Source organism: Phoenix dactylifera, chromosome 11 (assembly GCF_009389715.1).
Source record: "Phoenix dactylifera cultivar Barhee BC4 chromosome 11, palm_55x_up_171113_PBpolish2nd_filt_p, whole genome shotgun sequence".
NCBI classification, from domain to species: Eukaryota; Viridiplantae; Streptophyta; class Magnoliopsida; order Arecales; family Arecaceae; genus Phoenix; species Phoenix dactylifera.
In genome coordinates this window covers 16,959,637-17,031,725 of record NC_052402.1, presented here as the reverse complement: position 1 = coordinate 17,031,725, position 72,089 = coordinate 16,959,637, and the positions used below count along the sequence as shown (strand labels likewise).

At 41.9% G+C, this 72,089-nt stretch overlaps 2 protein-coding genes across 6 annotated transcripts; both read right to left on the bottom strand.

Annotated features, from left to right (window-relative positions):
• Positions 1-38,752: 38,752 nt before the first annotated feature.
• On the bottom strand, positions 38,753-40,618 carry LOC103714748 (cyclin-D6-1-like). The gene is made up of 6 exons (XM_008802126.4): positions 40,204-40,618; positions 39,996-40,082; positions 39,814-39,909; positions 39,507-39,708; positions 39,282-39,412; positions 38,753-39,170 (listed from the first exon to the last, which is right to left on the bottom strand). Exons 1-6 carry the CDS (start codon positions 40,369-40,371, stop codon positions 38,946-38,948), a joined length of 909 nt encoding a protein of 302 aa, XP_008800348.1. The 5' UTR covers positions 40,372-40,618; the 3' UTR covers positions 38,753-38,945.
• A 15,339-nt stretch (positions 40,619-55,957) lies between these two features.
• LOC103714749 (equilibrative nucleotide transporter 3-like) lies at positions 55,958-62,384 on the bottom strand. Of its 5 annotated transcripts, XM_039131779.1 has the most exons (11): positions 61,939-62,095; positions 61,367-61,850; positions 60,163-60,226; positions 59,913-60,017; positions 58,605-58,760; positions 58,347-58,490; positions 58,141-58,246; positions 57,415-57,590; positions 57,145-57,305; positions 56,469-56,727; positions 55,958-56,323 (listed from the first exon to the last, which is right to left on the bottom strand). In XM_039131779.1, the coding sequence occupies exons 3-11, from the start codon at positions 60,202-60,204 to the stop codon at positions 56,216-56,218; spliced, it is 1,257 nt and encodes a 418-aa protein (XP_038987707.1). In that variant the 5' UTR covers positions 60,205-60,226; positions 61,367-61,850; positions 61,939-62,095; the 3' UTR covers positions 55,958-56,215. The 5 variants fall into 5 exon arrangements, with proteins under 5 accessions (XP_038987707.1, XP_008800351.2, XP_038987710.1 ...); XM_008802129.4 differs by lacking the exons at positions 61,367-61,850; positions 61,939-62,095 and adding an exon at positions 62,235-62,384; XM_039131782.1 differs by lacking the exons at positions 61,367-61,850; positions 61,939-62,095 and adding an exon at positions 62,103-62,209.
• Between the last annotated feature and the right edge of the window lie 9,705 nt (positions 62,385-72,089).

Below are 72,089 nucleotides of genomic sequence, written 5' to 3'. Positions count from 1 at the left end.
ACTGGCAAAAGGAGTAGTGACTGGCTTGACCGTGGACATACCAAATCTATCCAAGACTTTCTTAATATATCCATGCTGAGTAAGAAAAAGTCTACCCAACTGCCTGTCACGACTGATCTCCATCCCAAGTATTTTCTTTGCCGGTCCAAGATCCTTCATCTCAAATGCAGTACTGAGCTCAGCTTTCAGATTTCGGATGATTGATATATCCTTGGCTGCTATCATCATATCATCCACATACAGTAATAAGTAACAAAAGGATCCATCTGAAAACCGCTGGTGATATACGCAACTGTCATATGGAGATCTTTTGTATCCATGGTCGACCATAAACTTATCAAATTTGCGATACCACTGTCTTGGAGACTGTTTGAGACCATATAATGATCTCTTGAGCAAACATACATGATCTTCCTTGTCTGGAACCTCAAAACCAGGTGGCTGTTGCATATAAATCTGTTCCTCTAAATCACCGTGAAGAAAAGCTGTTTTAACATCTAGCTGTTCCAGCTCTAAATTCTGAGAAACAACTAAGGCAAGCAACACACGAATAGAAGAGTGTTTAACTACAGGAGAAAATATTTCCTTATAGTCAATTCCCTCCCGTTGACAATAGCCCTTAGCTACTAACCTGGCCTTATATCTTAAATCCTGATGACTGGCTCCCTCTTTATTCTTGAAGATCCATTTGCAGCCTATTGCCTTCTTGCCCTCTGGTAATCTGACTAATTTCCAAGTCTGATTCTTCTCTAAAGATTGTAATTCTTCAACCATAGCCATGGTCCATTGTTCAGCCTGCGGACAACTAATAGCCTCCTGATATGTGGTCGGCTCATCACCAATAGTGTCTGCAATGCTCAGAGCATAATAAACTAACCCAGCACAAGCTGAATCCTCAAAGCCATACCTTTGTGGTGTTCTGATCTAACGCCTGGGTCTACGAGTGGCAATGCTATCAATCTGATCCTGACCTTCCATGGTAACCTCCTCCTGAGTCTGTATCTCTGCATCTATCTGCTGTTGCTGCTCATTCAGAATAAAAGTATCTTCATTTGCCTGCTGCTTCTGAGATCTGATAGTCTGATCAATATTCATAACAGTCCTATCTATCTGATCCTGACCCTGATCTCTCTCAGAAGAACTTGGCTGTAGCTGCCTTAAAGGAGTAGCTATCTCATGAAATGTCACATCCCTACTGACTAAAAAACCTTGGGATCCAGGCTCTGTGCACCATAATCTGTAGCCTTTTACCCCAGATGCGTATCCAAGAAATACGCACTTCTTAGCCCTAGGGTCCAACTTTCCATCTCTTACATGTGCATAAGCTGGACACCCAAAGACTCTGAGTACTGAATAGTCTGCAGGTCTTCCTGTCCACATTTCTTCCGGAGTTTTCATGCCCAATGCTGATGCTGGAGATCGGTTTATAATGTAGCAGGCTGTGTGAGCGGCCTCTGCCCAAAAATCTCTAGTTAATCCAGAACTAGATAGCATAGATCTGACTCTCTCAATTAGTGTGCGATTCATGCGTTCTGCCACACCATTCTGTTGAGGTGTACCTACTGTGGTTCTGTGTCTGACAATGCCCTCTAATTTGCAAAAGTCATTAAACTCAGTAGAACAAAATTCTAATCCATTGTCAGTTCGGAAGGTTTTCAACTTCCTATCAGTATGCCTCTCGACCATAGCCTTCCACTTCTTAAATGTGTCAAACACATCACTCTTATTTCTGATAGTGTATATCCAGACTTTGCGGGAGTAGTCATCAATAAAAGTGAGTAAATACCTAGATCCACCCTTAGATGTAATTGGGGCTGGTCCCCATAGGTCAGAATGAATATAATCCAATATACCAGCTGTCCTATGCACGCCTGTAGAAAAGCTGACCCTGTGTTGTTTTCCGAACACACAATGCTCACAGAATCCAAGTGCACCAACCTTCTGACCACTTAGCAAACCACGTCTGCTCAGCTCCTGTAAACCCTTGTCTGAGATGTGGCCCAATCTCTGATGCCACAGGTGTGTCAACTGCTCAGTAGAAGACTGTACTGCTGAAGCCTGTCCAACTATTGTACTACCATCCAAATAGTAAAGGGTCCCACACAATTTTCCTTTCAATAAAGTCAATACTCCTTTATTGATAGTTATTGATCCTCTACCCCATCTGCCCTCGAAACCTGCACTATCGAAAGCATGTACTGAGAGAAGGTTTCTCTTTAGTTGAGGAACATATCTGACATCGTCCAAAGTCACTACAGTGTTTGCATTAGATTTAATTTGAACTATACCAACACCTTCCACTTTGCAAATACCATCATCTCCAAGAAGAACGGTGCCCCCCTCACATGATCTAAAAGAAGAGAACCATTCCTTATGGGGTGTCATGTGGAAAGATGCTCCAGAGTCCACAATCCAAGTATCAGGATGACTGACACTGCAAGCAGCTGTAAATACTGCATCATTATCATTACTGTTGTGACCTGCTGATGAAACTGCAACCGTTGCCGAGTCTGAGACGGTTCCTTTATCCTTTTGTTCCCTCTCTTTCTTAGACTGTAGTAGTCTACATTCTGATTTCCAGTGGCCTGGTTTCTTACAATAGTGACAAACACCTGGTCTTCTAGACCTAGACTTTGATCTGGTTTTGGATTTGCTTCTACCTTGTCCACCTTTCTTCTGCTCATCTCTACCTCTAACTATAAGTCCTTGAGCTGGAGTCTGAACTTGATGTTGTAGCTGTACTTTCAATCTAAGCTCATTGGATAACAAAGTAGCTTCTACCTCTTCAAGACTTATTGTCTCTTTTCCATAGAGCATAGTAGTAGTAATATGCTCAAAGGACTTAGGCAATGAGTAGATGAGGATCAAAGCCTTGTCTTCTTCATCTACTTCAACACCAATATTTGATAAATCAAGTAGGAGCTTATTATACTCATCCAAGTGATCTTTGAGTGAAGTCCCTTCTGCCATACGAAATGTGTGCAATTTTCCCCTCAAGTACAATCTATTAGTAAGGGATTTTGCCATATATAGACTCTCCAATTTTTTTCATACTCCCTTAGCTGTATCAAGATCCACAACATTTCGCAGGACTTTATCACTCAAACCCGAAAACAAAGTTCCTAGTGCTCTCTCATTAATCTCTTCTTTGACAGCCTCATTATCTCCTGGGATTGCATCCATACCCTTGAGGGCTTTTGCTACACCCTCCTTAACCAACAAATATTTCATTCTTATCTTCCATAGTGAGAAGTCCCCTGTGCCATCAAATACAGCCACTTCATGCCTTATGGTAGTGGAATGAGAAACAAAAGCCGAATCGTTAGCCCTAGATGAATTTTGTTGCCCAACAGTAGCCATAGCTCTGATACCAATTGTTGGGATTAATGGGCACAAAACTCACTGTATCCGGCTTACCAATTAACAATTGGTCTCATTCAGGCATTCCATCAAACACATCACAGGCATGAACAGATAAGCACAAAGACACCAAATTTACGTGGTTCGGCAGCAAGTGCCTACATCCACGGGGAGGAGGAACAATCCACTATATCAATCTTCCCAATAGGGTACAAACATAGATACATAAGAGCCCAAAATATGGACTGCCAAATGATCACAATAGGAGGCAATATAAAACCAATATAAAGCAAGAAACAACATGATCGGATTACCCTTCTGCAGCCACAATGATAGATCAAAAGTGTAGTATGCAAATCAACCTTTCTACGGCTCCAATGGTAGATCAAATGAGTATCAAAACCATACCTTCCCTTGTTGCAATTTCTGTGAACAGCAAAGAAGAAAGGGGCTCACGGAAACAGGGAAGCCACAGGAAGAAGCCACGGTTGAAGAAGGGAAGAAGGAAGAAAGCCTCCAGCGAGTGAAGACAGAAGGGAACCCAAGTCAAATGTTGCCAGGAGACCGAGAGCGCACGGGAGGATGAAGAAGATGGGTGCGGCGGCGGCTGAAAACCCTTTCAACCTAAAAACAAAACAAAGCCCTTCATCCCACGGGAAAAGAGGTAACATGTACCTTTTATATAATCAAATGTCATTTTGCAAATAGGTCCCTCTCAAAACCAATATTTGGAGCAAAGTCCAAAATAGTCAACAGAAATGAACTGAAATAGTAAAACAAGATTAAGAAATGTTAAACTAATGACAATATCCTATTACATATCAACACAGTTTCCAGTAGCAATAAGAAAAAAAGACATGTATAATATGCTACAGCAGTGACTAAAATGTAATTGCTTCATGGCAGATCTCCTCTTCATTTACATTCTTAATAAATCTAGGAAGCAGGTATGCCATCATGGACGACAAAACTACATTACATTGAGCGATTGCGATAAAGATTTGTTCAAAAACTAGGTCATGCAAACCATTTTTGCACCCAACTAAAGTCAAAATACATAAGCAAATAAGTTATACCTTATAAATTCAATTCACCCCCAGAAAAAAAAATCTCTACAATAGGACAAGTTGCATAAGATGGAAAAATTAGACTAAAGAAAAGCATGGACATTGAGTAAAAGGAAGAAGATGCAGTTTTTCCATAAACTCTAACAAAACCCACCCTTCTAGCATGCTTAAACAAAGATTTCTCATTCTTATTTTTTCCAGTAGTCCAATAAGCTTGATTGATGTGATGACTTTACTTCATGCACCCTCTTTTCTATATTGCTTCTTGGGACCCTTGACTGTCAAACACAAAAGGAAGTACCCTACTGAGGAGTACAGATGCAATATAGTATGGCCATTGCATAAGAGGATGGCAATAAGAAAGGATAAAAGTTGAGGAGACAAAGCATAAATTAGGAAGACTTGTAGAGATGAATTTGTTGTAAAACTAGGAAACACAAGCAAAGGAATGAATACATCAGAGGAGGTTTAGAATTTCCAACAATGGACGATGAAGCAACAGGGCATTAATTGAAATAGTATGAGAATATGAAACAAAGATATGTGGAGGCACCAATGAAGAAGAGCTCAAGTTTGTGTAAAAGGAATAAAAGAGGAAGGAAGAACATAATGAAATATGGAAGAAAAAAAATTAGAAACAATGTGAAAAAGCCTTACGATAACACTTAAAGTAACTCTTAATGAGAACAACTGGCGGATAAGCATTCAGAAAGCTACTTCCAAATAGTTCTGGCAAATCTTGATGTTTATGATTATTGACAAGAACAATAGATAGGCATATATATTGGACATTATTTCCATGCATATTCTCATAGTTGTGCGATTGACTCTCATTTTTTGTACTTTCAAGAATCCAAAATAACATAAAAGTGTCTGACATTGTCATCCGTAACAATATCCAAGCAACATATAAAGCTATAAACTATATCATATATAGTTATCCCTTTTCCGTTCGGAATTAGCATGAAGTCTAATACAATCACTAATTGACTCATCAATTTGTTAAATCTTCTGGTTTAAAGAATTTGGACGGATATGCGGAAGTGGGTCTCTTTAAAAGATTTAGGAAGAAAACATTTAGAAAGCAGGTGCCCCCCACTAAATGGAAGATTCCTACAAATAAGGTTCAACTAGTTCTCGTGCTACACTAGGAGTTCTTCACTTTAATATAGAAGTATCCAAGACTAATCATGTTTATACAATTACTTTAACAATTTCAAAATTACTGCCACAAATTTCTCGTATGCTTCTACAATAACACACACAGTTGTGCATGCATGCACTACACATGTGCACATGTATAGAGTACTAGATTTTGGTATAAAACATGCAAGTGAATTGGGTTGAGGTGGTAGTGGGACGCACTAACTCTAAAAGGAGATGAGTAGGAATGAAGATTAAGGAAGTAAGGGAGGACCGTATGTGGTTATATCTAATTTGAGGAGGAAAATGAACTGAGGAAGCGGATGCAAATCACATTAGGCGAAAAGAGTATGTATAGGCTTAATTTAATCCATGTAAAACCCAAATATCCAACCTCACACACACATACATATACATTAATAATCAAATAGAATGAAAACCATTGTACTAAACATGATGGAGTTCTACATAGAGAGGGGAATACAAGAGTGCAATTTCATTAGGTTGACAAAGTAAAAGTGAAGTACCTAAGGAATGAAATTCATGGGGGTGAAATATAGGAAGAGCAGAGAGATAGAGATAGAGAGAGAGAGAGGACAAACTAGTTTTAGGGCCAGCAGGGTGGTTCCACAAAGCTTGAATCTTTGATGCTGCCATAAAGTGTTGCCCTATTTCTTTCTTCTCCTCCTTACGTCCACTCCCAGCCCTCTCCTGCATGCAAGACAAACATGCCAAGCTGAACCAAATAATCCTCGTTATTTCTATGGAATGGTAGTATTTCTAATCTCAGCACATTTCTCTTATCACGTTGTCCATGTTTTCTAATGATCAAGACAAAAACAAATACTCCTTCGTTCTAGTTGTCGGTATTCTCCTCAAACCCTGAACATAGCCACTCTCAATCTGGCTACTCTCGAGCTTTGTGATACTTTGATATGCTATTCTAATTTTAATGACAAACATGCTATCCTACAAAATGACAATAATTCTCAATCTTGTATGAGTGATAATTTGAGCTATTTTCATCCTACAAAATGCATCTAAAACTATAAAAATAGCTTGCAAATTAATCTTCCTCTCACCTGAGCCAGCCAATCTGCTCTTCCCTGTCAGGCACCAAATCACCAGAGCTGCCATCAGATGCCATCCACATTTCAATGCCACATAGACCACAATACTATTTCTTAACATCATGATTTCAAAAGTGATATCATCCAGGGCGATCATGCTCAAGCCAAATCTAATCATGATGAATTAATCAAAATTGCGTTGGTTTACTTTGGGCCTCAGTATCTTCAGCCAGCAGAGAAAAGGTAAATCAGGGAAACAATGGCAAGCCATTACCATTTTGTGAGGAGCTCCTTTACACACTTGATGAAAATAGAGCTCAACCTGCTTACAGACTTGGTCCTATTCTGGTTCATGTCCCAAAGCTCGACATGGTAAATATTGTCAGCAACTAACCACATTTCGATGGTTCCTGATGAATTAAGCACAATGTCAACACACTCTGGTGGTATACGAGTCCCAAAACATACTAGCATTCAGAGCCCTTTTTTCTCCTTTGTTGGCAAAAATAATTGGAGCCAGTTAACTTGATTGTTCTCCCTTCGAACCTAGCATGATAGTGGCAGAGCCTGTGGATTGATCCTCAATACTAAACTTGCTCTAAGGAGACCATGGACAAAATGGAGAAAAGAGCTACAATTTAAAAAAGAAAAAAATCAAACAGCATGGGATTCATTGGTATTAGCTGCTAGCTGCTCCATACGGAAGGAGAGGAATGTCGAATCTTAATACCTCAGGATTACAGCAGGCAGTCACATTGTACTAGGGAAAGCCATCTGTATTCATCAATTGGGAAGCTATTGTGTTGGCCATGAATCTGCCGGCTTTAATCTTCGTTTCCCTTCTTCTATTCTTTGAAGTATTTTACATAGTTTTCTAGCACCCCTTTGTTTCTTAATCAGATTGGTGAAGCCTTATTCCTCCTTTTATTAATGGAAACAAAAAACAAAAAAGTGCTAATTGCTTCTATTCTTGTTAACCCATCCAATGACATTTAGTCCATACACCTCGAGGTTGGTATTTAAAACTGTTAGTGACTATTTGTATACTCATAGACCTCTCAATAGGTAGGGCTTGATGTGACCCGACCCATTACGCAACCCGACCTGAGATGGAACCAGATTGCCCCAAATTTAACCAAATGGGAACCATCAAGTTCGGGTTGCATCTTTAGCATGAAGAATGATTGATCTTTTTTCACAAGGTTGACCGTAAGATCGCATCCCGCACATATCTCAAAGCACTCCTAACTCTCTCGTTCGCCCATTCACACAGATCTCGAAGAGATCATTGTGCAATCCAATAATGGATTTATAAGAAGAAAGGTGGATTCTTCTTTTGTGCAAAAGATACAACCCCTATCCAGACTCATCCTCATCTCCTCTCCTCTTCTCTTTATAAGATCAAGCACATCACTCGCACAATAGAGAGAAGCTAGACACATTCAATGGCATCATAAATGATGGAGATGGATGCGGTGGTGGAGGGAGAGAGAGCGGATAGCAGTGAAGAAGGATCCAAGGGGCAGCGAGATTGTGAATAAAAGTGGTGGGGCAAAAGAATTCATCTAGGAGAAAATTGTGGCGGGTCTCCATAAGACGGTCAAGGGTGAGGAGGCGGCTGAAAGGGAAGGCACAGGCGAGTATGAGCTTGAAAGAGCTCATTCTTGTGTCCTTGATGGCGAGGAGGTGATGGTGGCATGGCGACGAGGCCTCCATGAGTGGCAGATGCAATGGAGAAGAGGGTGGCACAGGAGATATTATATTCTACACCGCATGCATCATGTAGTCGTGCACCATGCCAATCTGATCATGTCATTCTTATAGATCCCATTCATTATGCGCTCATTTTGGTGATTGGCCTGTAGGAACAAGACAATGTGATTGGCATGGTGTACGACCATATTGGTGCACACGGTGTAGGATATAATGTCTGGTGGCATAGAGGAAGAGTTAGGGAGAACGGGATGAGAACATGGTACATCTCTCATTTCTCTTCATGGGTCTAGAGATTAGGTTGTTCTCAGGTAGGGTTGTGCTCTCGAGTAGGGCTGCGTTCTCAGATGGAGTTGAGTTGGGTTAGGTGTCCGGTCTAGTTGGGTCATAACCTAACTCATTAGCGAGACTACTCCAAATGCAACTGTGGGCACAAGTTCCTTTGATCCCAGCTACCTAAGAAGACTTTTGAGCAATAAAATGTCGGTCGAACCCTATCTTGTGCTCCATTGAGTTTTATCATATCCTCTTGCACCTGGCACCGACACATGCTATCTTCATGACCCTCCATGACAAGTTCGTCGCATTGCAGGATTCAAATTGTGCAACCCCTAAAACAATTCAATGTCACGCTCAGGAAATACTAGACTTTATTACATACTAAGGTATGTCATTAGTCTAAAATTAGGAGATAGTTATCTATAAATGAAATTATGTATCATATCAAACCTCTAAATTCTCCACGAAGAGGCGCCGTTCTAGATCTCATGCATGTCAATGTAGTGCCATCTTGTTTGAATGTTCATGAGTTTAATGTAATTCTGTAGGTTGTTGCCAAAGCAAATAAAATAAAGAAAGAACAAAATGCTCTCTAATGGAACTAGCCATCAGCTAGGGAACGCAAGTTAGACTGTAGAAATTTGCCATATGCTCTCCTACATTGACAGCATTTGCTTGTACGGATGCTTGACAAACCCACAAAGCTTGAAGGCCACAATCTGCATGATTGCCTAGCATTCTATCAAACATGGACCACCTTCTATAAAATTTAAATCCTCAGCCGTGCTCATAGGCTATGGTGCCATGGGACCATCCTTTAGCTTTATCATGTAACCCTTCTAATTATATATCTCTAGGGAACCCAGCCCTTGAACTTAGATGGTGCATATACTTCCTTACCACTCGCAATCGGTGAGTAAAATTATGCATCATATCACACATGCTAAAGATGTAAATAAGTGTATGTACATAGCTAAATATAGATTATGTAATCACATATCATGTTGTTACTTATCAGGTTAGTAAAAGCGATTAAGCCGGGCTTTATCTTACTATCTAATATATATGTGTGTGTATGTTAACTTTTCAAAAAGAAAATTAAGAATTTTAAAACTAATGATAAGCTGCTCAAATTCAAGATCCTAAATTATTGAATATCATAAAAATATTTAGAAACCAAAATTTATGTATTTTGGCGGTCTCTAATCTATGAATTAAATTGATACAACAATGAATGGTATCAATGTTCTAGGACAGTAAAAAACATGACAGGTGCATAAATTAAAATTCTATTTTATAATTCATGATCTATATATTTTAAAACATAGGTGGATCTAAATTCACTAGCTTTCGATAACTAAATCATATAATGTTTCAAATCTTCCATTTCATATAAATACATGCATACATATAGGTAGATATTGCTTGTATTATTTATTCTGGCAAGAATTTATGTATGAATTTTATTTTGTTCACCAAGGAGTGTTCTACTGAAATAAAGCAAGAAAGCCAACCATATTTTATGACATGTCGCTTTGTTCTGACACTGGTTTAGGCTGCTAGAAAATGTCAGTTGACCCAAGTGTCACCTTCTCGGGAAATATGAGATTAAAAAAGATATATATTTCAGCCTAGTAAACATAGACATTACTGTTTATGTTTTCCCAAATTAGCATTGGATTGTGCAATGCCCTGAGGGTGGAGAAGCATCCAAAGAGAAGCTACAAACATTAGGTAAATAACTGGACTTTGTTATGCATATATGATTGGGTTATTAGCATGATATACACATAGCAAGCAGTGCAAACTTTTATGCGAGTCATGCACGCATGGACCATGTATAAGAAGAAAATGATATTAATGGCTGACCTTACAATTAGAATATCTGCTTACCTTGAGATGTATGTCATTTGTTATGGTAAATTATGACCCCCAACATACTTGTATTTGTAAAACTAAAATCTTAGAGTTGATCACAAGCAGAGCCTTAGGTGTAAATTATATCTAATTTTAGCCCGGCGGGTATCAAACCAGATTTATTTAAAATTTGATATTTTCTTTGTTCAAGCCCTGCTTTTGGTGTCCTCTGAACTTTCATTTTGTTGGATTGAATCATTGGCAGCGTGCGAAGTTGCCCAAAAACCTTGTAGTCCTCAACAGGCCCACACGACTTCAATTGAGTGTAGGAACAAGAGCTAATGCCAAGTGGCCCTGTCCTTTTCTCATCAAATTTCCCAACCACCCTCCCTTATCTTGCTCAAGACCCACAAGCACTGTCACAGATCTAACAGTGTCCAAGCTGCCCCACCAACAATTTGTAGACAAGGAGGTAGGCCAATGGGAACGAAGAAATTGTATATGTTCATGAGACGCATGTTTCCCTAGTACGTGGGATTAAAGCAGGCACAACCCTGACTCCTTAATAGAAGCATAGTGTCGGTACGCGATTAGTCGTGCTTGTGAGCAGCGAGACCAATGCATCCCATCCACCACTCGCGATTAGACCCAAACCTCCAATGTGGATAAATAGCTCGACTTTGGTTCAATGAACTTAATGCTCATCGCGTACGTAGCCCAAATTTTGGTACACTGACAGAATTGACCTAACAAGTATCTCAGGCACGGATTGTTGCTCAATAGTTATGGATTGGCATATATTTCTTGGTGATAAAAACCATAGAAAGAACAAGGTTAGTTGGTAACTAGAAAGCAATTAAGGTGGTAGGGTGGCCTTTCGGTCTCCATGAGGACAGAGGCCTGCCAAGCTTTTCTCCACCCTTGTAAAACAAGGGGCTACAAAACCGAAGGGTTTGGTAGGGTTCGAATTCCCAAAGCGGATGGTGGCAGTTGCAAAGTACTCACTGGCTCCCTTCTAAAATAAATATAATCAAATTATTTTCTACCGTGGTCACTTATTCTTTATTATGGGTGTTACGCCCCCGCCTTCTCGAGGCACGTGAGGCATCCAGTGCCCATGTGGGGGCCACATGATGAGGGACTGTGAGGCTCCCCTGCCAGATATTGTCCGGTTCCGGAGCTTCACGCAAGCGTCCTTCATCTCTTTTCGGTTTTATTTCTACCCAAAACGCGTCTGCAGGATTAGGAGACACCCGCCTCATATGCCCCAGAGCTCTGGAACGAGTCTTTCCGATGTGGAACTATTGGGCCTCACATCCTTTCCACCATCGAACAAGAGCTGTCCTCGGCTCTGATACCAAATGTCACGCCCCCGCCTCCTCAGGGCACGTGAGGCACCCAGAATTAGGAGACATCCACCTCATATGCCCAGGCTCTGGAACGAGTCCTTTCCGATGTGGGACTATTGGGTCTCACAATGGATTTTAGGGGTGGACCAGAACGGTGAAAGGGATATATATGCTCAGAACTCACGAACAGCACGCAGCGATTGCAACGTCCTCCGGTCAGTACACGTATACATGCAATGCTGATGGGCAAGTGCACTCACGACCATGTTCGTGTATGGTGTATGTTTGATTTTTGTTAATAAGTTAAGTTTAAACTCATGACCTTGGAGATCATTAGTCTTTTATTCCTGCGATTTATGATGAAAGTTTGTATGCATGAATCTGAATTGCGTTTCCAGTTCGAGTATATAAGCACGCATGCATATGTCTACATGCGATATTGATTAGCTATGTATCTACACCACATCGTACCAGATGATGGCACCTAGAGCACACGAGCACATGATGGCACATAGGGCTTCAACACTCTAATGATAATTGGGGGCGAAAGTGATAGCTGAAGACAAAGCATAGGACATTGCAGGGGAGCTGACTTGAAACTAGTTAGAAGATATGTGAGAGAGAGGCATCGTTCCATAGACTGAGTAAAATGACAGCTACGATAAACTATTATAAGTAGGCCGAATGAAGACTAATTGTAATGGGTTTAGGAACGATCGAGTATGGTTATTAGGTTGACAAACAATACAAATTTTAGCAATTATGACAATTTAAGTAGCCGAGGACAATTGATATCAGTTGCCAAAATCATTGCAATAGCAACTTGGAGATAAGTTGCCACACCGGGATAAGGTAGTTACAATATTATTTGTCTTCTAATATAAATGACTAAATATAATCTATTGGAAAAAGGGCCATTATCTCAATCAGCCAATCAACCAGTTTTTAGTTTTATCTTTATCTTCAAGTCATCATTGCTTTTACTTTTTAAATTCAATGCTTTAGTTTATTTCCAGTAGAATTTTAATTTACCAATAACAAAAAAGTAACTTGTAGTTCATGCTGCACTCCACTTTTTCATCCTTCTATTAGGCAATCCGACAGTAACGAAAATCTTTGAAAGTCAAGATATAGACCCATGCTACTCTTACTATTTTCTTTCCTTTATCCTCTTTCTGGCTATCTGATGCCAGTGGAATACTCGCGCAATTGCTCAGCCAAGCCATCAGTCTTAGTACCACTCTCTTATCTCTCTAGAGACATCGACAATACGATAGCTTTTTTATGATAAGATTGTTATATGCATAGCATTCTTTTTTTTTCTTTGCTACTGAAATTCTTTTCTTTTCTCGTTTGAAGATATCACAAATTTATTTCTTGACCATTGGCTCAGAGTACATGTATATTCCTTTGGCAGAGTCTATGAGTGTTTTGTATAATAAGTTATAGTCATTAAATTGGAGATGCACATGAATATATTTTTCTTCTAAAGTAAACGTTAGAAATTTTTAAAACAGAAATATTCTGAAAATATCTAGCACCTTGGAGAATATTTATATTAAATATCCATAAAGGAACAACAAGAAACCACCAAAGAACTAGTTTCCAATGGTTTTGCAAATCGGCGAGTATAGTGCTAAGCAGCAGAGGCTAATTTATGTTTAAGCCTATACGCCTAAAGTTTTTACTCTTTTAGAGTTATAATTTGCAGCTTGCCAACTAGCATAGTGTAAGAACTTACCATTATCTGCTTCAACGTATGTCTTTGTCGCATTGGCTTCTACACATGATTTAGGTCCCTTTCAAGTATAGTAATGTGCCACTAACTATGGAGCACCGTATAGCCACAAACATGCACTAGCCATCTTAAGAACCATGTGGCAAAATATTAGCCCAAACAATATTTTGAAGATCGAACAGGATCAGTTGGTTGAACCATCAACAATCTAGCTTCCGGTTCGGATAGAAACTTAAACCTAAACTATCTTAAAACTAGCCATTTTAACAAAAGGATTGCCCTTAAACCGACAGCTTGTCCAAACCACTTTAATTTGAGCAAAGCAACTAGGTTTTAAAAACCAATAAAAACTTTAAATCTTCTTTGGGTTAGCTTGAGATTTCCTCAATTCGAAGCCCTAAACCCCAACACCTTAGCCCCTCTCCCATCTCCGACAACTCAAACCTCTCTAACACTAACACAAGCAGAAGAAAGCCAGTGGCCAGCCACCAACAACAACATCAATAAGTTGAAGTCCCTCTCTCTCTCTCTCTTCTCCCTCTCATTTTCTTTCCTCCCGACCCTGTTGTTAGGTAACGAGAATAAAAACATTAAATATATACATTAATATGTTTATATCCTTTTTCTTCTATATGTTCTTGTATTTTATCCCAAGAAATTGATATATTGTTGAAACTTGAAAATCAAAGTTTGTTTTTCAATTTATATTGTAGAATGATATATTTTTTCTTTCATGTTGTGCTATTTGTGTCTTCACATGGTTATCATTCTTTGATGAATTTAAATGTAATAATCTGATAATGATGCTATTATGTCGTGCTTTATTTCTAGGGTTACAAACTTATTAGGAAAATACTAGTAATTTTAATTGTTATATTTTTAATATAAATATATTTACAATTTTAATCTATTTTTGATATAAATAAACAATAATTAATATATTTATTTTTTTATTGTGATGCCATAGTTCAACCTAGGTTGGCCACCTATTCCAGTTCAATGAATGTTCTGGGTTTTAACACATTGAATTCGAATGCACATGATTAGTGCTCGCATTCTAGATAACAATATATAATTTTACCATAAGGTGACCTGATCTGGATTTTAATATATTTATTATTTCATTGTAATCTCTCTCTCTCTCTCTTTCTCTTTGTGTGTGATATTCTAACAAGGTCCCTTGGTCCATTAATTCAGGATGCCGAATTTGTTATAACCGACACCAGTATGTTTAACTCCACTGCAGAATACTCTATTATTTTTTGATAATAACATAATACAAGTCATTGAAATTGTAAATAATACAACCAACTTTCTTGTTTTTTTTCAGCATCTCCAAGAATTAATAATCGTATATAACAGATAGCACTCGAGTAATGCTTACCCTCGACGATCAGCATTAGTTTTCAGTAGTCATGATTGTCAGACAAATGGGCTATTAAAGATGTGCTGCTAAGGTGAATTATTCTAATCTTCTAAATGGGTGCATGATGAAATGTTCTTGTTTGTAGATTTCCTGCTCATTTTTATCACCACCAAATCATGTTTGACAAATAATTTGTATTTAGTAGACCTGAAAATTTTTTACTCATGAGTAAGAAGAAAAGGTTATTAGGTTGTCAAATATTTCATTCAAACATCAAGCAACCACAAATTTTGATTCGAATGGTACGATCTCTTTCTTCTGATTTCGTATTTAACTATCTCTTTTTCTCTCATCCTTGTCTTTTCCTTCAGTCTCCTCATAAAGTCTCTTACATTCCCTATCTTTGTTAAAAAAAAAAAATTATATAAGGAACAACCTAGCTACTGTAATTGGCTGAGTACGGAAGTAGGCTAGAGATAGAGATCATCCATCTCTGTTCTAAATATTTAGGCCCTATTTGGAGGAGTTGTTGGCAGTAGAGCTATTAGAAGTAGAGCTGTTGGAAGTAGAGCTTTCTGAAATAGAGCTTTTATAAAAAGCTGTTTGCTGTTTTGGTAACTAAATTTCTAAGTATTGTGGCACTTTAATATGTGTTTGGTAAACAACCTGAGAAAGTATTTTTATATGACAAAATGACCATAAAGGACATTATATAGTATTATATAATAAGCATAATAAAATATAATATGTATTAATACATAATATATAATATAGTATAATATTATTGTAATGTAATATAATATTATTATAATATAGTACTATAACATTGTATACTATAGGATAATAATTTAATATAATATTAAATTATTTAACATAACATATCAAAATATTATGATATAATGTAATATAATATTATATTTATAGTATAATACAATAATAAAGATATAAAATATTATAATTATTAGCATAAATTAATTTTTCATAATATAACATAATATTAAATTATTTAACATAATATATTAATATATTATGATATAATGTAATATAATATTATATTTATAGTATAATACAATAATAAAGGTATAAATATTATAATTATTAGTGTAAATTAATTTTTCAAATATAACATAAAAGGCAAAGCCATTTGGAGGGTGAATTTCACTGGTATTGAAAACTGCAGCTATTTTTTATGTGTTCAAATACTATCGATATTTGAAAACTATAGCCAGAAATTTTTAAATTTGGTTCCTCTGGTACAAGTTATGGCATACTGATGGAACATTCATCTTTATTGAAATAATATTTCTTGAAATGTAGAAACAATATGCTTTCAAACTTCTCAAATCATTTCTCAAATTATTTTTTTTCTTTTCTTTTCTTTTTATTTCTTTTCTTTTCTTTTCTTTTCTTTTCTTTTCTTTTCTTTTCTTTTCTTCCCGAACTTTTCTTTCCTTCTCCTCTTCTTCTCTTCTCCCAACTTCTTTTCCCTTTCCCCTCTTCTCTTGCGAGGCAAGGAGGCGGATCGAAGCTCGAAAGGGGCCGGCCCGAGGCCGGCAGTGCCTGCGATGGTCGGCCCTCTCCTTTCCGCGGAGGAGACACACGCCGGGAGAAGCCGGCCGAGGCCGATGGCGTCGCAGGATGCCCGTAGCCGAGCCTGCGCCCGCTCCCGTCCTCCCATCTCAACTCCTCTGCCCGCCTCCTCCTATCCCAGCCCCTCTGCCAGGCCACCGCTAGCAACGACCCCGAGTCAACCACGATCCCCCTCGCCCCCTCCTCCTCCGTCTATTCATCTACCCAGGCGGCGTCTTCCGCTATAGACCGACGAGGACCCCTGCGGCTTCGTGGCGGTTGTGCAGGATTCGGTCGTTTTCTCCCTTTCTTCCCCAGAGAGGGCTATGAAAACCCCTGATAGCTCACTCGTTCCGAGAACCCGCTCCTCCCTATTTCCTCCTTGCCCTTGGACCGGGATGTCGCCAGATCTGGGCACTCCAATGGCTTGATGTTCGCTGTCGTCCTTGCTCATGCTGGGTTCTACCTCTGGTATCCTCCATTAGAGATGGGCACTGGGCCGGGCCGCCCACGGCCCGGCACGGCACGGCACGAAGCGGGCCGTGCCTGGCACGCCCGCCAGCTACAGTGCCGGGCCGTGCCTGGCACGGCCCCTTTGATAGGGCCGTGCTGGGCTAGAGGTTCCTGGCCAGCGGGCCATGCCAGGCACGGCCCGGTCTAGGCCCGCGGGCCAAGCACGGCACGGCCCGCGGGACAGCACGGCACGGCCCATAAGGGCCTGGACCGGGCTGGCACGCGAGCCTGGCACGGTCCGGGCCTGGGCCCGGCTCGGCCCGATAAAATTTTTTTAATAAATTAATAAATATTGAACACTAAGAAATCTTGATTTATGAATATAAAGCCACCTTAATGGTGGGGGGTTTGGCATAGACCCCTACCAGTTTATTAATTTAAATCAAAAATGGTACATGAAGGGAGGTTTGGACCTTGGTCTGACCTCTAGATTCTAGAATACAATAAGAAACTAAGAAAGGGCCGAGGTTTGGACCTTGGTCCTGACCTCCAGAATACAATAAAAATGTACAATTATAAAAAATTAAGAAATCTTACTAATCATCAGTGATTCAGTGAATCAGTATTCACTCTTCAGTCTTCAGTCTTCAGTCTTCAGTCTTCAGTAGTGTTTGTATCATCATCATCAGAGGATGTTGTATTATGTCCACCTTTATCTTGAAGTCTTGCCCTCAGCATCCAGCCAATCCTTGAAGCAGAGAAGCATCTCCACCGTTTCGCCCGTCATCCTACTTCTCTTTTCGTCAAGAACACGCCGACCTGCACTAAAAGCGGATTCCGATGCTACCGTGGACATCGGCACAGCTAAAATATCGCGTGCAATTGCAGACATAACAGGATATTGATTTCTAACACTCTTCCACCAAGATAATACATCTAGATTCTCTATTTGATTTTCATCATATGCAGACTGAAGATCATTTCGTAAATAAAATTCTAGTTCACTACTTAAAGATGAAGAAGATGAAGAGGAACTTGAAGCATGTGTGTGTCTTCTCTGCGCAATGAATGAAAAAATAGATGACGAACGAGAACTACTAGAAGGAGGAATAGAGGTTTGTATTTGTGTTCTAGATCCACGAATTTTTTCATCATATATAGCATAAATATCATAAAGAAGTTGTCTTACCTCATCTTTAGCAGATTCAGCATCTTGATTCATATTTTTAGCGTATGCATCAAGTAAAATTAGCACGCCATTTAATTTAACTCTAGGATCAAATACAGCAGCTAAGTTATGCATAGGACATATCCTGTCCCAATACTCATTCCATTTAGATTCCATTAGGTGAATAATAGGCATTAAAACATCATCATATCTATGTTCTGCAAATTTTGACTAATTATATATGCTTGTTGTAAAAATGAACATGAAGTAGGGTAATAAATACCAGAAAGAACATTGGTAGCATTATAAAACTAAGCAAAAAATCTTCCAAAATTTTTTCTTTATTCCAATCAGTTTCAGTCAATGTAAATCCTAATCCACGATCATTAATATATGCACTTAATAAATTTTTATATGGGTATGCATCATGTATCATGCTATATGTGGAGTTCCAACGAATAATTACATCAAGTTTAAATTTTTTTAAAATGTTTACCATGATTTATGCATAATTCCTTAAATTCTTGAAGTCTTGATCTAGAAGCATGAATAAAAGAAACTGCATTTCTAATTTTTGAAATCACATCTTGAATCATGCCCATGCCAGCTTGAACAGAAAGATTTAAGATATGACATGCACATCTAATATGCAGTAAATTTCCATCTAATATGGGATGCAATGAGTCTTTTAATAATACAACAGCAGAATTATTATTAGATGCATTATCAAAAGTAATAGACATAATTTTATCATTAATATTATATGAACATGCAGTTTGATAAATTATATTTGAAATTTGTTGCCCAGAATGTGGAAAATCAAAAGCACGAAAAGCAAGAATACGTTTATTTAATTGCCAATCATTATCAATATAATGAGCAGTAATGGCAATAAAACAATTACTACCTACAGATGCTGACCAAATATCAGAAGTTAATGAAATTTTTACATTTAAAGTAGAAAGTGTTTCAATTAAATTTTGTTTCATTGCTAAAAAATTGGTCATAGCTACTCTTCTAAATGTACGCCTACTAGTTCTTTTGTAAGCAGGTTGTAGGTTTAATTGAACATATTCTTCAAAATTAAAAGATTCACATAAACTAAAAGGTAATTCATCCTTAACTATCCATTTTACAAGTGCTTTTCTTTGATTTTCATGATTATATGCAAAATTACCTACAAGTAATCCCCCTTGTATATTAAGGCTACTTTGAGTTTGAGCATGAGAATCATGCATCCTATGACTCTCTTGATGTCTTTTTAAATGCCCTGTTCCCCCACTACTACTACAACTATAAAGTTTGGCACATTTTTACATTTAGCTTTCCAGACTCCCTCAACCATAACTCTATCAAATTCATTCCATACAGTACTAGTCCTCTTACGAGAAGAGGTTTGACCTTCACTCGGTTCACCAGTTCTAGAGGAACTAGGAACAGGGGGTTGGGGATTAGTTTCTTCTCCCTCAGAAACAGGAATGCCAAACTGACTTTCCTCAAAAGATGACATATCTATGATTAATTCAAAAAATAAAAACTAACCGCAAGGAGGAATTGAGTAGAGGGTCGGAGGGCAGAGGCAGAGCCGAGATTCCGAGCTTCCTCTTGTGCTTTCAACAGAAGCGACCTTCTCTTCTCAACAGGAACCTCCTCTTGTGTAGCACTTGAACAAACTAAAAATTAAATTGCTAGAAGAGCACTTTAGAGGAGAGAAATAATAGCAGTAGAGAAGGAGAGAATGAGAGGTTTGGTGTGGTGAGAATGAGGGAGGAATGGGCTATTTATAGAAGCCCAAAAAAATTTTTTCCCAAAATACCCCTCCATTCAGCCGTTATTGGACTGTTGGGAGGGGTAAAATCGACTTTTTCCCGAAAATAGCCGTTGGAAACGGCTATTTTCCCTCCCCCTCTCCAGACGGGCCGTGCCAGGCACGGCCCGTCTGGAGCCGTTACGGGCCGTGCCAGGCACGGCCCGTTTAGAGACGTTGCGGGCCGTGCCTGGCACGGCCCGTTTGCGCCCGTTACGGGCCGTGCCTGGCACGGCCCGTGCCGTGCCGTGCCCGGCCCGGCCCACCAATAGAGGGGCCGGGGGCCGGGCCAGGCTGGCCTTCCGTGCCTCACGGGCCGTGCCAGGCACGGCCCGCTTAGAATTTGGGCCCGGGGGGCCTGGGCCGGGCCGGCCCGGCACGGCCCGTTGCCCAACTCTATCCTCCATCGGCGCCTCTTCTCGCCGAACTTCGGCGTTGAGAAGAAGGAGATAGAAAGGGAGAGAGAGAGAGGAAATGGTGAGAGAGAGGAAGAGGTGGTGGGATGGAGGATTTTGGGAGGAAAAAGAAACTTTCAAATAGGGGTATTTTAGTCAAAAATACAGCTTTCCGACAAAACTGAAAACAACATTTTCGGAAAGTTCCAAAATGAAGCTTCTTCCAAAAAGCTGTTTTCAGTTTTCGGGAAAAACTAAAATAGCTTTCCAAAATTTTTACCAAATATCCTTTTTCATCCAAAAGTACTTTCTGACCCTCCAAAAGTTCTCCCAAACGGGACCTTAGTAATATATAAAAAGTGTACATTCTTGCGAGCAACTTATATATACCGTGATGCCAATGGAGTGATGAATTGAGTTGAAGTGGTGTGAACCCGTGTGAATATGCGCACTTTTGTTTCACATATTTTTGTGTCTTATTTCACTGAATGTATTTATTTGATATCTATATGAATTATTTGTTTTATAAAAAATAGAAAAAACATCAACCTTGCATGGAACCGCAGGCAACGACGGTGGACATTAAGGCCGTGCTAATGACAAAAACTTTTTTTATCTTGATTGTTTACTTAGGCAGCGTTAAATGCCTAAAGTAGAGTACGAAGGCTGCAAGAATTAAAAGCCCGGGACCGGAGCCCCACACCTAGGGAGAAACAAAAGTTAAACAGATCCAACGAAACCTAAACCGACGGTTTTGGTCTAATTTTTTTTAAAAAAAAAAAAAAATCAACGAAAAAATAATTAGATGCCTCTTATTTGATTGAAATTTTTTTAAAAAAATAAAAAAATTATATTCTCATGAAAATATAATTTTCATATTTTATGAGAAAATCTCTTCCATAAGAAATATGGAAAAGTTACTTTTATATGAGGTAGGAATCACTCCATCTTTATTTTTTTCAAAAAACCCTTCAAATTAAAGAGGCAACCTAATTTTAATTAAGAGTATAATAGAAATTACACATAACTTTTTCAGAAAAGGGGATGGTCAACCAAACATAAGCACTCTGGAAATCTGTCACTTTTTTATGTTTAACCAAGCATACCAAAAGTACATTTACAGGCATTCTCTTCATCGGAATCTTCTTTTCAGAAATTATATTTTTAGAAGAAAAAATACTTCTCGCGAACCAAACGAGCCCTAAGACGTAGCATGAATCGTATTTTCTGGCCATCACTATAAGTTAGAGGGTTTGGGATCCAAACGATCTGTGCCGTGTTAGGGTGATAAAATTTTTCAAATGGTTAGTGTTCTTTAGAAATGATCATTTAAACTATTTAAAAATTAATCAGCAAGTATTATAAAAATTGAATTTGATAGATTAGGCTAGGTTTTTAGGGATTAAGTCTTATAAAATTGATTAGATTAATGTTAAATGGATGTGCATAGGTAGAAGGGTTCCAACATATGTATAAGTCAAATATAAGTCAAAATTTTGTATGTTGTTACGTTTAAGTAAACCTACCCATCTCAATCCATTACCACTATAGCCTATAACATAACTAAATTACTTGTAAGCTAAGTGCTCATCTCACGACGCATAAATACTGAACTAAGTTAAACAACTTCATGCTTGGAGAGAGGAAATCTATAGAGCCAAATAAACAAAAATAAGCTCGTCTCACAAACCATATCAAATCATATCGTATGATGCATGAAAAATAATAGATCTGAAAAATAAGATGTAAAATTTAATTATAATTGGTCTCACTTGGAGTCATGTTTTTCAGGTTCACCTGGAACTAATCTTTATTCCTGATTTCCAATTAAATAACATAATTAGGACGATCTAATGAATTCTACATGCAGAAGGAAGGATTTTTTTTTTTAGAGCAAAGATAGGAATAAGGATTTTTTTTTGATAAATAACTGTATATGATTTTTGAATTTTGTAATTTTTTGTGTTGTTTGATGATGTTATATTAATTTTTGAATATGTATTAGCAATAGACAGTACAAGGAAATGATGCCATTTGTTGCTGGAAATTGGACCCGGGGGCGATCGTCGGTCGAGGAGGGGGAGCAGCGGGTGGACACAGGGGAGTGGCAGTCCGTCGGCGGGCGGCGTCCTCCGTCTGGGTGCCTACAGAAAAGCCGGTGGCCGGGTCTTCCGGCGCCGGCCCTCCGATGCTTAAGTCAGAGGGGGCAGATTGTGTTTGAGGAAAAGAGAAGGAACAGTATCTGTAGAGTATGGTGTGTCCCCCCCTCTGAGAAACAAGGGCTCCCTTTTATAGGGGGGTTGGTTTACTTGTGATGTGATAGGGCGAGGCCGTTGTACGGCTCAGCATGTTGCTTGGATCGGCTCACGATCGGGTGAATCATTGCATTGATGTCGGAGGTGAGGTCGTCGTACGACCCGAGCTGGCACGCAATCGGGCGAATCATTGCATTGATGTCGGAGGTAAGGCCGAGATCAGAGACTTATCATAGTTGATTGGACTTTGCTGGGTCGACTTGCCATGGAGAGCTGCGAGTCCGTAGATAACAGGAGCCACGCGCATTAATTGTGGAGTAAGCCAGAGTTTCGCATTAATTGTGGAGTAAGCCGGAGATCCGCATTAATTGCTGAGCAGGCCGGAGAGGCGCATTAATTGTTGAGTGAACCGGGGGTCTGCAGAGGCCATGCACATTAATTGCTGGGGCAGTGGCAGGATATGGCCCTCGGCCGTACTTCGGAGGGGTTCAGCCGTAGTAGGTGGTAGACAGGGACAGACCTTTGAGGTCGGGAATTCTCCAGGTCGGAGGTTCTGAGGTCGGACTCAGTCGTCCGAGGTCGGCGGCCATGCGGCCCTCCAGTGGCGGGGTTACTATATTACCGGGGGAAAACTGTATTCTCCCAACACTACCCCCCGACTTCCGAGTCCGAGCAGCTTGCAAGCTCGGACGCGGGAAGTAGAAATTGTCATTGTAGTTATTGAGGTCGGAGGGGGTCGCGTCCGCATCCTTACGCGTCTTGGAGCTTTTATAACGGAGTCTGCGCCCTTTGGCACTTCGAGGTCGCTTTTTGGATGGTGAACTTATAACGGGGTCTGCGTCCTTACGCATCCCGAAGCAGTTACAATGGGGACAGCGCCTTTTGGATCTCCGAGATCGCTCCGTACGGCGAACTCATGATGAGGGTCCCTGGGCCCAATGGGGCGGCGCCTCGATCTCGTGGTCGAGGTCCCATTCTTAAATGGGTACGCCGTTTCGTGCCTCAAAATGAACACGCGGCTTGATCCGAGGTCAGACGTTTCTGATCTCGTATTGGCAGGATAATGATCCGGGGAGGCGGAGGTTAGATCGACGCCCCACGTGTCCCTGAGGCTTATTAAATGGGGGGAGCGGGGGTGACGTCCGCTCGTCTTTCAAGGTGGTCCGGTTTTGCAGACCCATGATGAGGCCGTGAGATCCGATGGGACGGCGCTTCGATTTTGTACCCGACTTATTGATCCGGAGTGAATGCGGTGCTTCGGCTTCCGAGGCCGACACGTGGCGTAATCCAGACGGGGGGTGGAAACCGAACCCGCCGATCTGGGCCGTCAGGGGGGTCTATATAAACCCCACGAATCTGCCCTAAGAATTCTATTTGGTTGCCTTTCGTTTTTGCCGTTTCCTCCCTCGCTCTGCCTTTCGACCAAACCTTGCCGACGGTGCCCGGAGCGATTTCCGGCGACTTTTCCGTAGGTTCCCACCCTGTGCTAGCTAGGGTTCCACTTCCTCCTCCCCTTTACTCCCTTTACCTCTAGTTTATTTCATTTCTCTGTAAAATGGGTTCTGGTCCAGAGGATGTAGGGTCGAGTCTGTCGGGGGAGGAGTTGGAGTTAATCCGCTCCCGGTTCTTCTTCCAGCCCGGGTTTCATCTTGAAACTGCGGGGCCGAAGGATAGGGTGACGCGGCCGCCCCCAGGTCGGATCGCGGTCCACCGTGAGACGCTCTGGGCCGGCCTGCGGTTCTCTGTTCACGAGTTCGTGAACAACTTGCTGGTAGAGTACCAACTCGTTCCAGCACAGCTTGCTCCGAACTCGTGGAGGACCATAATCGGGTTCTTGTCCTTGTGTCTTGCGCACGGGATCCCGACCTCGGTGAGTGCTTTCCGCCGGTATTTTTTATTAAAGAAAAACCCGGCGGATGCGGGGTGGCTATACTTCGCCTTTCGGGGCGGTATGTCACTCTTCCAGGGTGCCCCTTCCTCTATTTACGATTGGAAGGTAAAATTTTTCTTTCTTGCGTCCGAGGTGCCGTGGGGGTTTAACCCGAGGTGGGGGCACCCTCGGTTGAAAGCTCTCAATAGGCTTTCCGAGCCCTCGGGGAGGGAGCTGAGGGTCTTGGACTCCCTATGAGCCCTCGGGAAGGGGTTCAACCTAACCGAGCTCCTACGGGAGGGCGCCTTGGCGAGCGTGGGCTTGAGTTCGGCGCGCCCCGAGGGTAAGAGTAGTCGCATTGCTTTGTTTCTATCTGTTTTCTCTTCTTACTAACATTGGTTTGACACTTGGGAGAATTTTTCGTTTCAGACATCCCCCACATGCCGACCAGCAGCACGTCCCTCTTCTCTCGACTGAAGAGGCGGGAGGCCGAGGCCGGAGGGGCTATTCCCCAGCCTCGGAAGAAGTCGAGATCGGCCGGTGCTTCCACCTCGGCCGGGACGGGAGGCCCGGAGGTGGGGGCTTCCGCAGCTGGCCAGGGGCGGACACGGGCCGCCGGCGACGCGGGCCCAGCAGCCCCTCTCTGTCCCGCCCCCGTCGCCCGGCGGGGGGGGGGCGACCATAATCCATTTACGGCGCCCAGGGCCTGAGCTGACCAGAGGCCCCGAGGTCCCTAGCTCGGACGAGCCGAGCTCTTCAAGGGCCCAGAGGGAGGAGTCGGGCGAGCCAGGATCCCCACTCCTCGAGGGGAGCTCGGCCATCCACGACGCCGATGTCGCACGCACCGTGTTTCGGCGTGCAATGCTTCCAGCGGACCGGGCCGAGTTCCAGAACTTGCCGCTGGAAGAGATCGTCGACGGTACCTACCGCAATACCGCTCGGATAAGCTACTTTCCCAATTTTCCTTGGGCTATTGGCGAACACGTTGTACATTTTTCAAATCATAATTGCTTTACCCTTTTTCTCTTGCAACACATTCACGAAGTTGACACCCTAGTGTTCATTGCCCAAGGGTGTCAAGAAGAGACTCGGCGGCTCAGCTGGCAATTGGAACCGGCTAAGAAAAGAATTGCCGAGTTGGAGGCGGCGCTGGCCGAGTCCGAGGCGCGGAGGGAGGCCACTGAGGCCGGGCGCCTAGCCATGGTCGAGGTGCTTGAAGAAGAGAGGGCCGCCCACTCTTTGGCAAAGTCGGCCCTGCGTGCCTCGGAGGCGCGCCTGGGGGAAGTCCAGTCGGAGGCCACGGGCCTCAGGTATGAGGGCGGAGTCCTGCGCCTTAAGATCGAGCAGTTGGAGGCTCGAGAAAGGAGGGCGTTCGAGCGAGCCGAGCATGCCGTGGAATCCTTCAAAGAATCGGAGGAGTTCCGCGACATGTTGGAGGAGGAAACCGTCGACGGGTTCCTCCGGGGCTTCGACAACTTTCGGAGGCAGATGGCCCGGATTTGCCCTCAGTTCGACTTGTCAACGATCCGTCCGAGGATGAGGCTGGGTTATAGCTCTGAGTCGGACGAGGTTCCCGCCGTCCTAGCATCCGAGGCGAAGTTGGACGAGTTTGGCACAGCCGAGCCTGCGACGGCGACGGCCGAGTTGGAGGGCATCCCCGAGGTACCCGCCGAAGTCCCTGCCACAGACCCCGAGCCCGTGCCCGCTGAGGACCCTCCAGTCATCGCCATAGATGACCCCGAGGGGGAGGCTGACACGACCGCCGCCCCTTAAGACTTAGATTTACTTTTTCCTTTTCATTGTAATCGAGGTCGACCTTCAAACTTTTGAACGGCCGACCTCCAGTTTTGTACTCAACCTTTTGGCGTTTTATTAATGAAGAATTCCTTTTATCACTTTGTGTTTATCTTTTCCTTCTCTTGTCGTAAATGAGGCCGGAATCTTAACTTATCGTTTCACCGACTTTTAACTTTGTATCTTGGCTTTCGAGCTGTTTAATAGAGGCGCATTTCTTCCTTGGCTATATCTTAGCTTTCTCAAATTCTGATCATACCAACCAGAGAGAGCTCCGAGCTTAGGTTCTTAGATAATTTTCCTAAGTCCTATAGCTCGGGCTCTAAGATCGCAGAGGTTGCCATGTTTAGTTTTTAGGTTTTTGAGGCACCAAAATCGGGCCTTAGTCCTTCAAGCAGGGTCGTGCTAGATTTGTATACGCCGCTATCCGAGGGGTCTAGTCGGGCTTCCGAACTTGACTCCCGGATCGTATGATCACAGGAAGGGTTGGCTTCCGAACTCGACTCCTGGATCCTTCATAGGGGGCATGAGCTAATAATCGAGTTGTCACCAAAGGTTTTTTTTGTAATTATCGTTCTCGGACCTTGCCGAGGTTTCGGTGAGCGAGGTTGGGACCCTTAAAGAATACCTCGGCATTTTTGAACTCGATCAGTACGCCAGCGGTCGAGGTTATCTTCATAGCTCGACATCGGAGTCTGCGTATGGGGGCTGAGTGGGCCCTAGTTTACGAGGACTTGCGTAAGTTGTCGTGGAGATTCAATAGATGGGGTATGGTGGGGAGTTGGTCTTAGACCGACTCGTAGGAGTAGTCCATTTTTGGCCAAAATAAGGTCTCGACCTTGACCGAGATTTCGCTAGCAGCACGTAGATAAAATATGACAAGGCGAGTGTCGAGTAGGATGTACCTTTTGCATTCCCAGAGTTGTGCCCCACATAGCGGAGTGGGCTGTTCCATTTCCTCGTCGACTTTCGGAGTCATTCTTTGACTTGTTGGGGGGCTCGGGCTTCTTACGGACCCGATGACGCCCGCCGAAGTTGAGAGGATTTGGGAAGGCTTCATTGATCTGCGGCTCTTTCCGAGGTCGAGGGAGTTTGGGACTCTACGGTCGAACCTCGGAGCATTCCGACCTTGGTCGAGGAATCTTGCGTCAGGTCGGTGGGTCTGGGGACGCTCTGCCGACCTGCGATACATCCCGAGGTCGAGGGAGTTTGGGACTCTACGGTCGAACCTCGGAGCATCCCGACCTTAGTCGAGGAATCTTGCGTCAGGTCGATGGGTCTGGGAACGCTCTGTCGACCTGCGATACATCCCGAGGTCGAGGGAGTTTGGGACTCTACGGTCGAACCTCGAGGCATCCCGACCTTAGTCGAGGAATCGTGCGTCAGGTCGATGGGTCTGGGAACGCTCTATCGACCTGCGACGCTTTTCGAGGTCGAGGGAGTTTGGGACTCTACGGTCGACCCTCGGGGCATCTCGACCTTAGTCGAGGAATCGTGCGTCAGGTCGATGGGTCTGGGAACGCTCTATCGACCTGCGACGATTCTCGAGGTCGAGGGAGTTTGGGACTCTACGGTCGACCCTCGGGGCATCCCAACCTTAGTCGAGGAATCTTGCATCAGGTCGATGGGTCTGGGAACGCTCTATCGACCTGTGATACATCCCGAGGTCGAGGGAGTTTGGGACTCTACGGTCGAACCTCGGGGCATCCCGACCTTAGTCGAGGAATCGTGCGTCAGGTCGATGGGTCTGGGAACGCTCTATCGACCTGCGACGCTTCCCGAGGTCGAGGGAGTTTGGGACTCTACGGTCGACCCTCGGGGCATCTCGACCTTAGTCGAGGAATCGTGCGTCAGGTCGATAGGTCTGGGAACGCTCTATCGACCTGCGACGCTTCCCGAGGTCGAGGGAGTTTGGGACTCTACGGTCGAACCTCGGGGCATCCGACCTTTGTCGAGGAATCTTGCGTCAAGTCGATGCTCTATCGTCCTGCGATACTTTCCGGGGTCGAGGGAGTTTGGAACTCTACGGTCGAACCTCGGGGCATCCCGACTTTAGTCGAGGAATCTGAGGATCACAAACGACCCAACATTAGGAGAGAGTCATGATTATTGAGACGAATCATTGTAAAGAGGAGATTGAGTCCATGTTCCTGATTGCCCAGAACCCCTAGGGGTTTCATTGGTAATACATCCGTAGATTCTCGGAGTTCCAGCTCCGCGAAATTGGAGTCCCTTCGAGAGATTTCAACTTGTATGCCTCGGGTCGTTGTACTCGGGCGATTTGATATGGCCCTTCCCAGTTTGGGGCGAGCTTTCACTGCTCAGTTGGCTGAGAAGCCTCGGCTCTCCTGAGGACGAGGTCCCCCACTTTGAAGAGCTTGGGCTTGACTCTGGAATTATAGTATTGGGCCGTCTTCTGTTGGTACCTTACCATGCGGACCCGGGCGACCTCTCGTGTCTCTTCAACGAGATTCAGATTATTTCTGAGTCGGGAAGAGTTGGAGTCGGGGTCATAGTGCTCCACCCTTGAAGAAGGGAGGCCGATTTCCAGCGGGATGACAGCCTCTGTGCCATATGCTAGGTTGAAGGGGGTCTCTCCTGTGGACAATCGGAACGTAGTTCGGTATGCCCAGAGGACATTGTACAAGTTCTCGACCCACTGTCCTTTGGATCGATCAAGCCTAGCCTTGAGTCCCTACAAAATGGTACGATTTGTTACCTCAGTTTTTCCGTTTGTCTGGGGATGGGCGACCGAGGTGAAGCGGTGGTCAATGCCGAGCTCGAAGCAAAATTCTCTGAAGTGGACGTTGTCGAACTGCTGGCTATTGTCAGATATAAGGATACGGGAAAGTCCGAATCTGCAAATTATGGATTTCCACACGAAGCCCCGCATCTTTTGCTCGGTGATCCGGGCTACAGGTTCGGCTTCGACCCATTTGGTGAAGTAGTCGATGGAGACGACCAGGAATTTTTTTTGCCCAGTGGCCAGAGGAAAGGGCCCCAGAATGTCAATCCCCCATTGGGCAAACGGCCAGGGGGCGATGATTGAAGTTAGCAGGGCCGAAGGTCGGCGTTGGATGTTAGCGTTCCGTTGGCACCGGTCACACTTCCGAACGAAATCCGCCGCATCTTTCTGGAGCGTGGGCCAGTAATATCCTTGCCGCAGGATCTTATGGGCTAACGCCCGACCTCCTAGGTGATTTCCGCAAATCCCTTCGTGGACTTCTCGGAGGGCATAGTCCGCCTCAAAGGGGCGGAGACATCTAAGAAGAGGAGAAGTAAACGATCGACGATAGAGTCTATTTTCATATAGGACATACCGTGAAGCTTGGCGCTTGATCCGGCGAGCCTCTGTCTCGTCATGTGGAAAGGCTCCGTCTTGGAGATAGCGGACGAACCCGTCGATCCAGCTCGGCTCGAAGTTGATGCACATGGTGGGCTCGGGTTCCTCCGTGCTGGGCGTCTGAAGGTACTCGAGCGTTGTCCCCTTGGGAAGCTCGCTCATGCGGGAGGTCGCCAGTTTGGACAACTGGTCTGCCCTGAGATTCTCCGCTCTGGAAATGTGCTGAATACTGAAAGAGTTCAAGGTAGACGCGAGTTCCCGCACTTTTTGGAGATATTTCTGCATTGATGGCTCTTTTGCTTCAAAGTCTTCCTGGATCTGGCTTTCTATCAGCTGGAAATCGCTGAAGGCCGTCAGGTCTTCCACTTTTAGCTCCTTCGCTAACTTGAGCCCGGCGATGAGAGCCTCGTACTCAGCCTCATTGTTTGAGCCCGGGGACTCGAGACGCAAGGCTTGCTCAGCCACCACTCCGTCCGGGCTGGTGAGGATGAGTCCGGCCCCGCTACCCCCCGAAGTTGATGACCCGTCCGAGTGTAGGACCCATGGTAGCCTTGGGGTTTCCTCCATGGATGCGGATGGTAGCTCGGGGTCGTCTGGCAGGGTGCACTCTACGATGAAGTCGGCGAGTATTTGAGCTTTAATAGCCGGCCTGGGCCGATATTTGAGGTCAAATTCTCCGAGCTCGACCGCCCATTTGGCGATCCTCCCCGCACGATCCGACCTTTGCAGTATTTGCTTCATAGGCTGGTTGGTCAGTATGGTTATTGTATGCGCTTGGAAATAAGGCCGGAGTCTCCGAGCTGAGATGACAAGAGCGAAGATGGTCTTCTCGAGTCTAGAATATCGGGTCTCAGCATCCCTGAGGACCCGGCTGATGTAGTAGACCGGCTTTTGAAGTTTGTCCTCTTCCCGGACCAAGACCGAGCTTACCGCGACCGGGGAGACGGCCAGGTATAAGTAAAGGACTTCGTCCCTCTGAGGCTTGGTGAGTAGCGGGGGAGAGGTCAGAAGGCTCCTGAGCTCTTCAAAGGCCTGCTGGCATTCTTCTGACCACCGGAAGTCCTTTGGCCGCTTGAGGATCTTGAAGAATGGGAGGCAGCGCTCAGCCGATCGGGAGACAAATCTCCCCAGGGCGGCAACCCGCCCGGTAAGCCGCTGCACCTCCTTGACTGTTTTCGGAGGCGTCATTTCCTGCAGCGCTCGGATTTTCTCGGGGTTGGCTTCAATTCCGCGCTGGGTCACTATGAAACCCAGGAACTTGCCCGAGGTGACTCCGAACGCGCACTTCGCTGGATTGAGCTTCATTCGGTATCTCCTGAGCTTGGAGAACGTTTCGTTGAGGTCAGCTACATGGTGCTCCGCCGCTCGGCTCTTCACCAGCATGTCGTCCACGTAAACTTCCATATTTCGGCCGATCTGGTCTTTAAAGATTTGGCTGACCAGTCTCTGATAGGTGGCTCCAGCGTTCTTCAGGCCGAAGGGCATCACCTTGTAGCAATAGGTGCCCTTGTCGGTGATGAAGGCCGTCTTCTCCTCATCTTCTGGCGCCATTCGGATTTGATTATACCCTGAGAAGGCGTCCATGAAAGTCAGCAGTTGGTGTCCTGAGGTAGAATCGACGAGCTGGTCGATGCTTGGGAGAAAAAAATTGTCTTTTGGGCAAGCCTTGTTCAGGTCGGTGTAATCCACGCACATGCGCCATTTTCCGTTGGCCTTCTTTACGAGGACTACGTTGGCGAGCCAGTCTGGGTAGGAGACCTCCCGGATGAAGCCGGCTTCAAGGAGTTTATCCACTTCCTCGGCCGCAGCTCGTTGCCGTTCCGGGGCGGAGCCCCTTTTCTTCTGCTTTATAGGTCTGCTAGTTGGCTTCACCTGGAGTCGATGGACCATGACCTCAGGGTCAATTCCCGGTACGTCTGCGGGCGACCGGGCGAAGATATCGGCATTGTCCCGCAGGAAGCTGATGAGGTGATCCCTCTCGCAGGCACCAAGGCCGGAGCCGACCTGCACAGTTAGCCCGGAAAAATTTTCTCGTAGTGGAACTTGAACAAGAAGCTCACCAGGCTCTACTTGCTTCTTCCAAAGGTTGTCCCTCGCATCCAGGGTTTCTATGGGTAGCGAGGGGCCCGTTGGCTGAATCGACGTCTCGGTCGATTGCCTTACTCTGTGGGCCACCATGTAGCACTGCTTGGCAACCAACTGGTCTCCACGGACCTCGCCTACTCCTTGGCCGGTGGAAAACCGCATGAGTAGATGGCGGGTTGAGACCACGGCTCGGAGGGCATTTAGCCCTGGCCGCCTAAGGATGGCGTTGTAGACTGAGGGCAGACGGACCACAAGGAAGCCCGTCCTCACAGTGCTCTCCCGAGGAGCGAGGCCGACCGTAATAAGGAAGCTGACCTCACCCTCAACTGGGACCGAATCTCCGGCGAACCCGACTAGTGGGGTATTAATTTTTCGGAGATGTCCTTCTGGTAATCCCATTTTTTTGGTAGGCATGGTAATACAAAACATTGGCCGAGCTCCCATTATCAACTAAGACACGCTTTACATCAAACTTATTTACAATCATGGAGATGACCACAGCATCATCATGAGGGGTCTCAACCCCTTCTAAATCCTTGTCCGAGAACGAGATGGCTTCGGAAGTGCGTGGGCGCTTCGGGGGAACTTCCTGGGCTGGCTCTCCAGCGGAGGTCCCTCTCCTAATGACATTAATGGTGCCAGCGATGGGTCTGTTGTCATTTGGATTCTCAGGGAGCGTGGTGTTTTCTGCTGGCCTCCTCTCTTCACGTCGGTTCCATATGAACCGATTGAGCACCCCGCGGCGAATAAGCGCCTCGATCTCGTCTCGGAGCTGAATACAGTCCTCCATGTCGTGCCCATGGTCTCGATGGAAGCGGCAGTACTTCCTGGGATTGCGCGGAAATCCCGTATCCCGCATGGGAGGTGGAGGTAGGAAAAAGTCCCGGCCTTCAATCTCCATCAAAATCTCGGCCCGGGGTGCATTGATGGGTGTGTAATTTTCGTACCTCCCTGGGTACGCCCGAGGCTATGGTGGAGATCTTGGTCGAGGCGGGGTCCTCCGTTGTGGCTGTCCCTGCTTCCGAGGCGGGCTCCTCAGTCGGGGGAAATTCTTCTCTCGACGGGGGGATCGGCTTCTTTGTCGGCCGCGCTCTTCGCGGCGCTTCTTTTGCTTTCTTGAGGCGGGCTCAATCGCACCCCGCCTGGAGGCGATTGCCTCCTCGGCCTTAGCGTACTTCCGAGCTCGGGCCAGCATCTCGGTGAAGTCGGCCGGGAAGCTCTTCTCGATGGAGAAGAGGAATTGATAAGAGCGGGCCCCAGTCTTTAGAGCCGACATGGCTATTGACTGGTCCAGCTCGCGGACTTCCCACGTGGCGGTGGTAAAGCGGTCTAGGTACTCCTTGAGGGATTCCTCCTCCTTCTGCTTGATGTCCAGGAGGAAATCTGACGTCCGCCGTTGGCGTTGGCTGGCAGCGAAATTGGTAACAAATTGCCTGCCGAGTTGCTCGAAGGAAGATACAGTGCTCGGCTTTAGCCCAGAAAACCAAAGCCGGGCTGTCCCTCGAAGAGTCGCCGGGAAGGCCTTACAAAGTACGGCCTCTGAGGATCCTTGTAGGGCCATGAGAGCTCGGTAGCTCTCCAAGTGGTCGAGGGGGTCGGTGGTTCCGCTGTAGGGCTCCACTTGAGGCATCTTGAACCTCGTGGGGACCGGCTCATCCTCGATCTGGCGGGAAAAAGGGGATTTGGTGGTGAACTCAAAATCTCCCTCCTGCCTTGCTTTCTTACTGTGGAGCGCTTCAATCTGGAGCTCCAAGTGCTCAACTTTCCTGTCGAGCTCCCCAACCCGTGGAATCGTCACCTTGGTTTGCTCCGGCTCACGGTGGTCTGGGGCGGATTCAGCTTCAGAGGGTTGGGGTCTTCTGTTGAGACCTTCCCCCGGTAACTCTCTCTGGGGGGAGGTCCACCCCTCATTGTTGGCTCTGGAGGAGCCATGAAAGTTCTGGCCTGGGAGAACCGGGCCATTAGGGAGAAACTCCGGCAGGACCTGGGCCTGCGGGGGGAGCGTTGGTAAGGCCTCCTCACGCCGCAGGCCTTGAACGGCGGCGGCCAAGGCCTGGACTTGCTGCACCAGGACATTGAATTGCTCCGGCTGGACCTGAGGAACCGGGTCAGCCGGAGTAGGCGAATTCTGGACAGAATGTCCAGGACTCTGTGGGGGACGCCGGGAGATGTTGGAGGCCTCCTTGCTTCTCAACTTCATGATCGCGACTCGGGCCCTTCCTCTAGCGCCAACTGTTGCTAGAAATTGGACCCGGGGGCGATCGTCGGTCGAGGAGGGGGAGCAGCGGGTGGATACAGGGGAGTGGCGGTCCGTCGGCGGGCGGCGTCCTCCGTCTGGGTGCCTGCAGCAAAGCCGGTGGCCGGGTCTTCCGGCGCCGGCCCTCCGATGCTTAAGTCAGAGGGGGCAGATTGTGTTTGAGGAAAAGAGAAGGAACAGTATCTGTAGAGTATGGTGTGTCCCCCCCTGAGAAACAAGGGCTCCCTTTTATAGGGGGTTGGTTTACCTGTGATGTGATAGGGCGAGGCCGTTGTACGGCTCAGCATGTTGCTTGGATCGGCTCACGATCGAGTGAATCATTGCATTGATGTCGGAGGTGAGGTCGTCGTACGACCCGAGCTGGCACGCAATCGGGCGAATCATTGCATTGATGTCGGAGGTAAGGTCGAGATCAGAGACTTATCATAGTTGATTGGACTTTGCTGGGTCGACTTGCCGTGGAGAGCTGCGAGTCCGTAGATAACAGGAGCCACGCGCATTAATTGTGGAGTAAGCCAGAGTTTCGCATTAATTGTGGAGTAAGCCGGAGATCCGCATTAATTGCTGAGCAGGCCGGAGAGGCGCATTAATTGTTGAGTGAACCGGGGGTCTGCAGAGGCCATGCGCATTAATTGCTGGGGCAGTAGCAGGATATGGCCCTCGACCGTACTTCGGAGGGGTTCGGCCGTAGTAGGTGGTCGACAGGGACAGACCTTTGAGGTCGGAAATTCTCCAGGTCGGAGGTTCTGAGGTCGGACGCCGACCTCAGTCGTCCGAGGTCGGCGGCCATGCGGCCCTCCAGTGGCGGGGTTACTATATTACCGGGGGAAAACTGTATTCTCCCAACACCATTCTTGTTCAAAACTCTTCCCAACGTATGTACTAGAGAGAGAGCTGCCAGCTTGCGGTATCTGATTATGTTACGCCCGCACCCGTGAGCTTTGGCTCCGTCTACCACGGATCTTGGGCTCTAGCCTGCCTGGGGTTGGGTGCGGTACATGGTAAAGGGTGGAAGGTAGCCCCTTCTAGCTATATATATATATATATATATATATATATATATATATATATATATATATATGACAAGCAAAATTTTAGTCTAGCTAGTTGGGTTTTAAAATATTGAAGAGGTTACTTTTGATGTGGCTAGATATACTCACGTTAGAGATATATGATATACTATTTTTAACCAAAAAAAAACATTAAAGGAGGCAATCAAATCATTAGCACGAACTTTCACTATTGGCATGCCCCCTTCTTGAGAAAAATAACTAAAGATAAAAAGAAATAAGTAGAAGATAAAATAAAGAACTAATCATTTAATTGGTAAAGTACATGTTCTTGAAATTATAATTTATTATTTAGAAATCTTCTTGTAAATTGTCAAATAGTGTCCATATTTTGACACTTGTCAAATCTACTTATATCGTCTCTTCCATCTTCTATTTCTAGTTGTTGAAGTTTGATTTGATCATATATCTTACATTCTATGCGCTAGTCCTTGATATCCACCTTACGTTTTGTCTCTATATCTTCATCCTGTATCTGTTGTTGATTTAGCTGCACGGGCAACATAAAATATGATCAACCTTTGGATCAACACTTCATCTCTCGATTAGGCATACTCATAACCAGTCCATGGCGCTCCCATCCTTTTTAGGACTCGATCTATGCTTTAAGAAGTCATTCAACCTAGTTTGATTATGTGAGGATATATCTATATGGGTGCATGATTAGTCCCACATCAGTTATTCGCCGGATAGATATTTGATACTTATACAAAATCAAGGAACCTAAATAATATCTTTCGACTAGCCAATTTAGGCGAGATCCTGAGTTGTTATAAACAGTATCAGAGCAGACCTGACTCTTAACATATTTAGACTAGGAAACACTACAACACAGATCCATTAGGGCCAACCACGAGCCGATCGTAGTGCTTATGTTTAGATTTGAATGATTTGGGCATTTAGCCTGACGAGGACGTCAAGGCTTAAATGAAGAAAGTATGTGAGGATCTGTGCAGGTGTATGTTTAATCTTATATCAGTTATTCGCTGGGTAGATTTTTAGTACTTATATAAGATCAAGGAACTTAAATAATATATTCTGGCTAGCCATTTTAAACGCTATCCTAATTTGTTACAAATCAGCTCCTCTAAAATGTCATTGGGTCTATATTAATTATATGATGCCCCATGATAGCTCAATCGGTCTGTACAGTCTACGTCTGGTCCGTTTCCTAACCACTTTAACCTTCCTCAAACTTGATTATGTGTGATCATCTAAGTTAATCTCTATCATAAGGTAAGCTATCTTAGTACTTGTCTTCAGTTACCTCCATACTCATCTTGTTTAATCAAACCTATACATCCGACCCATCTCTCATCGTATATAAAGACTAGAGATTATTATTATTACTTAAACTTTTGGCACTACTACGTACGTGGCCACGATCTAACCAGCTTTTGGACTGTTATTATATGTTTGGATATGATGTTAACAATGATGATAATGACTTTACAGGAAGTATCTAACACGAGAGTCTGCCATTATCAAAATTTTTCTTGTCTTCTTCAATCATTCCATTAAGTGGTTATCAAAAATTTTTTCTTTTCTTTATTTGAACAAATTATTTATCCCTCAATTAAGAAGGGAGAATAAGATTATATACCTTAAGCTCGCAAAATGAGAGGCATTTCTGGCCAGATAAACAGTAATCAGCATCTCTCGTGCTTTTGATGGAGATAAAATATTATCACGTAAGCTGGTCACCGAGCCCGATCGTACAAGAAGATGCCGTATCTCAGCTAATCTCACTGCGCCCGGTCAAAGCATTCACTTTTTAATCCCCTGCTTAGAAAACTCGCGGCCCCGCATCAGGCATCACCGTGAGATATGGTACTACGGCTTCGGTTAAAAAACAAAAACTTCAGGGAGGGGTTTTGTGCAAAAAAAAATCCATAGATTTTAAGTGATGGAGACGGGTTTCTTGGCGGATATTAATTAATTGCGGGATTTGACAGCAAGTGTTTGTTTGTGTAATTATTTATGTATTACCGATGAATTTGATATCTCACTGACTGTCCTTGCGGGAAGGACATGTCAGTGAGACTGTACCTCACTGTTTAGATTCTTGTAGGCTTGTGCTTGGCACGTGACTTCACGTTGGGCTGAGTGGTGTGCTGTCCTTTCACCCTCTCGTGGTCCATATCAATGGACGCCGGATGGCCGGATTTAAATTTGAGCAGAAGTACGTCAGTCTATGAATTCAGCATGACTTGCTTGTAGGTGAGATCATTATATGGTTTACGCCAGGGTTTTTTTTTTTTTTAAGAAAAAGATCAGCAGATCCCAAAAAAGGGAAAAAAAATAAAACGAAAAATGTTGCCTAGGGCTTATGAAAAAAAAAAACATGAGATGCATCAGCTGTAATATAGTGTCTGATTCGATGCGGCAGAGCAAGCATGGAGTCTAAATCCTCCAGATTTGCTATTACATTAGATCTTATCGAAGAAATTAAAGAAAACTAGGCTGAGATTCACATGATATCAGAAATGATCATTTTGCTTATCAAATTTCATTTGTAATTAAGTGACTATGCAAATGATAAAATGCATTTGAGCATGATTGCACTACTAGGGCAACATGAGGTATTCTAGTTATTCTATTTTGAAAACCTACAAGAGCCTCAATATATGAGATGAAGAATCTTATGGGATCTCCGTCCTTAAAATGTATATTGTATGTGCTTAAAACTTTTTTTGTTCTGAAAATATGACGAAATTAAATGCTACTACCAAAATTTACATCCCGAACCTCTTCTACAAATGCAACCAATTGATCCAAGATTGGTCAGTGTGTGTGTATATATATATATATATATATATATATGCTTGACAACAATACTCACCATGATTGGGAAAGCTAAATTCTGCGAACTCTTGTTCAGTCATCAATGATAGATGGCAACTTGCCATTCTACATATTGAAATTTTAAATCCACTTTTTATTAGCCATATTTTCTTTCTTAATATTTTGAATAAATTGAAAATTAAATTGAAAGAGCATAGCAAGAAAAAAAAAAAAAAGATATACTATACATGCCGATTTGACATGATTTTAGCTACAATTTATCTTGTCATGCATGGTGCAAATGCTGCAAGCTGCTTCCAATAAACTCACAGGCTTGGAAGGAGCTAGTTTGAAACATCGGCCTAAGATCTCTCTCTTTTCATGGTGGTCCTTTTTTTGACAATACTCTTCTTCCGGTAGTCAAGCTTCTTGATTCATTTGGGGACAATACTGTGATAGAGCAGCTAGGTTATTCTATATAACTGACCGGATACCCATAGTAAGGCTAAAGTAAACATCAGTTTTTATGCAAGAAGAGACTACTGGAAATTGCATGATAGGGGTTTCTTTAACCCCTTGAAGAAGTATCATCAACACACGTACCAATTATCCTGGGAAGAGCCTCACGTGAAAATCATCAAATCATCTCGTTTCTAGCAGTCAAATTACGAATCTAGAGGACCACTAGGATATGATCAAAAACAGTACGTATACGATGCCAACCCCATGCATGAGTGGAATCCAAAAACCACGACCGTCTACGTCCCCCTGCCACGTTTCCTCGTCCGAACGACTAATCGTCCGACCAGCTCTGCACGTAATTTTTTTTTTCGGGTGAAGTGCTGTAGATCACCGCCGTTGACCGGAACGTTTCAAAATCTTAAATAAAATAACTACCTCTAATAAATATTTAACATTTTCAAAATTATCCAAAATTATATATTTATATAATATTAAAGGTCAGAAAAGGAATTGTGAACCATTTCCTTTCCTCTTATCTCAAATACAAAGCCTTCTTTTCTCCTCTCCCCTGGTCTCCTTTGCAGCGGAAAATGAAAGAAAATTAATTAAAAAAACCAGCAAACCGTTCAAATCCTTTATTTTTTTTCATATCGTTTTTTTTTTTCTTTATTTTCCTTCCCTCCCTCTGGGCTCAAGCCTGGGAGAGGCGGAGGGCGCCGCGGAGCTCGGAGATGCGACGCTTCTTGAGATCGCGTTCATTGGATGAGGATCCGACGGTCCTATCGCTCTCGGAGCTGGAGCAGTGGCGGCCGAGCACGGTCATCGGAGTGTTGGAGTTCGACACCATCTCAAACGTCGAATCGCAGCCGTCCATCGCCGCGTCTCCAATCGCGTCGCAGCAGTCCCACAACCTCTCCTTTAATTAAAGCCGAAGTCCAAAGCAAATTTAATCAATAAATATAGCCCAAAAAAGCGACAAGAAATAAGGTTTTTAGTTAAAAGTGAGATTTTTTTTTTCGAGGTTTACCTTATTTACAGATTCACATGAGGAAATGGCGGAGCGGAAGGAGGCGAATTGGATGGGGAGGAGCTCGTGGGCGGCGGAGAGGAGCGCCGCCGCGGCAATCACCGACGGCTTGAACTCTAGCATCTTGATCTCTAGATTTTGTATTCAAAAAATTCAAAAATTAGCCAAGGAAGAGCGGAAACAGAAATCGAATTTTTATGGCTTTTCTGATGGCTGGGAATGTACCAGTCTGGGCTTTGAAGAGGGTTTGGGAGGTGCGGGCCTTAAGGGCGTGGAGGAGAGGGGCCTGGGCGGGCGAGAAGAAGGAGAGGAAGAAGCGGAGGAATGCGAAGGGGGTGATGGATCGCATCCGCCAGTCCAACGCCCCAAGAATTATAAGCTCCATCCGCCGAATCGTCTGGGAGTCGAATATGAATCCTTCCTCTCTCTGCACACCGGCAAAGAAATCGAGAACAATCGATTCAAATCAAGACAAGATTTTCACATAGACGTAATAATGAGATCAAAGTCGAACGGATTCTTCGGTTAGTACCTGGAAATCTGTGACGTTGAAGTCGGTCTTCGTCATCTTGGAGGCGAGGGAGAGGCAGGAGATGGAGAGGAGCCGCACGATCCAGGGCTTTTCGCTCTGTAACCAAAGGTCGCAGCTTTACGTCAGATCGGGTCTCCAAGCATTCATTCTATCGTTTTTACCTATTTTTTAGGGAAATTTACCGGGATTTCTCGCTTAGAGAGGAAGCGATCGACGTAGTTGACGGCAAGGTAGGCCACAAATGGATCCAGATTGCAGCCAAACTGGGCCTGCCGACAGAAACATCGTCACTTCTCCAATGGAACAGAACAGAGTACGAAGAAAGATTGAATTGCTTTCCTTGCTTTCGTGAAAAGAGTGAGCTTTCTTTGATTGCCATTCATGGATTACCTGGAGGATTAGGGAGACAGCGTCACGGCGGGCGGAGAGATCGAGGTGGCCGCCGGCCAGGGGGCTCATGTGATCGGACTCCACGGCGAAGAGCGCCGCGATCGAGTCGGAGAAGCAGTCCTGTTCCTCGTCGGAGATCATGAGCGGGTTCTCAAGGTCGAACTCCATTACTTAATCTATTCTATCGACACCAAGAAAGAAAGAACAGGGGCAGAGCTCAAGAGGAGGAGGTGGTGGTGGAGAAGAGGAGAGGAGAAGCCATTAAACCCGAAGCCGTAAAAGAGAGAGGGAAGGCACAGGGGGAGAGACAACCAAAGGGAGGAGCTTGCTTTATAAAGAGACAAGCTGTTGGAAGAAGAGAGTCTTCAACTTCACTCCTCACAAGTGGAGCACTGCCTTCCTCTCTCCTCCTCTACTCTCTCTCTGTTTTTATCCTCTTTTTTTTTTGGTGGAGTAAATTCTGTGCCTGTTATCTTCATGCTCTTTCTTTGGTGAGAGAGAAATATAATGTTAATTAATACAACATAAAAATAGGGTGATTGGACGAAGCGTAGGCGTTCAGATGTTGTCGGGAAAGGGCAAAAGGTGACGCTGCATGGGGCGAGATTATGGGTTCCGAGTTATATAATAGAGGTACCCTGGAGGTTTTCCTCCTCCTCATCTCTCTTTCTCTTCTCAAGAGATTTCTTTCGCTGGTTTTGCTTCTCGCGGCGACTATAAATAGTTGGTTTAATTCTCGAATTATTCCGGGTTCTCCGTGTTGCTTCTTGGGAGTGTAGTTGACTGAGACTTATGAGTATAAATATACCAATTTATTCGACTTATTCATCTCTTATTTGAAAAATGTTTACAATTTATTAAATTATCCATAATTATTACAATTTTGCATGGAGATGAATAGATGATGTAACTGAACATTAGAAGGTTGGTCTGTATTCATTGATTACAAAAAGTACATAGCATGCATGATAAGTAGTTTTGTGGGTTGCCAACGTATTTGGTTGGTACAGTTATTGCGCTATAATATCCAATGACATGGGTTTGAATCTTCTGCCTCCACATTCGTGCCTGGTTGGGTAACTTCCTCTCTTTGCTTAGAAAAAAAGAAAAAGCATTACAAGCAATTTTCACATGTAAATAATCTAACTCATATACTAAGATAGAATATTGGGGGAAAGTTAATTTTCTTTCTTTTTCACTTTTGCTTTAGCTCGGGATAAGGGTGCACTGAGAATGTTGCCATGCACAACTAGTAATAGATTTAATGTACATTTATTATGAATATATATATATATATATATATATATATATATATATATATAATTTTAACAATAATGGTTGAGATCTTACCCTATCTCGCGACAATTGATATTTTAATAATTAGATTTATTTAGACTTGTACTTTAACTCTATCAACCTTTAGATTGAAAAAAATTGATACAATCGTTAGCATTCATAAAATAGATAGAAATATTGTAAAAAGTTTGGAAAGGAAGAAATGAGTTTTATTCTCTATCACATAAAACATTTTTTTTTCTTTATGCATCTCCATTTAAAATTACTTTTCATTTCAAACTATCATCATTTGTCCCTCATGATGGTTAAATAATATATGTGTACCATACATGAATGTTTATTCTGCACCATAATTAGAGAACTTTATTTTGATATGGCTATGAGGTGGATAAGTGAGAGAGGGCTGCTTATAAATTTACAAATATACAATCTGATTATTTTGAATTAAATGTATTTTTATTTTCTAAAACTTAATATCAGTTATAATAAATTCATCAAAATTTGTATTATTGATTAGATAATTCATTTTGAGTAAGTTTCAGGCGAAGTGGCTTTTTTTTATTATTTGAGTCTTTTAATTTTGTATGTCATGTGCAATACATGTACCGGATGTTATTAACTAACCAAAAAAAAGATGATCTCAACTTAGAGAAATATATATATATATATATATATATATATATATATATATATATATATATATATATATATATATATATATATATATATTGGTAAAGGGAGAGAAATATTTTTGGCAATATGAATTTGCCATGAAACCTAGGTAAGTGGATACATTGAATTAGATAATTGTGTATCCATCTCCGTTTTTGATATGGAAATGTGGGTTGTTGATCCATTAACCATCGGACCCTGTTGCGAGCATGGGAGTTAAAGTGCTCTTATAGTCACGGCGGTGACGCGATCCTAGCGACATAAACTTCGATGCGTGAAAATAACGACACAGGCGAGAAATCGGGGGCCGTTTAAAATGACTCCGATTTGACTTGCCTCGAGCTACTGTTGACCGTTGCACGTCGAGCTTCTGTTCCGTTGCAACGGTCAACGGAAGCTTCTGCTTAAATTTACGGGAGAACACCAAACATTTTCAAATTCGCCGTTTTAATCCTTTACTAATTACTCCCAATATGCAGATCCATCAATCCAAACCACGAAACCGCAAGCCTGTCTCCATCCTAAATCGTTGAGAAATTATCATGGAGAAGATCTGCCACCATATAAATCGTGCCAAGAATATCCCATCATATAAGCTAAGATTTCCACCAAATACAATAATAATAATAATAATAAAGCTAAAAAACTCTAGATTTAACCTGCTGCACGGTAATTTTTTCATTCAGTTCTTCTAATAACATAATAGAATCGATCTAACTAAGGTGGGAGCAGCAAGGATGTAGATAAAGAAAAATAATTAGGTTATTTTCATTATATCAGGAAGATAATATCTCTTGGACAGTGCAGTTTTGGAAGCAATAAATATTATTTGTTGTCCTCAAGAAAGTATGAAAATATATGTTTCTTCTAATTTTTCAGTGAGGAAATGAATGGGCTCAGGTATCAACATGCATAGAGATCCTTTCACATGGAGGCACCAGGTAATTATGTTAATTTGTATAGCTTAATTTAATTTTTTTGAGTGTTTTTTTTTGAATTTTGTAAACTATATGAACAAGTTTAGTATTGCATTTCCCTAAGTCCTACGGCCTAGATTACTTATCTATCAAACCAATGTACCCTAGTAGTTTATGTTTACCAAGGCTTACTATCTTAACACTAACCTAAGTTTTCATAAAATTATATATGTACGTAGCTACATGACTGCCGGAGTACGTGCTGTTTTTCTTAAGGCAATGTTCCCATGTCGCGCGTGCCGACTGCCATGCTTCTTGTTTGTGTACCAAACTCGAGGCATGGATTCATCGGCTACCAGAAAAACTTTAGTTCATGCTATTGCTATTCGGACAAGTTGATGTTTGTTAAATGTAGCTACACACCTAAGAACATTTTGAGATCTCGGATTCCCATTTACAATTTTGACTAAAGCACATAAACTAATTTTATAAATATAAGTGCAACTTCAAAAACAGCCCGAATGCAACTGTGAGACCGAAGTTAAAAAATAGTAGTAGGTTGAATTATGGTAGTTAACAAAAATTATAGGATAAAGTAGTTTGTTGATGTAAATCGATTACTGTGCAAGTTTGACTGATTAACCTCTCAAGTTAGTAACAACCAAAATTCTCCTAATGTATTCATCATGTCAGCTTATAATTAAGACAAACATTTGGAAGGTGATCATGGCCACTTTCTTAAATCTCCTTATTCAGGTAGGAAGGATAGATCAATTATTTCCTCAAAACTTCATATTTCTTCTCATTAACTTTAGATTCACTGATTAGCATAGCATGAAATTGGTTAACCTGAAACAGATGGAGTGAGGCAGCAAAAGTGGACTCTTCCAAAAACTCCACTTATTAATATTAATATTATTATTATTTAACTTCTTTTTCTTTGTCTCTTATTACGTTATCAAAGTGAACTCTAAGGGAAGTAAAGAACATGCTTTAATTTGCTGTTAACTTTAACTAAAGAACTACAAAACATTCCCTTGTTTTCACCATACGGATTTACATGGTAATGGAAACTTTGCGGTGAATAAAGTAGAAGCTCTTCATCCCGCGGGGAAATAGAACTTGCACAAGACCAGGGAGGCAGGAGCGTGGTGTGGTCATCTCAAGCTCTCTTCCCTCGTTTAAACCAGCTGTTCCCATTTCACTCATAAAGCTCTAATGCCCATGCCCCGCTCTCCCCCATGCGAGAGCAACTTATGAACGGAGATGGAAATGCATTGATATCATGTGCCAGGGCCGGCTATTTCGTCGTGTCCTTTGAGCATTTGGACACGGAAAAGGTGGGCTGGGTTCTTTAATATGACCTAGGCTTTTGGTGAGCATACGTCACTCTGTTTTAAGTTTTCGGAAGTTACCTATGTGGTTCTAAATAAACCCACCTACATTTGGACTTTTTACTACCAAAACTAAGAGAGAAGAGAAAGGGATATATGTTAGCTAAATGGCAGTATTTTATTTTATTTTATTTTATTTTATTTATTTATTTATTTATTTTTTTGCTAGGACAGGTGGATCATACCTGACAAGTACGGATGCACCCAATAAAGTCAAAAAATAGAATACCTTGGAGTGCCAGGGGCAACTTTCCATCTCCAGCCCATAGGATACTGCCGGAGTGACAGGCTACATAAGCAGCCGCCCAATCCGCAGCTCCATTGGCTTCGCGGTATACATGCTTAGCCTAAAAGGCCCCTCCATTCCTCACTATAGCCCAAATGTCCCGGAGCAATAGGTGGTCACAGCCGTTACCCCTTGGACCACCTCGGATTCAACTGATAACAGTGGCTGAGTCACCCTCCAGGATGATGGACCTGTCCTGTAACACGAACCAGGCATGGCGAAGGCCCGCCTAAGCAGCCCTCAGCTCTACACTAGGAAACGAAGCGTCAAATAGCTGACTGCCCCCAGCAGCTATAACCCTGGCAAACGAGTTCCAAATAACAAAACCCGCATCTCCCCTCGTGCCACCATCCAGGACTGATCCATCAAAATTGACCTTGAGGAAACTCGGAAGTGGAGACTTCTAGGTGATGAATATCGTACGGAATGCTGCCGAATCAGAGTGAGAACCCCATATGTCCCGAACTATCAAAGTCCCTCCAACAAGGATGTGTGACACAGCTCTACCGCCTGCACGCGGGCGACATACGTTGTCGTCAAAAGTTCGAGTATTTTTAGCCAACCAGATCTGGTAAGACGTACAAATCGCTCGAACTGCCTCCTAACGAAGCACCGGGGACTCCGAGCTCCGACGCATGGTCTATAAGAACTAGTCCCTATAGCTCCACCCCTCCTGCGAGACCTTTGCTAGACGCCAAGTCGCCCTAGCCCATATGCACTGAAACAAGGCATGGTCCACCATCTCATCCACACCACAAACCCCACACTCCAATGGGATCCTTAGTCCTCGTCCTCCAAGAACAGCTCTCGTGGGAAGACGGTCCCAGACCACCTTCCAGAAGAATAGCGCAACCTTTGGGTGGAGTCCCAATCACCAGATCCAGGCACAGTCCGGCCTAAGCTCATACTCCCGCCTAAGAATGCGGAAAAGATTGCCCAACCTGATGCTGGTTCTAGTAGAGGTACTCCACACCCGCACATCTAGTCTTCCACTTCCTGGTAAAGAGAGGGATCAGACCCGCTCCGCCAGATGCTCCGCGAAGAGCTGGGCTAATCGAGTCTCATCCCAACCTACCCCCCCGGGGGCCATAAGATCACAAACATGTAGGCACTCCCCAGCCTTGATACTAACAGTAGTCGGCCAATGCCGCAGAGGGAGGGCATCGACCCATGATTCCCCGGCCACATCGATGCTACGCCCATTGCCTATCAGCCATCGGGTGTGAACCAACACCGTAAGCAAGTACCTCGCTATCTTACGCCACAAAAAGAAATATCCCCGCCCTCCTCGAGCCCCGCCCTCCAGGCCCACCCCCCCATAACGGGCAACCATTCTGGCTTCAGAACTCTTGCGGCTCCAGAATAAAATAGATAGCATGCCGAGTGAGGAGCAGCTTCTATCTTTCCAGGAGAGACAGAACCCTTAGACCGCCCTCACTGAAAGGGAGGCAGATACTCTCCCATACCACCAAGTGCACCCCTCGATCCCCTCCATGCGAGCCCCATAAAAAGCTCCGAAGAAGTCGCTCGATCTTCAATAACACTGACCTCGGCACCACCGTGTTTGCCATGAGATAGATGGGCATGGAGCCTAGTATAGATCTGATCAATGTTACTCTACCCATCATAGATAGAGACGCCGCCTGCCAACCCTCTAGCCTGCTCTAGACCCGTCACACCAACCCAGTGCACTCGGATACCCGCAATCTCCTACTTGAGATTGGAACATCCAGATAGGTCCAAGTTCCATCCTGCTCAGGCATCTCCAGAATCCTTTGGATCCCCCGTCGAACCCTGGGCGACGTGCTAAGGTTGAAGGAGATGATGGACTTCTAGGCATCCACTCTCTGACCGGATGTAGTATAGTAGGCAGCCAAAACCCTCCTGATAGTCCGAGCGTTTGCTACCCGAGCCCTAGTCAGAAGGATACAGTCATCGGCAAAGAGTAAATGGGATATCGGTTGGGCCCCTAGAGCTGGGACGTAAGCCTCCAGCTCCCCGGTGATGCACGCAGCCCTTAGGGACCAAGACAAGATATCAGAATAAATGATGAACAAGTATGGGGATAACGGGCATCCCTGTCGAAGCCCCATGGTAGATTTGAAAAAGGGGCATGGAGAGCCGTTGACCAAGATAGAAAACCTCAGTCCCCGGACACACCCCAGAACCCAACCAATCCAAGTCTCATGGAAATCCAGACTCTCCAAAGCTAGCCTAAGAAAACTCCATCTGATTTTGTCATAAGCTCGTTCCATGTCCAGCTTGATAGCCATCAGGCTTCACCGCTTCGGGGCCCACCGGAGATCCCACATCATCTCTTGGGCCACCATGATATTGTCAGAGATACTCCTACCTCCTACAAAAGCACATGGCTCCTGATAGATAATGCCGGAAAGGAAGGGCTTCATACGATCCATCAGCATTCTTGCTACAAGTTTATATAAGGTTGTGTACAAACTGGTAGGCCTAAAGTGGCTCGGCTCCGCTGCATCCTGACGCTTCGGTATTAGCGTGACAAATGTGGCCTTCCAGTTGTCAGAAATCCCTGCCTAACTGAAAAGCACAAACCGCTTCCACCACTGCAGTCCGGACAATGCCCCAGTATCTCCGGAAGAAGAAAGGTGGGAAGCCATCTGGACCAGGAGCCCTATCCTCACCTAGTGCTCAGACCGCCTCCCGCACCTCTCCCTCCATCACCGGTCGAACCAATAGCGTTTTCTCAGCAGCCCTAATTTAAGAATTGGCCCTCAGAAGCTGGCCGGCGGCATCATACCTGTTAGAACCCACCCATGCCACTGATATTTCAAAACAAAATCAGATGGCAACGGAAGAGGCATGTGCGGGATCAACGTTCATCGCATGAACGTGTTTCAAAACCGTTCATAGATAGATAAGGATTAAAAATCTTTTAAACTAATTAGAAGATCAGATCTTCACCTTGTGCGGGTAGATGATCACCGCAAACTGAAGTTTGTGGTTTTAGGATGAAGGTTCGTATGAAGCCGTTCAAACGTCCGGCCTCTACGGGTATCCATACGAAGCAGAGGACCGATCAAAGCTTTCTTGTCTTCTTGGGGTGCTAGCTCCCTTGCAAAGACTTCTTTTGATGGCTGATGTACTCCCTTTTAAATCAACTCTTGATTATGCTTGGGAGGAGGAAGAAGAAGGATGAAGATCAGAGGAGGAACAAAGCTCCTGCAGCCTTCTTTCTTTTTCCTGCGTTGGAAGGAGGAAGGGAGGATGAAGAGGCCACCAACACCTTTTCTTTTTCTTCCCTTGCTTGCGGCTGAACCAAGAGGAGAGGAGAGGGAGGCGTACGGCACCAAGGGGAGAATAATACCAATGCCCTAGGTGTCGCCAAGTCCTCCCCTTTTAAAGCATCTAGGGCTCCTACAAGTTAGGAGCCCTTTGACACTTTTCCATAAGAGGGGCGCCGGCCCCTCTCTTCATGCCGCACCAAGGAGGAGAAAAGGGGAAGGGCGTGAGCCCCTCCTCTTGTGTTGCCCTAATCCTCATTAAGTAAGGTTTTGGATGCCCTAATGTGGTCAAGCCCTAATCCAATTAGGCTTAGCCCAAGGGTGAACCAATTTGGATCCAATCTAGGTAAGTCCTAATCCAATTAGAACTTAAAACAATTTTGACTCAATTGAACTCTTCAATCCTAATACAATTAGGAGTCTTATTGATTCATTAGATTAATAATTAATTGTGACTTAAGAAACCCTAATCCAAATTAGGACATATTTAATTTTAGTCCTAATCCAATTAGGACTCTTATTTGAATTCGAAGTCCTAATCCAATTAGAACTTCTAGGAATCCTATTCCAAGTAGGAATCTAATTTTAATTCAAAACTCCTACTCTAATTAGGATTGTAGGAATCCTATTCCAAGTAGGAATCCCAGTCCTACTCCAATTAGGATTTCCAGTTCTAATCCAATTAGGACTCTAGGAATCCTATTCCAAGTAGGATTTGTGTTTTAAGTCCAATTAATCAATTCCCATTTCTTCTTCAACTTATTATCAATCGAATTGATTACTCGTGATTCCTAATCACTATTCAACCATCGGATCGGTCAATACTTCTAGTGTGTGTGACCCCATAGGTTCTATTCTGACTGGTAGTGAGATATACTGCGATCTCTATCACAATATCATTGAAAACTTCTTTTAATGGGTTGGAACGATTCCAACTCAACTCATTAGGGTTTATCGATCATCGAGACAATCCCTATGAGTCCCACCATCCACCAGTAACACCTAGCAGCATGTAGTGGCTACCCAGCAGAATAGAATGGTGAACCTCTAGGTGCAGTTATTATATGATACAGTCCTTCTATCGTGGATCCCTACAGGACGGAGGTCATGGACAACTCGTCAAACCCCATCGTCTGTCATATGTCAAGATTTATTCGACTTAAGTTCGAAAGCGGAGAACTCTTTCTCTACTGTGCAATCTGCCCCGGCCGAGGTCTTACGAACTCAGTCTTATAAATCACATAGGATCTCTCCTTATCTATCAAGGTCGATAGATTCCTTATAGGTGCATACCCTACTCCTACAGTGAACCTACTGTAGCCAATCTACACTGCATGGACCCATATGGCTAGAGACCATGTATGTGTGCAGTCAAACTACAATAACCTCACTGTGAGTGGCCGAAGCACCGTAGGTCAAAGGACCAGTCACACTACTGCAACATCAAGCAAGTCAATGACGAGTGGATAGACATCCAAGTGACTTCTTGTCTTGGTCACGCTCAGTACCCTTATTCTTAACAAGCACCTGCACTATTACTTCAGTGTCGCCACACTGTGGACTCGAGTCTCGTCCATCCATAAAAAAAGTAATGTATGCACTGATCTCATCGGATCGATCACCGCCCTCGAGATGATCCATCGATCAGGAGCATTCAGAAATTAATCACCAATGATGCATGGCTCAAATTCTTGACTCTTAAGAATATGCATCATCATCTTATTAATTCTTGGACGATTCATAGACACATAAACAATATGAATGAAAAAGATGCCTTTTATTTATTCAATAATAATAAAGTCAAATACAAATTATGTCCCAGAATTAATATTGTATCAGTCAAAAATTGGCTTCTAGGGCATACATCTAACAATACCCACTATCCTCCATGCATCGAGAACGGAAGAAATTGAGCAAGATCTAGCTGACCGCCGGATCACCCTCCACCCGGTGGCCCCGCTCATCCTGCAGGAATCAAATCATATTTATCTGCCTTCTGATGTCGTAGATCAATGAAAGAAACTAGTGTTCTGGTCATCCTCTCTGACCCATTGAATTCTAGATTTTTATCTCCAAAAGATCTCATGTTGATGTAGGATCGAGTAGTGAGTGGCGAGAAGCCCCGGAGCCCCAACATGTCGGCTTTAGGGAGCGCACCCACCTGATCTTTTTTTCTTTGGAGGTCAGCAATCGCGGCCTCCACATCCTCTTCTTTTCTTTGGTAGTGTTAGATGGAAAAGCTTGGGGAATGAAACATTCTCTTACCAACATGAAAAGGCTGGTGGAAGACCCTATTAAGATATCATGTTGGAAGTCAAATATGATTGGAGCACATTATGTCCTACTTACTATTTAACTGTCATGCAGCCCTAGAAAGGAAAGAAACTGCAGCATAGATCAGTCTCGCCTTTGATCTGTGCCTCAGCTGCAATCAGCCTCTTTAATGTTTGAGGGATTGCAAGCTTTATTTTCCTTAAGCTACAGCTCTTGTTCGTCCTCTTATGTCTTCCAGCAAATTATATTATGCTTCAGAGGAGGTACCAGACATGGTATGAAATTGGTTGTGGAAAATTGGCGGTTTTTCGTTTCAAAAACTCTCTCAAGTCAGACTCTTCTGTGAAATTTGGAGCTCACGGCTATTCTAAATTTTGGTGTTTTTTTCATTTTAAAGTCTCATTCGGATAGCAGGAAAGTGTTAGCCTGGAAATCTTTATGAAATTGCTTGGAACTTTTAGGCAATGAATGCTCTTGGTTGTTGGTCTAGATGAGGTTCTTTCCTCCACTGTTTCTTTTTACGAGCATCAATATTTCCTGTCCTGATTATCAGACATTTGGTTTGGAGCCATTTAGCTTCTTTTTCTCGCATTTGTTCCTATCTTTTTTTGACAATGTAACTCATCTCTGCCCCTCATCTCTATTGTAAATATGATTAATCTTCAAATAAAGTCGGGTAGCTCTTTTTGCCTCCTTTTACATCACAAAAGGAAGAAATCATATTCTACACCGTATGCACTACGTGGCGGTGCACTATGCCAATCACACATTCTGGTTCCTATGGGCCTTATGCATCATGTGCTCATTTCAGATTGTTGTCCCGTGCAGTACAATGTATAATTTTTTCGTAAAAGGAGAAGCCAAGGCGATCGTGGGGAATGAAGGGATGCCATATCTTTCGCTACATAGAAGTTGTTGGGTCCTTTTTAGCCACAAAAGAGCCTAGCAAGAAAAAACTTAGCCTCTCCTCCCATCTTAATCGAAAAACATCTATTCTACTATATAACACAAGCTCTCCTTGATGTATGGACACGAGGCATGTCTAACTGTCCACATCTCCCAACCCCTCGATTTCTATCCTATGCTATCCGTGCTTCTCAACATGTATTGGTTAGGGCTAACCATGGGATTCAAGGTTCAAATCCTTCCTCTAACATTTATTATTTATTTATTTATTTAAAATTTCTTTCTAAAGAATAAAATACTTGTGTATTGTATATATATGCCACACATTTCATATATGGCTCCATGTAAAAGAAAATTAGCATGAAAATATGGTAATCTTTGCTTGTGATCGTGGCAGCATTCCCTGGCATTTAGTTGTCCTGCATTTAGTTGTCCTAATTGTACAAATAAGGTTTTTCAAAGCAAGCAGATCATTCACTGAAAACTAGTATATCTTAGTTCATTAGTTCTTCCTACTAATTAGCTATATCCCTTCTTTCTTCTCTTTTAAAGTGGAAAAATGCCTCTCTGGTCTCTTTTTACAAATGCAAGACAAGAAGGAGTCCAAAGCATGGAGTATCGCGTAGTCCAGATACTGTAGTCACAACGCGTATCGGTTTGAGTATACCATGCAGTCTTCCTTCATCTCCAATATTTAGGATTTGATGAGCCTTGATAGAGACATCACTATGGAAGCCTGAATGCTTTAGTATAGCAATTCTTAATGGATGGCTACATTTTACAAGTTCAAGACTTTGTCTAATTAATTAAATACAACTAACACTACAAAAGAAGGAATAACTCCCGACGGTTTTTTTTGTCTCTACCGATGCTTATAAGCGTCGGCGAATTCCCAGCCCACGCTTCACAAAGCGTGGGTCAGACGTCGGGCAGGTGGGCGTGGGTCGAGTTTAACCCGACGCGTCAAAAAAGCGTCGTGGGTCTATGCCGACGCTTTTAAGCGTCGTTCCTTTTATAAGACTCCGACGCTTATAAGCGTCGGCAAGAAGGTTGGTTACTATGGTGTTAGGCCAATGCTTAAAAGCGTCGTTAAAGGCGTGCCAGTTTACGTTCCGGTTGCTTTTTCCGACGCTTATAAGCGTCGACATTAAATTTCTCATCATTTTAGGGCCATTAGCTCTTTGTTCATATTGATTGGTTAACTAGTGTCAATTTGGTCATGTGTTTCGTTTTCTTTCCTTTTCAAAGTTAAAAAGAAGACAAAATGAAAAATTCAACATCAACAATTTTTCCTAGAAAATAAAACATAAACTTTAGGAATTTCAAAGATTGAAGCACTTTGACAGTAGCTTGCTTGTTTTGTTTTTTACTATTTTGCCTTTTCTGATATAAACTTGGACCAAAACCACTGAGATTTATGAAATCGAAACTCATTAGGCTCAACCAAGACCAAACCAAATCCATATTAGGGATGTGAGTTGATCAAAGATAAATTGATGAATGTATATATCCTGACCATTATCAAGAGCACAATTCTCACACTTGATTAAATCACTGGCTCGTGAATCTGCCGAACCATTGCAACTCACAAATAATAGACCAATCCATAATGTTATCTGGATTTAGTAGGATTTAATGAATTCTATACATATTCATGCTGCTTTATTCAGCAAATACAAATCTTAATGAAAGCCTAAGATAGTTTGGTTCTCCAAGATAAGAGAGGACTGAGAGTAGAAATGGAGCAGCTTTGTTCAGCATAGTTTGGTTCTCCAATTACATCATCCATGATGGAATTGATTCTCCTCCTTCTGATCCCAAAGAGGCCCCATATTCTGTTCTTGAATAATCCGGTAATAATGGTGCACGAGATCATGAGGCATCATAATTATTATGAGGCTTTTTTTTTTTGTTTTCAGGGATAAAACAGCAGATTAAAAAAAAAACCTAAAACAACATAATTATACACCCTCAACTGGTGAACAAATTTTCCTACAGGATTCTAAATGCATAATCTAGCAAAGTCATTAGATATGTTCACAGCAAGCAGTTATGAACGGAGAGTATGAGGATCACTTACCTCAGACGACGGCGATGTCGACGGCGGCGGAGTAGCTAGGGCTCGCGCGGGATGGAGGTGAGATGTCGGCGCACAGCTAGGGCATCGGTCGACAGAGGATGAGGAGACGGGGCCGGGCGAGCGTTAAAGACAAGAAACAAAAAAAGAGTTGGAGGAGGAGGAGGAGGACGAGGAGAAGAAGGAGACTTACCTCAGACGAGGGCGAGTTCGACGGCAGCGGGGAAGTCGCCGATGGAGGTGAGAAGTCGGCCGGGCGATGGAGCTAGGGCAACGAGCGATAGAAAATGAGGAGAGGGGGGAGGAGGAGGAGGAGGAGGAGGACGACGACGAGGAGAAGAAGGAGACTTACCTCAGACGAGGGCGAGTTCGACGGCAGCGGGGAAGTCGCCGATGGAGGTGAGAAGACGGCCAGGCGATAGAGCTAGGGCAACGAGCGATAGAAAATGAGGAGAGGGGGCCGGGTTGGGGGGTTTTATGTTTTCTAACGATGCTTTTTTTAGCGTCGTTGTTTTTGAACGTTTTAACGACGCGTTATAGCGTCGTTGTTTCTGGAGTTTAACCGACGCTATGAAAAAGCGTCGGCAAAGGTTGGCGCCGAGCCAAACTTTACCGACGCTTTCCCCTAGCGTCGGAAAAAGATAGTCGGCAAAACCCACATTTGTTGTAGTGTAAGTTCTTTACACTGAAAATATCTGGTGGAATTACCTGAAGATAAATCCTGTACGTTGAAAACATTGAAGCCAGTCTACTTATTGATGGCTTGAGATACATGTACGAACTAATTTATGTGCAGAAACTGCTAAATTATCATGATAACGGTTCAATGGTGACTCGCCGAGATGACCGATAAGGAATTCTCACAATTACTGTTGTGGCAAGGGCAGACACAGAAGACCCCAGGGAACCTTCTAAAAGCTCCTTCCTTTCCTTCGGTCCTTTAAATAGCCCCAAGTTGTCCTTGTCTTTTCGTCATCTCAAGCAAATGCAAAGCTAAATGTGAGGCAAACCCAAAAAAAGTTCATCACTTATTAGCTTCTTCATGACTGCCTCATTTCCACCCGTCCTAATTTTGCTTGTTAACTTGAAGGCATGTCTTCTGATTTTTGATTAACATCTTCCATCTATCTGACAACCATTAACTGGGCTGACCACCCGTCGTATACATATGGCTGCAGCAGACCCTACTTTTTTTTGGATGAATTCGGCAAATTGTCTGCTGACTTTAATTTAAAATTTAAAATTAAAAAAAAAGTTAGAACACTTCAAAATGATATGATGCAGACTCCTACCATGCCAGACCAGTTACAAGGCAGTATACTCTCCAATATGAGTTCACTGAATCTTAATTCTATTTAACCACACGCTTACAAAGAGAACTGCTCGTGCAATCGTAGTAGTAGTTATGCACAAACATGCATAAGAATGCCTTGGTATTCTCCCTCAATAAAAGTGTACCATGATATAATCCCTGTTTTACTTGATTAATAAACAAAACCACATGTTCATGCTACCATAATGTCTTATATGCCATTAGCTTCTTTCCTCGATGGTGATCGCGCTGCAACGCATCACTTCGATGACTTCCTTCCTAACTGCTATCAAGGAAGAGCATTTGTTTTGGCATGAGGATGCAACACTACAGTTTCTTAGTGCTCCTTCAAGGAACACGTTTTGTGTTTCTTGAAGCAGAAGTGTGGTTATCGACAACACGGACATTTTCCTGATATGACATAGTTATACATGCCAAAAGTCCTATATATCTCTTCAAATGCTCTTCCCCCTCAACTCGTTCCTCCTATGGAACGTCTCCTTTGTCGATTCCCTGCTGCATAGAAGCAAGAGAAAGACTAAAGCTGATGTGCCTCGAAGGTAGAGGGCAAGGGAGGACTCTCCATCTCCACTCACTGGGAGAGGAAAGGAAGGAGCTTTTGCTTTTCCCTGCTATGTCCCCGAGTCCCTCTCCGTGGTTTTACGGGTGGTTGTTTAATTCCTCCTTGGGGGCTTTGCGTGGTGTTGGCAGGGCAAAATCTGGCTGTCCAAATGCATGTACGCACGCTGGAAATGATGGCTGTTGGGTTAGTCTCCTGTGTAGCCACATGAGTGCATGCTCTCATGCTTCTTCCCCATGCAGCGAGCATAATTATTATACTACACCTGTGCTGGGTTCTCGACCATTATATGGGTCCCACACAGAAAGAGATAGAGAGAGATGGGTGATGGAATGGGTTAACTCGGAGAGGTGGTTGCAAGGGAGGCCCAAGGGTTGTCATTTGATTTATGAGGTCATTTCTTTTGTAGTTGACACCTTACAGTACCTTGAGCACACAGGCTGGGCAGTTGTGACTGGCCTTTGTGATCATTCAGAAACAATGGTTTTGAGTGGGCAATTTTGGTGTCTTAAGTGACCCGAGCAATCAATCCATTTCTTTTCTAGATTCAAAGTTCTAGATTCAAGTATCCTCAAGTCCTTACTTTTCATAATTCACAAAAAGAGCAATTTGATGATTATATGCATCTACTTTTTATGTGGGGGAAGACTTGCAACTTCAATGAGACAAGATGCTAAATACTGGAATATATCTAACCTTAACATTAATACCTCATCCTTACGGTGCAAGACATTACTTCAGCTTTACCCCTAAGCATGACACATTCTGCATGATATCCAGCCATAAAACTACATGCAAGACATTTGTATCGATCTTTTATTTGATGAAACAATTTTGTTCCATATAAATTTCTGCTGAACTCAATGAAGCTCAGAAAACTTTCAATTCGTCCCATGTTTTGAGGCAGAAATAAAAATCATGCTCTTGTCACTAGCAAATAAAAGAAAAAAAAAGAAGAAAGAAACCGTGGGACAATTTTTTTATCTATACAAATAAATAAGCTACTCTTGGTAGACTTCATGTGCCCCTAGTTCTGCAACATCACCAGCGTTTGCCTATGAGCCACAACCAATCAAGTGTCACCCCTGAGAATATACCTGCTAGAAGAAATAGGACAAGCAAGTTCCCCAGTGCATTTTGCTCGGGTCCCTGCACAACCAAAATTATTCAGTCCTCGGTGCAAAATAAGTGCCTGCAATAATATTTAACTACTACTCTTAATGCACACGTTGTCAACATCTTTACTAACATTTCTCCCTTTTTTTAAAAGAAAAGAGGGAAAAAATTAACTAACCTTGTATCCTTTTGGTGCTGCAGTAAGCACACACACAGTAAGGTAACCATTGGTGAGTCCTAAAAATGATGTCAACATAATCATCCATCCTTGATCTCCATACTTTGCTGTGAAGTAGAATGCTGGAATCAGCAAGAAACGAGAAAGAATTGCAACCATGAGGCCCTTCCGTGATGTCAACTTGAGCCAATTCACAAGAGGTACATATCTCCCTATGAGGTCCCACACATTATACATCGCAATCAAGACAAGTGCATACCTAAATGACAAACAAGATAAAAGATGATCAACATCAGTTAGTAATATATTTCATAAACTATATAGAACATCCTAAGATCCTCATATTTTTCCTTTATTCTGACCTCCAAGTTTTGAAAAGATAGCAAAATGGAACAACATTAACTCTGCATAATATTTCACAGGTCAATTTCTTTGCAAAGAAAAAGGTATTTCACAGGCAAATGAATATCGATAATGTGTTGTAAGAAGCAAGATACTGAAATACATGAAAAAATTGGAAAATATTGAAATGCTTGCTATCTGCTCAGAGTTACCAGCATATATGTTTTGCATGTAAATTATAAGAAACTTTCCAGGCATGAATTCACTACATTTATAACCAAATCTAAAATTGAAACTATTGACAGAGAATGATAGCTCTGACATGAAAACTTACCATGAACCCAAGCTGTGGGACCCAGTATCCTCAGACAAGAATCCAGGGAAAATTGACAATGTCAAAACATATATCAGATATATGTCAATTGCATAATCTGAATTTTGCAGTAACAACTGTTTGTTCGTCAAACGCTCTAGAAGATTTGGGTCCTCTTCAGCCTGCAAGGAATGTTTACTTTAATGAGGAAACAAATCTTTTGTTTCCAAAACAAGCAGTTCATAAATTAAAGGTTTCTAATAGCTGCGAAACTTTCAACATGATACAGACCCCTTGATCACGTTGCTTTTGGATGCCAGCAGCAGCAAGGTCTGCAGCAACTGTCATCGATCCTTCTGAAGCTGCTTTTGAACGGTAGTACTTCACAATCGGCAGTTCGGGAAAGATGAATGCATACAAAAGCACACAGAGTAGCTCGAAAAATGCTGAGATCGCGAAGAACATCACTGCAAGGGGAAGTTAGAAATCACAATCATTTAGAAACTTACTGAAGATACATCTTAACATTTTACCATGAAAAATACGAGATGAGGACAAAAATTGATATGAGAATTAGCCGATATAATCAAAGGCCATTCATGATACAGGTATAGGATGTCTCATAGATTAATTGTAAATTGGAGGGTTTGGTACCTGAAGGATGTCATGAATCATTTGGTGTTCTACTTATGAAGCTTAAGAGACTAGTTTTGGTATTATGTGCATTGCAATTAATCTGCGGTATTTTTAAATGATTAAATAATTATACTAGAAGGTCAGAATTTAATTTAAAATAGTTTGCTAAGACATTATAATCCTGGAATTGATTGAGAAAAAAACTTGTGGGTCAGACACTACAGATTATTTTACTAGATGTATGTGCAGCAAAAATCACTTCTGGCAAAATACTAGTTTGAATATGCACAACAAATGGTATAAATATCAAAGTCTCAAATGAAATGGATGGTATATTCTCTACTTATCAGATTACATATTTGATAAACTAAAATTACGCACTAGCTCCCTTGCGAAGACCATCTTGGGTATTCTCGAAAGCTGCCTTTGTTATTAATCTCAAAGCAGAGGTTAAAGCCCCAGATGCAGCCAAGCCAGCCAAGAAGGACTGCAATTTCCCAAGAAAAAAAAAGGTCACGAATGTTATAATAATGTTCCCAATGAAAATTAAAATAAAAAAATATAGAAGTAATCCACCATCACCTGACCTGCATGAATTCTGGGCGCATCAAGAACAGATCACCAACCATCCCTCCCTGAGCATGAGCATCGGCAACTCCAAATGCTCCACTGATGGCACATATACCGATAAAGACTCCGATCCCGCCTCTTCCAGATGTTGCCACATCCAACTATGATGGAAACATGCAATGTCATGAAAATTTGAGAAAACCTTGGGAGTAACCACAGTTAAAATTCTAGGAAAGACCATATTTACATGATTTAAAAATAACGGAGATACTTGCCACAATTAGTAGCAGAGAACTTAAGAAGAACAGAGTATATCCAGTTAGGTTGCGGCTTCTGGTGTTGATCTTTGACTCATTGTATGCCAGTATTGCAAGCGTTCCAAGAGCAAAAGGTTGATAAACAAGTGTAAGAACTCTTGTGGGGTGGTACCTCTGCAATAGGAGAAATCCTCAGGCAATTCATTCAAAAATTCATCTAATATTCATTGATCAGGAACTTCACATCAGTATTTCTTACAATACATTCTCCTGCAGTGCTAAAAAAATATGTGTAATAACATAAAAATGAAATCTTAATAAGATATACAAAAAATTTTATTTCTGAATAAGTTAATTTCAGTCTCGTTACACAAATTAGTTGATGGCTTGAGTAACATTTTCACTTCGGGCAGCTTTCCTAGTCCCCAAGTTGGATAAAACCAGGTTTAATGGCACAATTTGTTGAAGGTCGAAATCACTTTAGCAACAAATTATATAACTAACATTTTCTATACTGATTCCCCAGAGCTGACTCATAGATGACTGCAAGAATGATACGATCAAGAAAGAATGGTGCCACATCAACTAACATCTTGCATCATCTCTTGAATAGAATAGATATGCTGGAACTTTGCATGCTAGAATAAATTCTCAAGACATATACGTCGGTTGTATTGCTAGCTATAAAAACAACAATATTTAATTTGCCATCAAGTAACACCTTTCCTGTCCCCAAACTATAAAGCTCATAGTTTATATGTCATCCCCAAAAATATACGTCAAAAACACCAAACTTTTGGTCTTTGAAATGCTAAATTGAAAGTAAAGCTAGAAAGTGTATATACATATTTCATAAAATTTGATTTTATTCAAATTTCATACCTTAAATCCTAAGACTTAGTTCTGAACAACGCCATGTTAGTTTCCTGACTTCTTATTATTTCTTTTGACAACTTGTCATGGAATCACCACATCTAATTTTTTATCACCATTACACATACATACATATGCATACATTAGACAAACATATATAGTATAATATAACATTATATTATATTATATCATAAATACAAGTTGACATTCTATGCAGACTGTGAGAGCAAGGATGCCTATCATAACTGATTCAGAGGAACATAAAAATCAAAATCTCATTAAATTGATCAAAACAACAAATATCAGCAGTACGGCAGTTTTCAAGAAATAGTATAGCAGAAAACAGAACATAGTTCATAAAAGTGAGATGCATTATAGAGCCAGAATGACACAAAATAATGCTAGTGATTGAACGCAATAGGACGATGGTGAATAAGGGAAAAAGGTGCATACTGGAAAAACGTAAACATAGTAATCTTCAATTGTTAGCATGCTATTCCATGAGAAAAGGCATCCATTTCCTAGAAGCCAGCAGATGAAAATTGCAAAGTACTTCCCCTGTTCATTTATGCAAGAGTAATTAGTGGTTTCCTCAGAACAATCACCGAATAGTGCATAGTTTCCAGTAACTTGCTTTTTTTGAGTAGAAGTTGCCAGAGTGCCAGTAACAATTTAGCAGAAACTGAAGGGTTAGGTAACGAACCTTATTTCTAATGACTTCACTGGTTTCAGTCTGGTAACTCATGATTGATCTCCTTCAACCACTCCTACAAATTCACCCAACAGAAAAAGAGAAGATGAATAACAACATGGTGAAAGTTTTCTGATAGCATAATGTAGCAGATTGAGAGGAAACAAGGGCTAGACAACTCTCTGGTTCAAGGAGCTTCCAGTAAACACTGATATCAAAGCCCACATGCTGCTGGTGACAAAATGATGCAAATTTCATCCACAGAGAACATGACTTTTATTAATAAGCATCCTAACAAATAAGGTACACCGTCTCGGTAGCAGCTCCCGTACTGGTGCCATCCTGTCACTGTGTCGATAAACCCAGTATGGGGCCGATTCAGTGAACCGAGTGTCAGTATGTCCCTTACCGTCCGGTTTAGTATGGTGCGGCATACCATGCCACAAATTTGAGAGTTTAAATTCTAAAAATAATTGAAAAAATTGTAACAACTACAAATACAAACAGCACTGTACTCTAGCAGCACTGAGCATATAGCAACAAAAAAGATCAGAAAGATGCCAAAATATCATAGATCTATAAGATCACAGATCCTTCTGCAGAGTTGAAAACTTCCAATTTTATGCTTTAAAAGTATATTTCACATAAACTTTGGCAGCAATGTACTTTCTTCTATCCATTTGTTCTCTCTCTTGGAAAGACAACACTATTAACCTGTCACTTGTACCAGTGATCGATAAATCAACAGGCAGATCAGCATCTGAAATTACACCATGCAGCCCATAGTATTATATTAAATAAATCAAAAGTACTGATTATGGTGACCTCACAAAAAAGATGCATTTAAGATCCACATCAAAGTAAAGGATTTGAAAGCAGATCATCATCAATGTCCAAAAGAAAAAATATCATCAGAAATCAAAATAAAAATATGAATAATTATATAATTATTCAACAAATAAGTCCAACCTCACTCAGAAAGCTTCTCCATATTTAAGCTCCTCATGCACTTGAATCATTATAATATCCACATACACAACAAAATGAATCAAATTTTCATTTGGACATTCAGAGATAAAAATCTATGTTGATTTTTCAATGAAAGGCTCCTCGTAGCAAAGAGATACTCACTGAGAAAACCTAAACAGAAGTCAAAAGCCTAAAATGCCACACTGATAAGAGAAATCATAAACTATACACAAGACAGATGTTTTACCAATTAAATAAGAGATCAGCTGGAAAGGGCCCCATTGCGTAAAGTAAGTTAAGAAAAATAATGGACAACGCTGCCAAAAGATAGTAATAATATATTTTCCTAACAACATTATGCATAATCATATGTGAAGGGTTGAACCCACTCAACAAGCCAGGTCACATCCGATTCCTTCTATCACCAAATCAGGAGATATTTGCAGAGAAAACCTAAATTTTAAAATCAAAGATATAAATTTAATACATTGATTTCTACACGAAAGAAAACCATGACATAAAAGAAATAAAGCACAAATTTCTTATATCAATCTCCTGATAGAAACAAATAAAGATCGAATCTTGATGTCCTGAGCTTGACTCCACTCCATACCCATATCACATTTAATCTCCTTCTGCACTTTGACCATTGAAACCAAAGGAGCATCAGTGCCAACTAAATAAGGAATCAATATCTTGTCATAGCAAAGGCTTCTTGAGAAAGAGAGAGTCTACACATACAACAGGAACTTTATCAACATCAAGATTCAAAACATCTAAATGGAGAGACGAGATGGAAGAACTATGGAGGGCAAAAACCTCATCAATTCTCCAACATCCAAGGAATAAAGACTGTATCCTTCTTCACAAGATTCAATATCACACACAAAGCACCACGAAACCCAAGAACAGACTCCTAAAACAAACAATAACACAATCTTCTGAAAAGAAACAGAGGTTTCTCAGGACAGAAAGATACTTACAGAGGAAACGCAAGGAGACCAGGAAAACAAAACCAAACCAAAGATGACAAAGGAAATACCAAAGAATCACGCAGTTTATACAAGACAGCAAACAGAGTCAAATGGGAAAAAGGATGGGATAAGGAAGCATACTTTGTTGGGGGGAGGGTAGAAGATTCCGTCGGGTATCTGAAACGCTGGGAGGGGAGAGACGCAGGAATCTCTCCAAGAAAAAGGAAGAGTCTTTGACCCAGCCAAAGGGAGAAGAACAGCTAGCTAGTCGGAGGGATGCAAGAAGTGAAGAAGATATCCTATTTGTTTTTTTGTTTTTGGTGAAAGATATCCTTCTTCTTCTCTCTCTTTTTTTTCTTTTTTTTTTTTGAGAAAGATATCCTTATTGCCACCAAGGTGGTAGCCCAGTTGGAACAGGACGTTTGCTTCCAACCAAGTGGTTCTAGATTTGAAACGTGCGGGCATCGATTAAATTCGGGGACCGGATGCCCCACGCCTGGATACGGGGTCTGGAAGCGCTACTGGCCGGCTGGTAGCCTGGGTGGTACCAGATGTGACGTACTCACACGGAGGATCGGGTTGGGTAACCGAGCCGGCCCACGGGTGGGGAGGGTATGAGTAAAATAGGTCGGGGTGCCCAACACACGACTCGGTTTACTCGCATCGAACATTCTTCTGGCGGGAGGGGGCCCAGTGGTCGGGGCTGCTACGCGGGGGTGGGCCTGTTTCTTCTTCCCCAAAAAAAAAATCCTTATTTGTTCGCGGCGGCCGATCTTGTTCCCATGGGCGCTTCCAAAGTCGCAGAAGTCAAAACACGATGGAACCTCACGTGGTTTTTTTTTTTTTGGTAGGTTGGTTCGGGGCGCAATCGATGGAACGCACTCGGCCATCCCAACCCCTAACCTCGCGGGTTTTTACTTCGGTAAGTAAGGCTGCAGTTAGTTTGGGTTGACCTGCCACCTAATCTGATTAATTTTGAAAAGTTTTCGGGGCTGGATCAGATTCTAAAATTATATGGTTTTATTTTTCAGATTAGATTTAAGTTTACTGAATTTAAATTCAACTTGATCTGATCCGACTCATTTAAAATTTATATAATTTTGAGTTTTCAATCCTACAATCCGACCCGACCCGTTCTAATCTGAATTTATAAAATTATTTGGGCATGTGGGGGTGCAAACAAGTTCTAAAACCATGGATGGGTTGATCCGAACTGAATTCTAATTTTTTGGGTTGAGTCCGGATTATACATGAATCTGATCCGATCCGAATGCTCTGTTGGGTTAGCGGTGGATCCGACTCAATCCGATCCGATCTTCTATTGAGTCGGGGTGCAATGGATGGGACGCACTCTGCCATCCCCACCCCTAACTTTGCGGCTTTTTGCTTCGGTAAGACTAACCTTGCGGCTTTGATCCAAAAAAAAAAGAATTTTTTTAAGAAAGTGTTTTTTTAATTTCAAGTCTCACAAAATTACGAATGTTGGTATGGTTTATGGTGCCGTGTAAAACCAGCTCATCTTTTTCTTTGATAGGTATATCTTAACTCTTTCCTTAAAAAGAAATTTTAAAAAAAGTATATATCCCCGTTATTAACGTGACACTACAATTACACTCTCCCGGTTGGTTGCTTCTTTCTTTATTTTTATTTAAAAAGACTGAGAATTAAAAAGAGAGAGGTGCATTTTGTTTTATGTGGGAGTATCCACAAATGATAGTCAAGCACCATATTTAAATGACTATTCGATGAGACATGCATGGAGAAATAGAAGTTCAGTAAAGCTTGTTTATTCCTGAGACAAATGCCGAGGGAGTAAACAGATTTATCTGACTGATTAAACAGGATTAGTAAGACCTCATGCATATTTTTCGGGAATAATAGAAGTGCAGAGCACTTGGCATGTTCTTCGTTGAATATCACTGCTAGTGTTTACTGTAGTGGATACAAAATTTGAGAGAATGAAGTGTAGAAACTTTGGGTGCGTTTGGTTTACGACCGGAATTGGAATTGGAATCAAAATGAATTGAAATGAAAATTAGAATTGTTATATTCTCCAATAAGATTCGTTCATGACTAGAATCGGAATCAAAATCAAAATTAAAATAAAATTTGAATACTAGATAAAAGTCTGGATTAGGGTTGTGGGATTGAGATATTCCTTCTTCTCCTGGAATCGGAGTAGAAATGGGATCCCCCTAACCAAACAATTGGAATGAGAGTTACACAATCTTATTTCTATTTCATAGGCCAACTCCCCCCAACTAAATATACCCTCTGTATCAAAGGAAATAGCTACACCTGGAGAGGTGGTGGGGGCCCAAGAAGAAAGTTTTTGATACTTATAAATATAATCCGCCTCTTGGAAAAAAAAAGGGAGAGCAAAATGAACATACAGAAAATCCATCTTTTCCATATTTTGATGTGGATTTTGCTATATGATCAGTTTGGACGAATTTTAATGTGACAAAATGCTAGATGTTACAAATACCTAACCTTAAAGCCAGCACTTAAGCTCAATTTGGAATGTAAAAACTGAACTCTCGTAACAAAGAGTACCAAGTACCCCATCCTTATAGGAGACACTACTTCATTTGCACTTCTATGCCTGACACCTGATCCATGAAATCAAGTCTGATGTGTCCATATGTAATCTTGCCATGAAGGTAGGCACAAGAAACTTTCATTGAACTTCTATCTCATGAACAAATTTTTCAGTGCTGAATAAATCTAAAGAAACAATCAAGTTTCTTTAGTGCATTTCAGCTAGTTGCTTGATTCTAGGAAAAAATAATGAAGTCAAAGACCAAGAACACTTTCAGTTCTATTCCAGGATCTAAAATAGATTATATAAAACATGCAGAATTAAACTGAAGGAAAATTTTTATCTGTACAAGTAAATAAGCTGTTTCACATAGACTCAAGTAGTCACTGCTGAAGCATCATCAGCCCTTCACTACAAGCCACAGCCATTCAAGAATAACTCCTAAGAATATACCTGCTAGGCGACAGCACAAGAACGTTCCCTGATGAATTTTGTTCAGGCCCCTACACAACCAAAATCACTCATATCTCAGTATAAATGGATTGCCTACAATAGTATTTGATTACTAATAATAGATATAACAACGAGGTCTAGTTCACTAAGCTTGTATCCTTCGGGCGCTGCAGTAAGAACACAGTAACTTAACCGGAACTCAGTCCTCAGAATGGTGTTAAGATGAATAGATGATCATCCATCCTTGGGCCCCATACCTCGATGTCAAGCAAAACGCTGGAATGAGTAAGAAACCTGAAAGCACTGCAATCATCGAAAGTCCTTTCCGTGTTGTCAACTTGATCCATGTCTAAAGGGGTACATATATATCTCCCTGCGAGGCCCTTTTGATCTACATTTTGAAAAGATAGGAGAGGAACATCATTAACTCAGGGTTCTACGTTTTGATAAAGCTGATACTAAATTACTACACAAGCATGGGTCACACAATAACTTATTGTTGGCATTTATGAACGAAAATAAAGAATCTGACCATGACCCCAACCTATGGATTCAGATATCTTCAGACAAGAATCCTATCTTTGCTTTTTCAAAGAAGCAGTACTCTACATGTTTAAGAATTTGGATAATTGTAAGACCATTGGCAAGATATGTAGTCCATGACGCTGCTTTGGAATGACGGCAGCAGCAACTGTCATATATCCTTGTGAACCTGCTTTTGAGCGATAATACTTCACAATCAGCAGTTTGGGGAAGATAAATGCGTATAAAGAACATGGTTGCTTGAAAAACACTGAAATCATAAAGAACATCACTGCAAGGAGATATTAGAAGCGACATCAAAGATTCATATTTACTGAGCAAAATACTGGAGAAAGATAAGAAATGATGAGAGAATTAGCAGCATCATAAATTCATGATGCAGGTTTACAAGGTCTTAAAAAATAGTAGAATCTAACAGGTCTCATTATCTGAATGACATCATGAGCAGTCATTTGATACTACTTGTGAAGCCTAGGTACGTAACAAGCATGGTATGATAGGTACGTAGCATGCATATTTTGAAATCAGAGGAATTTTACTTGTGTGCTTAAATACTAACGAAGTTTTACTTCAATATATAATGGGAAGCTGCGAGCTTCATCTATCAAAACTCGTAAAGGTAACTTCGAGCAAGTGCTGCTTTGGAATACATCAACAGGCCATCCCATCTTAACACACACACAGACATTCTATTCTGTTTGTTAATCTGTATACTAATTCTTGGACATGCTGGTTACAGGTGAGGTCAGGGTTAAAATGAAGGAGAATGGTACAATACAACCAGGTAGGTCAAAGCTCTCAGTTGGCCTATGTTTACAAATCATTTCCCTTGGAGGTGTCAAATGCAATCCAAAGTAAATATTCTACTTCCCTGCTAATGTGACCCCTCATGCAAGGTTAAGTGATATCTTTACTAACTAGCTCCCTTGTGAAGACCATCTTGGGTGTTCTCAAAAGCTGCCTCTGGAATTAACCTCAAAGCTGAGGTTAGTGCCCCTGCTGCAGGCAATCCAGATGAGAATGACTGCAATTAAACATTAGAAAAGGAAAAGAGGGACAAAAAAAGAAAAAAAACTCATGAATGTCACTGTACTGAATTAAATAGGTAGGATGTACGTAGTTTGCCAACATCTAACCGGAATGAACCCCAGACACATCAAGGACAAAGCACCAATCAACCCCCCTTGAATGGAAGCATCCTAATGCTCTAAGGACAGTGCATATACCAAAAAAAACTCCAAACCCACCTTTTTCAGAAGTTGCCACATCCAACTATAAAGAGTGATCCAGCACACGAGACTCCTGCCACCGTAGATTTTAGAGAGGGTCATATATACACAAGTTTATCCCCATTTGCGTAGGGGCTATTTTTCTATTTCGAACCCATAAAACCTAAGCTTTAGTGGAACAACTTTACTGTTGCGCCAGGTTCTACCCTCATGTTGCCACATCCAACTATGATGGAAAAAATGCTAGGCCATGAACTGGGTTTGATTTAGGAAGTCAGTAACAATTACAACATTGAAAATTTTAGGAAAATCAAATACATAATTCAAATTATAAATGAGATAGTTTCCCCAATTACTAGTAGAGAAGTTAAAAAGAATAAGTTTGTCCAACTAGGTCGTGGTTTTGTTCACACCTCATTTCAACAATCTAATTGGTAGCTATGAGCAAGCTCCACGTGGACTAATATTAGATTAAGTCAAAATAGTTGAAAGTCATATGATCCTTACTGGACTTGGTAGAGTTCGATCGTGATCAATTTCACCAGGTGGATGCATAGATCAAAAAAAAAAGAGAGTTCGGTGATTGATAAGCAAGCTGAAATCTCTGGACATGGCCATGATCAACCACAATACGTAAGAATAAACCAAAATGGCTGAAGTGGTCTCAGAAATACTTTCAAATACAGAAGTATTGTATTGTAGGCCAAGGTAAAAGAGATAGCCAATATAAGCTACAACCAATAACATATGATTATCGGTCTTACAGTTGATGCAAGGATGACTATCATATATATATTTACTATTTATGTCCTCTATAGTAGTTTATAGTGAATAAAATCTTTCAAAGATACTTTCTTTTTTTTTAATCCAAGAGCAATGGAGTTGCTAAAACTTTGTGGATCAATAAGAAAAATTATACAGTATCTTGTAAAAGTAAAATAAACAACAATGATTCATTTGCCAAAATAAAGTTCGTAACCAAACCACAAAGTACACCAAAGAAATAAAAGGAGTGGCCAGTATACCATGAACTACATTTATTTCTCAAGAAAAACTAAAGAGCTAGATTCATACTCTTATTGGCCATGTTTATACTCTTGTTACAATCACCGAAGGTGAGCATGCTCTATCACCGAAGGTGAGCATGCTCTATTCAGAGAATGACACTTCCATGAGTATTTATCTAATTGGTCTCATACAATTTCCTATGTAGCCACCAAAGGATGTTCGGTCCTTTTTGTCTTTGGTTGAATTTTTGCTGGATTGCATAAGTATTAGTTTTAAAAAACCCTCACATCTAATTTAACCTATTCATAATTGAGTCAAAACTGGTAGTACTGAAAGAAATTTATTTTGTATGGATCCAAAATGTATGCTTGACCTATTTATAATCAGCCTTTACAAGTTTTGAGACACATGAGACAGTTGATGGGGCATCATGTTGGCTGCCATGGAAACCTTAAAACAGTATTGTTTGGATAATTCAGCAATATTAGACTAGAATTTCAGTTATATTCGTGGCTTGGGAAACATTTCAGGATAGCCTATATTAGTAGCATAAACTGATGTTGCATTTAGGTGTTGTATGATTCTGAAATGCTCCTCAGAGTTTAGTTTCTAGCTTTTGTTAAACCAGTGAAGTGGTGTGTTAGTGGAGTGGACGCAAGTTCCGAAGTTCCACTTGCGTCACAACGACTCACTACTCAATGAAGTGGACATGTAGTTTTGAAGCGTAAACGGAGGGTCTCCTCTTTCTGCCTTCATAAATTCACTCGACCACTGTGCCTTCTTAAGATCGATCTATTTTGAAGTGGTCAAGGGAGTATATATTATATCAATCGCACTTGGAGTATAAATGAAAGGAGTGGAACGAAGTGTCACTTCAGGAAACATGGGTATTGAAAATCTTAAAAACCCGTGGGTTCCCAATTTTGAAGGAATTCCTGCCATAACCCAACACCCCCTAACCTCAATCCTACGAGAGAAAAAAAAAATCTTCAATGGCCTTTTTCTTCCTATCAACGAGGGATGCAAGCTTGATAGCATTTGGCCGGGACTTCGATTTTTGTTGGGCTATAGACTGCAGGTTGGAACTTGGGCAGGCCAAGTCCAATTCCTGCAGGATTGTAGAATATCCAAACAAACTCTAAAAAATGGTCTAGGATAACCATCCAAGACAGTCTCTCTAATGTGAGAAATTGCCCAAGCTATAGCATTCGTTGCCCTACATCCTTTGGTCCTTCAAACAACTAGATGCTGTAGATAATCTAATTTTCCATTCATTCTTCTCACAGCTTGACAACTAACTCGTGGTGTCCAAGCTTCTAACCTGCCAATTCTCCTAAGACTCATCAAATTTGAGAAGCAAATATGAAGGACTTGCCAATGGAAACTCTCTTCTTAATTGTACCTAATTATTTCAAATAGGCTCAAGTAAGTTATCAAGCATGTACTAGAAGTTGCAAGTCTTACATCTTGCATTGATACTATTTAATTTGTTGGATTCCTGCCTACAAGATTCTAACCGAGAGTTAACCCCACGTCTCCCAACACCTCAATTTTTCATCTTAGAATATCTTTGCAGATGAACAGTGATCTTATATGATCATGTGGAAATTCAAGTCCATGTTATATTATTGATGTTAGAGTATATAGCATAATTGGTGATTGTTACAATTAGAGGTGGCAACTTTCGACAAGACCCATTTATCTGATCGAGATCCAACCCGCATATTGGGCTCGTGGATTGAGTTGGGTTCGGATGAAGGCCCTTCATGCTGTTGGCTCAAGAAAGTATATATTATATTATTTCAAAAATAAATTATCTATATATATCTATTTAAGCGGTGGTGTTATGAAATGCCTGTGAGTCATTGGATCAATTATTTATATTATTATTTTATTTACCTTGTCAATCATATTACTATAGGTGGTAAAGATTCTATTAATTTGTAGAGTTTTTGCTAGTATAATTTTTAATAAAAAGCTATTTACTATTTGGTAACCATATTTTTGAAGTGAACTTTAACATCTATTTGGTGACAAAACTAAGAAAATAGTTTTAGTATCAAGAAATGACAATAAAAGATATTGCCTAGTCCTTTCAATTGTTTAACCATTGCACTATCAAAAAAACTCCTATTTACAAATTATTTATTTTACTATTTTAATCTAAATAATATAATAAATAATATTTTTTTCATATTTATTAGATATAATAGTATTTTCATAATGTTATTGTATTATAATAATATTCTGATAGAATAATTTGATGTTATTATTCTAGTATAATGTTATAGTAGTATGATATTATACCATTTTTATAATATAATAATATTATATTATTATATTTGAATATTATAATTTTATAATATATCATTATATAAGCTACAACTAATAAGATATGATTATCGGTCTAACATTTAATTCAAGGACAATCGTGCTACCGATTGCAACTATCAATTTATCCTATCATATTAAATATCATATATATCTACCATTAATGTCTTCTATAATGGTTTCTAATGAATAAAATCTTTCAAATATACTTTCTTCTTTTTAATCCAAGAGCAACGGAGTTGCTAAAACTTTGTGAAGCAATAAGGAAAATTATACAGTGTCATGAAATAGTAAAATAAACAACAATGATTCATTTGGTAAAATAAAGTATGTAGCAAAACCACAAACTACACTAAAAAAAATAAAAGGAGTGGCCAGTAGACCATAAACTGCATTCATTTCTCAAGAAAAACTAAAGAGCTGGATTCATACTTTTATTAGTCGCATTCATACTCTTGTTATAATCATCAAGGGTGAGGACGCAGGTTCAGAGAATGACACTTTCGCAATTATTTATCTAATTGATCTCATACAATTTCTTATGCAGATACCGAAGGATGTTCAGTCCTTTTTGTCTTTGGTTGAATTTTTGCAAGGTGTATGAGTATTAGTTTTAGAAAACCCTCACATCCAATTAAACCTATTCATAATTAAGTCAAAACTGGTAGGACAGAAAGAAATTTATTTTATGTGGATCCAAAATGTATGCTTGACCTGTTTATAATCAGCCTTTACAAGCTTTGAGACACATGAGATAGTTGATGGGACATCATGTTGGTTGCCATGGGAGACCTTAAAACGACATTGTTTGGATAATTTTGCAGTATTATATCGAAATTCCAATTACATTCGTGCATTGGCAAAAAAAAGATCTTCAAGGGTTTTTTTTCTTCTTATTAGCAAGACATGCAAACTTGAGGAGCAACAAAAGCAAAATCTCATATGGTGACCCTAGTATAATTAACAACATAAGTAGCTACCTAATTAGCTGCACTATTTGCTTTTCTATAGACAAGCGCCACCTTGAAAGAGTTTAGGGTAGCACCATCTGCCAATAATCCTGTATCAAGGGATGAGAATCACCATCACAAGATGCTATGTCTGACAACTACTTACTTAACCACAGCTCTAGAATCTCTCCTTTGATACAATATAGGATAGCTTGGAATTAGCATATGTCAGTCCTTCTCATGGTCCATATAGTTTAGCCATCAGAATAGTAGTATCAAAAACTCGAGCATCGCTTGTAGCAAGAAAAGAGCAACTATGACTTCTTCCTGATGATGAAACCTGCACCACCATAAGCTCTCTTGTCATGCATGCTACCATTAAGTTGATCTTAAGAAAGTAAGAGGATGATGAGTCCCAAAATGCAGAAGAGGAAGATCATATTGGGAAACATAGAACCTATAGAGAGGGAGCTACAAATTTCCCATTCTATCAAGGATCTCTTAGCTAAAGCGGTCTATATAAACCTAGAGACCCGAAGACAAGACTTTTCAACTAAATTAATATAGGCTTCAAAGGATACTTTGAAAAATAAGCTCATTCCTGTCCAACCAAATATGATAAGCAATGCAACAAATCAAGGTCCCTTTACTTGTTTTTAGAGATTTCTCTTTAAGCGACTGAAGAAAGGCATCAAGGGAGGGCAAAGGAATCACAGATGAGGTCAAGGGAGAAGAAGTTTACCTCCATGCCTATGCATCCAGCTTACACTACAGAATAATATATGAAATATATTCCTTAATACTAGGATCGAGATCACAATGAAGTGGTGTATGAGTCCATGTTAATGCAATACAGTACAATACAAGAGCCGATTCCAAGCAACTTTCCACATAAACAGGGAAATCCTTGGATGAAACGAAGCCTCCATATCTAGCCAGT

Bases quoted from the DNA above. Each gene is read 5' to 3' on its own strand.
- LOC103714748 (XM_008802126.4), bottom strand. From the start codon at position 40,371: ATGGAGTTCGACCTTGAGAACCCGCTCATGATCTCCGACGAGGAACAG. The intron at 40,083-40,203 runs GTAATCCATGAA...TTCTGTCGGCAG, and splicing joins CTGTCTCCCTAATCCTCCAG to GCCCAGTTTGGCTGCAATCT. The intron at 39,709-39,813 runs GTACTAACCGAA...GCCGGTGTGCAG, and splicing joins TCAACGTCACAGATTTCCAG to AGAGAGGAAGGATTCATATT.
- LOC103714749 (XM_008802129.4), bottom strand. From the start codon at position 60,204: ATGAGTTACCAGACTGAAACCAGTGAAGTCATTAGAAATAAG. The intron at 58,491-58,604 runs GCAAGTATCTCC...TTTCCATCATAG, and splicing joins GTTCTCTGCTACTAATTGTG to TTGGATGTGGCAACATCTGG. The intron at 56,324-56,468 runs GTTAGTTAATTT...TTGGTTGTGCAG, and splicing joins CAGCACCAAAAGGATACAAG to GGACCCGAGCAAAATGCACT.